This window comes from Oncorhynchus clarkii, chromosome 11 (assembly GCF_045791955.1).
Source record: "Oncorhynchus clarkii lewisi isolate Uvic-CL-2024 chromosome 11, UVic_Ocla_1.0, whole genome shotgun sequence".
Classification (NCBI taxonomy): Eukaryota; Metazoa; Chordata; class Actinopteri; order Salmoniformes; family Salmonidae; genus Oncorhynchus; species Oncorhynchus clarkii.
Window position 1 is genome coordinate 20574425 of NC_092157.1, and position 72089 is coordinate 20646513.

The 72089-nt window shown below is 41.8% G+C and overlaps 2 protein-coding genes across 2 annotated transcripts; one reads left to right on the top strand and one right to left on the bottom strand.

Moving 5' to 3' along the window:
- Nucleotides 1–22618: 22618 nt before the first annotated feature.
- Nucleotides 22619–47805, bottom strand: LOC139420675 (F-box protein 15). Its single transcript, XM_071170895.1, has 12 exons — nt 47662–47805; nt 47195–47371; nt 41871–41975; nt 41696–41768; nt 36723–36889; nt 26581–26781; nt 26271–26400; nt 25905–25987; nt 24639–24784; nt 24084–24208; nt 23751–23909; nt 22619–23624 (listed from the first exon to the last, which is right to left on the bottom strand). The coding sequence occupies exons 1-12, from the start codon at nt 47769–47771 to the stop codon at nt 23514–23516; spliced, it is 1587 nt and encodes a 528-aa protein (XP_071026996.1). The 5' UTR covers nt 47772–47805; the 3' UTR covers nt 22619–23513.
- Nucleotides 47806–56667: 8862 nt separating this feature from the next.
- Nucleotides 56668–59424, top strand: LOC139420677 (cerebellin 2b precursor). Its single transcript, XM_071170896.1, has 3 exons — nt 56668–57238; nt 58018–58137; nt 58343–59424. The coding sequence occupies exons 1-3, from the start codon at nt 56945–56947 to the stop codon at nt 58538–58540; spliced, it is 612 nt and encodes a 203-aa protein (XP_071026997.1). The 5' UTR covers nt 56668–56944; the 3' UTR covers nt 58541–59424.
- Nucleotides 59425–72089: the final 12665 nt, after the last annotated feature.

The window sequence follows — 72089 nt, forward strand, 5'->3', positions numbered from 1 at the left end:
CTTTGCACACTTTTGACATTCTCTCAACCAGCTTCATGAGATAGTCACCTGGAATATATTTCAATAAACAGGTGTGCCTTGTTAAAAGTTAATTTGTGGAATGTCTTTCCTTTTTAATGCAATTAAGCCAATCAGTTGTGTTGTGACAAGGTACTTTAAAACATGAAAGTCAGTCAATACGGAACATTTCATGAACTTTGAAAGTTTCTTCAAGGGCAGTTGCAAAAACTATCAAGCGCTATAATGAAACTGGCTCTCATGAGGACCTCCACAGGAAAAGAAGACCCAGAGTTACCTCTGCTGCAGAGGATAAGTTCATTAAAGTTACCAGCCTCAGAAATTGCAGCCCAAATAAATGCTTCACAGAATTCAAGTAACAGACACATCTCAACATCAACTGTTCAGAGGAGAATGTGTAAAATCAGGCATTCATGGTCGAATTGCTGCAAAGAAACCACTAATAAAGGACACAAATAAGAAGAGACTTGTTTGGGCCAAGAAACATGAGTAATGGACATTAGACCGGTGGAAATATGTCCTTTGGTCTGATGAGTCCAAATTTGAGATCTTTGGTTCCAACCGGCATGTCTTTGTGAGATGCAGAGTAGGGGAACGGATGGTCTCTGCATGTATTTTTCCCACTGTGAAGCATGGAGGAGGAGGTGTGATGATGTGGCGGTGCAAGGCACACTTAACCAACATGGCTACCACAGCATTCTGCAGCGATACGCCATCCCATCTGGTTTGCGCTTAGTGGGACTATAATTTGTTTTTCAACAGGACAATGACCCAACACACCTCTAGGATTAGTAAGAAATTAGTCTTACCAAGAAAGAGAGTGATGGAGTGCTGCATCAGATGACCTGGACTCCACAGTCACCCGACCATGACCCAATTGAGATCGTTTTGAATGAGTTCGACCGCAGAGTGAAGGAAAAGCAGCCAACAAGTGCTTAGCATATGTGGGAACTCCTCCGAGGCTGTTGGAAAAGCTTTCCAGGTGAAGCTGGTTGAGAGAATGCCAAGAGTGTGCAAAGCTGTCATCAAGGCAAAGGGTGGCTACTTTGAAGAATCTAAAATCTAAAATATATTTTGATTTGTTTAACACTTTTTTGGTTACTACATGATTCCATATGTGTTATTTCATTGTTTTGATGTCTTCACTATTATTCTACCATGTAGAAAATTGAAAAAAAAAGAATGAAAGAAAAACCTTTGAATGAGTACAGTAGGTGTGTCCAAACTTTTGACTGGTACCACTGTAGGTTGTATTTACAATGGTGTTTGTTCTTCACTGGTTGCCCTTTTCTTGTTGCAACAGTTAACAAATCTTGCTGCTGTGATTGCACACTGTGGTATTTCACCCAAAAGATATGGGAGTTAATCAAAATTGTTTTTGTTTTCAAGTTCTTTGTGGTTCTGTGTAATCTGCAGGAAATGTGTCTCTAATATGGTCATACATTTGGCAGGAGGTTAGGAAGTGCAGCTCAGTTTCCACCTAATTTTGTGGGCAGTGTGCACATAGCAGTGTACACATAGCCTGTCTTCTCTTGAGTGCCAGGTCTGTCTTTGGCGGCCTTTCTCAAAAGCACTGTCTGTACATAGTCAAAGATATTCTTAATTTTGCGTCAGTCACTATGGTCAGGTATTCTGCCACTGTGTACTCTCTGTTTAGGGCCAAATAGCATTCTAGTTTGCTCTGTGTTTTTGTAAATTCTTTCCAATGTGTCAAGTAATTATCTTTTTGTTTTCTCATTATTTGGTTGGGTCTAGTTCTGTTGCTGTCCTGGGGCTCTGTGGGGTCTGTTTGTCTTAGTGAACAGCCCCAGAACCAGCTTGCTTAGGGGGCTCTTCTCGAGGTTCATTTCTCTGTAGGTGATGGCTTTGTTATGGAAGGTTTGGGAATCGCTTCCTTTTAGGTGGTTGTAGAATTTAATGGCTCTTTTTTGGATTTTGATCATTAGCGGTATAGGCCTAATTCTGTTCTGCATGCATTATTTCGTTTTTTACATTGTACACAGAATATTTTAGCAGAATTCTGCAAGCAGCGTCTCAATTCGGTGTTTGTCCCATTTTGTGAATTCTTGGTTGGTGAGCGGACCCCAGACCTCACAACCATAAAGGGCAATGGGTTCTATGACTGATTAAAGTATTTTTAGCCAGATCCTAATTGGTATGTTAAATGTTATGTTACTTTTGATGGCATAGAAGTCCCTTCTTGCCTTGTCTCTCAGATAGTGCACATCTTTATGGAAGTTACCTGTGGCGCTGATGTTTAGGCCGAGGTATGTATAGTTTTTGTGTGCTCTAGGGCAACAGTGTCTAGATGGAATGTGTATGTGTGGTCCTGGCAAATCTCTGTCTCTAACTCTGCCTCTCTTCCTGTCTCTCTCTCTCTCTCTCTCTCTCTCTCTGCCTATCCCCTCGCTCTCTTTCTGTGTCTGTCTGTGTCTCTGCACTCTCTCTCTCTCTCTCTCTCTCTCTCTCTCTCTCTCTCTCTCTCTTTCCTCTCAGAATGTCTGAGGCTGTGACAATGGCAGAGATTCAATTGCAGGCCAGAGTAACGGCAGGGTAGCCTAGTGGTTAGAGCGTTGGACTAGTAACCGAAAGGTTGCAAGTTTGAATCCCTGAGCTGACAAGGTACAAATCTGTCGTTCTGCCCCCTGAACAGGCCCACTGTTCCTAGGCCGTCATTAAGAATTTGTTCTTAACTGACTTGCCTAGTAAAATAAAAACAATCTTGCTACTGCCACTCCAGACACGAAATGGAACTGCTGCTCATCCCTCAGAAAGCCGTCGGTGCTCTCATCAATAACATACAAACAGACGCGAATACGTGCCATTACAGATTACAACGGCTCAATAATAATAGGCCGTCATTAAGAATTTGTTCTTAACTGACTTGCCTAGTAAAATAAAAACAATCTTGCTACTGCCACTCCAGACACGAAATGGAACTGCTGCTCATCCCTCGGAAAGCCGTCGGTGCTCTCATCAATAACATACAAACAGACGCGAATACGTGCCATTACAGATTACAACGGCTCAATAATAATAATATCAGAATCCTGGGAGGTGTTCCAGGGGCACACCATATGCATTCTAAGAACATAACATAAGCATTCTAGAAACGCTACAGGTACATTCTAAGAACATAACATAAGCATTCTAGAAACACTACAGGTACATTCTAAGAACATAACATAAGCATTCTAGAAACACTACAGGTACATTCTAAGAACATAACATAAGCATTCTAGAAACACTACAGATACATTCTCATAACATAAGAATTCTAGAAACACTACAGGTACATTCTAAGAACATAACATAAGAATTCTAGAAACACTACAGGTACATTCTAAGAACATAACATAAGAATTCTAGAAACACTACAGGCACATTCTAAGAACATGACATAAGCATTCTAGAAACGCCACAGGTACATTCTAAGAAGACGACACAGGTATTCTAAGAACTCATAGAGAGCAGCAGGGGAGAGAAGGGAAGGAGGCAGAGTGATGGTGGGTAGCTGAACTCCTGCTAAAGATATTACAACCAGGTTGTTACGCCCACTGTTATGTTATAGCCTACCTCTACGTCTTTAGAGGCAATGGATGAAGTGAATGTCTTACATTAAAAACACCCTTGCAGCTCTCACATACATCCCTCCCCCTTCCTTCCCTTCCCCTCATCCTGTGAAAGCCACAGGATGAGTAGAAGCTTTGATATAATGGGATTGCTCACACTCGTATGGGCTGATGCTGTGTTTATAAGCTGGGATAAATCTGGAATCACTTTGAGCATAATAAGCCTATTACAATACAGAAGACCCAATCACCCCTGCACCTAGGGATCTGGATTGGAGAGACAGAGGGAGGAGAGAAGCGAGGTAGGGAGAAGAGGGAGAGAGACAGAGGAAGGAATAGAGAAGGGGGGCATGGACTCAGGGCAATGGGTTCAAATGCGGGGCAGAGAGGCTGCGAACTGTGATCTAGCAGCAGCACAAGCTAGATTACTTCTCTGTACGTCAGAGACACGCTATTTCACAGGATGCAGTATTTCACAAAACACCAGCCAGTGGCAGAATGGATGGATGTACTTCAGAAGCACACTAGTTCAGAAAACACAATATTACAGAACACTTTGTCATAATTGGAGAATGGGGAACTCCCCAGCTCTCTATGCTACTCCCTTATTATCATCTCCACAGTATTTAACGTACAGTATGATTGTGACCTCACCTTCCCTACCTTCTCCTTAAAAAGTCCAGCTTGAGAATAGAGTGTGTGTCAATGGAGTCATTAACACATTGTCTGTTGTCTGTACATTCATTAACACATGCCTAAAGTTTGGGATTATTTTTTAAATGCTGAATCAAGGTCTGGCCTAAATTAGACTAACGCTAATCAGACAATTCAAGATGAGACTTTTAAAGTCTTGAGAAGCATCTTTGACAGAGTCATAAAGCCACCTCAGACAACACACTGGAGAGCACAACATACAGAGTTACCGGGGTGAAATTAAGAACGTAATGCATTTTTTTTTCTCAGGTAGCATCCGGTCTCAAATGTGTCTCCCTCATACTGTTAGTGCCCTCTACCTGATAAGGAGTGAAACAGCTACCGTACTACTACTGCTATAAGCTTATTGATACAATAACAACACTGCCACACAAACCCATACAGATACCCAACAAGACCACCACCCCCCCAACCTACACCACCATATACAAAAAAAAAACATGTATATTCCTAATAGATTTCAAGTGTCTTGTATCCCGTCAATGAGGTGATGTGAATAGAAGAGATCGCAACTTCAGTCTCAGCTGGTCAGTCACCTGGGACAGAATTAGGGGCTAAAAATGGAAGCAATTTTCCTCTAAAATGAGTCAGTTGAGAGTCTCAGGGAGCTGGGTTTAATGACGCTCTAATGTGGATAAATTTACCCATTTCAATGGGAGGCCATGGAGGGGATCATTTTTTAAATTATAATCGGTGGTTAAGTTAATTTGAACCTGAACTAAGGCCACAATCAGACATACAGTATGTCACTGAAGAACTTATGTCTGTCTGGAGGGAGGGAGGGGCGGACTGGGCCCAGCAACATCCTAGGGTAACACTTTATTTAATGGTCCATAATAAACCATTTATATCACATTTTTAAATGTTAGCATGCTAGTTATTCACACATATATATATATATATTTCCTTATAAATATTGTGTTGTGTGCTAATTCTTTTACTAGGTACTACTGGAATGTCAAACAATGGCATGCCCATCTTTATGTGATAAATTACACTGGTCACTCAAAACATTTATAAAGTATAAATAGCACTCACTTTAGATTAGGGACAGCAAAAATACTTTACCAATGATTAGTAAATGGTTTATTAATGTGGGAGTAATGATTAATAAATGGTGAACACTATTTATAAATGTCTTAAATGGTTTTTTTTTTACAGACTCTTAACATTAAGTTACCCATCCTAGTTGTGACTGAATAAACACATATTAGACAAATAAGAAAATCATAGAAATGATAAATGACCATTGGCTTTTTTAATACCTTAACAGCCTAACTACACATTTTAAATTATTGCCGTTCATGTGTTCCCCACTGCCCACTTAGCTAAGTGTATAAATATGAGTCTAAATATAATTCAATGGAAGAAAACAGAGAGAGAGAGAGAGAGAGACTGACAGTTCCTTAATGTTTTGGCTGCATGATACAGCCAATGGCCACTTTAAAGCAAATGTCTGTCTCTCTCTCTCTCGCTCTCTCTCTCTCTCGCTCTCTCTCTCTCTCTGTCTCTCTCGCTCGCTCTCTCTCTCTCTCTCTCTCTCTCTCTCTCTCTCTCTCTCTCTGTCTCTCTCTCTCTCTCTCTCTCTCTCTCTCTCTCTCTCTCTCTCTCTACCAACTACTCTCTCTCTCTCTGTCTCTGTCTCTCTCTCTCTCTCTGTCTCTCTCTCTCTCTCTGTCTCTCTCTTTCTCTCTCTCTGTCTCTCTCTCTCTGTCTCTCTGTCTCTCTCTCTCTCTCTCTCTCGCTCCCTCCCGTGTTTTCGTTTTCGTTGAATTCAATATAAAACCTTCTGTGTTTGTCATAGATCGATACCAGCAATAGTTTATGTGGCTGCGGATAGATTTCCAGCATTGTGCTTCATTCGACATTGTTGCGAATGCAGATATTTCTGCCAAGATGTGATGGGCCTTTCAGTTATTGAAATAGGATGGAAAAGGGTGGGACTTTCCAGCCTACAACAGTGGAGGCTATGTAATGTAATCCGACACCAGAGTCACGTGTTACTACAGCTCATAAACTAAGACCCACTCGCTGGCTGAAGAGAGAGATTCAGAAGCGAATAAACATTAATAAAACAATTAAAATAAACAGACAGTCCCCGAATGGACCTTTAGCCGAGAATAATTTAGCAAGACTGCACTGTCTTTTGCAGCAGCAGCTGATGTGTCTGTGCTAAGCCTAGCATAAGCACAGACAGTCACAGTCGTTGCCCGCTGATCAGACAAATGCTCAAATATATTACTATGACAACAGAGAAATTGCACAAAACTCATTAAAACAAAGTCTTAAGAGGCCCATAGGCCAATTCCGACCAGTCCACCCAATTAAAAGATGGTCCGGCATTTGCCAGATGGCCAATCCGCCTTGTCTGTCGGCCCATGGTCTTTGTTGGATTTTGAAGAGGGCAGGAATTTATTTATGTCCTTTTATTGCATTGTAAAGGTGAGGTGGAAACAATGTGAATCACAAAAGGGCTAATTAATTAACGGTGTAGAGAACTAATTGTTCCTGGTCATTGATCCTTGTTCTGAATCTTGCTCTGGTTGGCATACCATTCCAAAATGCTGTCTTCATGCAATTCAATTGAAACAGAAGAAAAGTAATTCAAAACAGCAATCATCCATCATCAAATATTTTTTGTCTAGGACAAAACGACTTCAGCAAAGATGAGTTTCGCCTTCTTTCTATGATAATAGTCAAAATAAACAATGGTCTTCTCTCACAATGACCTACCAACGAGAGCCTTCTACTGGGTTTGAGCAAAAGTGCATTTTACTGTGCAAAGGTGTTCAAATTTGAATTAATGAATCACATTTTATTTTTGTGTCAAATCGGCAGTTGGCAACTCAACTCTTATGGGATTATTTGACACATAAACAATCTATAGATCTGTTTGACATGGACATTTTAACCAGGTAGTATGTGCTGTATTGTAAAGCTAGTTCGACAAACATAAGCTTTCACTGCTTGTATTGTGAATGCATGTTGGGACTGGACATCATGCAGTACAGATATATTCAAGTTCCCCTCCTTTTGCTGTAATGTGCTCATAGGTCTATATCACTTAAAACCATTGGAGCCAGTGACTCACATAAACCATCATATCACCCCTGGGAAGGCACTATGCAGTTCAGTGACATCCAATGAAAAGATCCATCTCCACTAGTTAGTGATTCCGTTGACTGGCCAAGATGACTGTGAGTGGCATATAATAGGCAGAGTGTTCTTGTGAGGCCATTACTACATCTCATTGTCCTTGAGATCCTGGATTTAGCTCATCAATTGCGGTGAAAGATTGCCAGTTTCAAAGGGTTTGAAGCGACACTAGATTGGTGGTGAAGGTCGTAGCGGTGGAATGGTGGTGTACCGTACCTTAAATTGACTGTACTATTACCATAGATTTAGCATGAATAGTATGCCATTTAATAACGGAAAGGATCTCTATGATTGATCAATTGGATGAAAGCTTGTATTGGTATAGTAGTAGCAGAACTGTATATGGAAAGACAAGGCCGTGAGTTTTTCCAGACCAAGTCAGAAACTCTGGGTCCTTCCCCCTTGGGTTGTGCCATGGCGGAGATCTTTGTGGGCTATACTCAGCCTTGTCTCAGGATGGTAAGTTGGTAGTTGAAGATATCCCTCTAGTGGTGTGGGGGCTGTGCTTTGGCAAAGTTGGTGGGGTTATATCCTTTCTGTTTGGCCCTGTCCGGGGGTGTCCTCGGATGGGGCCAGTGTCTCCTGACCCCTCCTTTCTCAGCCTCCAGTATTTATGCTGCAGTAGTTTATGTGTTGGGGGGCTAGGGTCAGTTTGTTATATCTGGAGTACTTCTCCTGTCCTATTCGGTGTCCTGTGTGAATTTAAGTATGCTCTCTCTAATTCTCTCTTTCTTTCTCTCTCTCGGAGGACCTGAGCCCTAGGACCATGCCTCAGGACTACCTGACATGATGACTCCTTGCTGTCCCCAGTCCACCTGGCCGTGCTGCTGCTCCAGTTTCAACTGTTCTGCCTTATTATTTGACCATGCTGGTCATTTATGAACATTTGAACATCTTGGCCATGTTCTGTTATAATCTCCACCCGGCACAGCCAGAAGAGGACTGGCCACCCCACATAGCCTGGTTCCTTTTTTCCTTTTGGCCTTTCTAGGGAGTTTTTCCAAGTCAGGTCACATGGTCATGGAAAAACTAAGGGTCCAAGAATAGAATCAGTTCTAATAGAGTTAAACCCAGGGTTTGTGTTTGAAAGTCTATCCGCAACACACCAGATGCCCACACACTGTGGGTGCCTCCAAAATGGCACCCTATTCGCCTGGTCAAAAGCAGTGCACTATATAGGGATTAGGTTGCAAAGGCGGTTACTGGTTCCAATGACTGACCTGAGGTCATAATTCTAACTCAACTAGTAGACTGAGTCTTCAGTCAGCATTAAACACTGTTTTCATCTGAAAGGAATTGCATAATGGTTAGCAATGCAATTGGGGTAATAGCTATTAGCATTCAGGTATGTGGGGATGATAAGGCTTAAACAATGACAGAATCAAAAAAACAAATCAGAAACTTGAATACTCAAATGTGTAACAAGCAAAAACCTTATAGGGATTCTGTCCTATGGGCTCTCAAAGATTAACAAAAAGATTGGAATCACAAAAACCATACACAAATAAAGACCGGTATTGATTAGTTGCATTCTGCTAGTTTAATGTGACTTTAGTTGAAACTTTCACAAAACTGCCCTTGTTTCCTTGCTCACATTCTGGGCTCTATTTTCAGCTGGCGTTATGGTAGCGCTTAGTGTCAAACGCATGTTAGTTTGCAAGTTCGTTATGTAAAAACGTTCCAGCCCTAACACCAAAGTTGGCAATGTACCTGTCCTATATCAGCTCGCAGGCGGTGTTGAGGTGTGTCCTTAAAAACGTGCGCCAATACGGCAATAATTCAGTGAGCACAAATAGGGACATTTAAAACCGACCAAAATCTTAGGGATAACGCAATTGGTTATGGCACTGATTTTGCCAGCGGAGACCCACACAGTAGCCTTATGTAGGCTACATCACCAATGTTTTATTAAAATATCACGAGCAGCAAAAACATTCAACAGACATTGTGCTTTTTATATAGGTCGTTCTCAATAGAACATCACAATACGGTGCAGTGTTCGATTTGGCTGCTGGAGGGCAATGAGACCCCCAGCTCCACTAAAACCATTGACAACTGTCAAGACCCGGTTACGAACTCGGGTCTCCGGTGGGAGAAACAGTCACTTAGCAAACTGAGCCATTAATAGTCGGCAGAACCCAGAACATGAGGCAGACACAGCAGTACTTGAGACGGTGTTTTAATAAAGGAAAAAGGAAAGTTCAGGCAAAAATATAAATCCACAACGTCAAAAGTAATTCCAAGAGAAAAAGGTAAATCCACAAGGTGGTAGGTACAGCAGAAAAAAAAACTCAAAAGACAATCAAAAAAAATTAAAGACACCAAAAACAGATTACCACAAGAGCTTCCAACTGGCGCACCAAATGTTCACAGCATCGCTGGGGCTGGGTGCTAACATTCAAACACAGAGCAAAGAACTGAGGAAAACTAAGGGTTTAAATACATTCAAGGGAAACGAGGCACAGGTGCAAATAATAACTGGAATCAAGGGAAAACAAAAGGGTCAAAATGCACAATGGGGGCATCTAGTGGCCAAAACAAGAACAATCCTGGCCAAATCCTGACAGACAACTACTATTTTCAAGCGAGTGTTTAATAAATGTTAACTATTTGGTTTAATATCATCACCTCTTGAAGAGCAGTCAGAACTACACATTTCCAATTATTCCATGTTTAGCTCTATCAACTGTGTTATACAGCAAGTAACTGCATGCTTTCATGATCAGTAAACATCAATTGATCATGTAATTTTTGATAGATGAGGGAAGCCTATCCATTTGGCATGTAGCTAGCTAGATAGTAAAGCAAACATGTCATTTAGCTTGCTTCATCAGAGATTAGGCTTTTGGAAAGAGCTTGACGTCGTCAAGTCCTCGTCATGGTTAAGTTGTCAATCGGACATCTGTCATCACCATTACAGATGACATGAAAATCAGAAAATATTTGGATATAGCCCTGTAGTTTATCCCCTGACAGTTACCTTAACTAGCCATATTGATGTGATATGTTATTAGAGAGCTAGCCAATTTACTGCGGTCAAACTATCCTGGAAATGAAAAAACTCTGTCAAGCCATCTGCCCTATAGAATTTGCACGCACGCAGAATATGCTTGACAGGGAGAGACACTCCAATATCTGAACCTCTCAAGAGATTTTGTGTCGCCACACGCTAGTGAATTGTGATATGATGATGTGATATGTTCATACCCAGTAACTTCATTCAAAAAGTGAGACAAATTGATTTGACTTGATTCACTTTAATTGGATGTTTGAGTGATATAAAATAAAAGTGAACCATACCTGACGAGTGGTTTAGGTTCATTTCCCAGGCTCTGCCTGTCAAGCGCATTTGCCAATGTACTGTTAGTTGATGTTTACTTTGCAAGCTACTGGTGGAAACTTTGTACAGTTGACTAAACATAGTGGTAATTAGACCCAATGCACCTTTTTCTCCAAACAACGTAGGCCAACCTAGCGGGGTTAGCTAACATTATCCTCTTTTCAACATTGTTTTTAAAGAGTGTTTAATTCCCATAGCTTTTGCTGACAGACATGATAGTCTACTTTGACTGATGGACAAAGTCAAATTGGCACTGCGGTCAACCTAAATGGAAACCTCGGTCAAGCCATCTGCACTGTAGAATTTGCATGAACATTATGGTATTATGGGAAATGCTTAACAAGGAGAGACGCTCCGATCTCTCAACCTCTTCTAAACAGATTTAGTGTCGCCAGTGAATTGTGTGATGTGATATGTTTATACCCAGTAAGTTCATTCAAAAAGTGAGACAAATTGTATTGACTTATTCAATTTGTTTTATTTTTTGGTTCGGTAGCAATGCACAGCATACGCGGAAGTATATGCCTTCAGACGGAAGTACAGTTGAAGTCACAAGTTTACAGACACCTTAGCCAAATACATTTAAACTCAGTTTTTCACAATTCCTGACATTTAATCCTGGTAAAAATTCCCTGTCTTTGGTCAATTAGGATCACCACTTTATTTTAAGAATGTGAAATGTCAGAATAATAGAAGGGAGAATGATTTATTTCAGCTTTTATTTCTTTCATCACATCCCCAGGGTGCTTTGCTGCAGTAGGGACTGGTGCACTTCCCCGAATGCACTGTATATACACTGAGTGTACAAAATATTAAGAACACCTTCCTAATATTGAGTTGCACCCCCCTTATACCCTCAGAACAGCCTCAATTCATCGGGGCATGAACTATACAAGATGTCAAGTGTTCCACAGGGATGCTGGGCCATGTTGACTCCAATGCTTCCCGCAATTATGTCAAGTTGGCTGGATGTCCTTTGGGTTGCAGACCATTCTTGATACACACGGAAAACTGTTGAGTGTGAAAAAATAAACAGCAGCTCTTGACTCTCTCAAACCGGTGCGCTGGGCACCTACCACCATACCCCATTCAAAGGCACTTAAATCTTTTGTCTTGCCCAACCTTCTGAATGGCACACATACACAATCCATGTCAGCAAACTCAATGGATTAATAGAGAACAACTACTCATCTGTCTATGTTATGGACTAGAAATATTTTTACTGTAGCATTTTTAAAAGAGAGGCCTCTAAATGACTTACATCACATACACGATAATGGCATTTGCAGTGCCTTAAGAAAGTATTCATAGCCATTGATGTATTGAACATTTTGTTGTGTTACCACCTGAATTAAATCAATACATTTTTTTTGGGACCCACCTACACACAAAACACCATGATGACAAAGTGAAAACATGTTTTAGACATTTTTTCAAATGTATGGAAAAAGAAACACATAAAATATAAATTTACATAAGTATCACCCTTGAGTCAATACGCTGTAGAAGCACATTTGGCAGTGATTACAGCTGAGTCTTTCTGGTTAAGTCTCTAAGAGCTTTCCACACCTGGATTGTGCAACATTTACCCATTATTATTTTCAACATTGTTCAAGCTCTGTCAAATTGGTTGTTGATCATTGCTAGACAAACATTTTCAGGTCTTGCCATAGATTTTCAAGTAGATTTAAGTAAAAACTGTAACTCGGCAACTCAGGAACATTCAATGTCCTCTTGGTAAGCAACTCCAGTGTAAATTTGTCCTTGTATTTTAGGTTAGCGTCCTGCTGAAAGGTGAATTCATCGCACAGTATCTGGTAGAAAGCTGCCTGAACAAGGTTTTCCTCTAGGATTTTGCCTGTGCTTAGATCAATTCCATTTATTTTTTGTCCTGAAAAACTCCCCAGTCCTTAACTACTGCAAGCATACCCATAACATGATGCAGCCACCACTATGCTTGAAAATATGGAGAGGGGTACTCAGTAATGTGTTGTATTGGATTTGCCCCAAACATAACACTTTTATTCAGGACAAAAAGAGAATTGCTTGGTCACATTTTTTTTGCAGTATTACTTTAGTGCCTTGTTGCAAACAGGATGCATGTTTTGGAATATTTGTATTCTGTACCAGCTTTCTTCTTTTCACTCTGTCAATTACGTTAGTATTGTGGAGCAACTACCATGTTGTTGATCCATCCTCTGTTTTCTCCTATCACAGCCATTAAACTGTAACTCTTTTAAAGTCACCATTGACCTCATGGTGAAATCCCTGAGGGATTTCCTTTCTCTCTTGCAAATGACTTGGGAAGGATGCCTCTATCATTGTAGTGACTGGGTGTATTGATACACCATCCAAAGTGTAATCAATAACTTCACCATGCTCAACAGAACATTCAATGTCAGTTTAAATGTTTTTACCCATCTACCAATAGGTGCCCTTCTTTGCGGGGCATTGGAAAACCTCCCTCTTCGTGGTTGAATCTGGATTTGAAATTCAGTGCTCGACTGAGGGACCTCAGATAATTGCATGTGTGGGGTACACTATTATTGCGCACATAGTGAGTCCATGCAACTTATTATGTCTTGTAAAGCACATTTTTACTCCTGAACTTATTTAGGCTTGCCATAACAAAGGGGTTGAATACTAATTGACTCAAGCCATCACTTTTTCATTTGTAATTCATTAGTATTTAAAAAAAAACAAAAAAACACAATTCCACTCTGACATTATGGGGCATTGTGTGTAGGCCAGTGACCCCAAAAAAATCTAAATTTAATATATTTTAAATTCAGGTTATAACACAACAAAATGTGGAAAAAGTCAAGGGCTGTGAATACTTTCTGAAGGCACTGTATATTTTGGAGCAGTAACAGCGAGTAGGCGTTCCCCTTGCTCTTTATATTGGACCGTTTCCAGATCACGTGAAAAGTCTACGTAGTTTTAGGCCTAAAATTATATGCCCACGGGAAGCAATTATGGTGTCTGTAACTTTATTTAGACATAGGCTATTTCAAACAAGTTGTTTTATTTTATTTTAATTAGAATTATTTGCTGTCTTTTTAGGTCTTATCATAAATTGCATGGATTGATGCGCCAACGATTAATATAATGACACATTTATAACATTAATGTGCACCAGTTTTATTAAATGATCCTTTCAACTACTACTACTAGTTTTATTGTAGTAGCCATCAATTGTCCCATTAACAATCACCCATATTAGCAAATGTATTTAATTCCAAACTTCACATTTCTCTAGTATAAACTACTTATCGTAATGAACGATATCAGTTAAATGCATGCAATAAGTGGTCGGTATGGTCGGTGTTGATAACTTTCGTTATAATTTTCGTTTAGTGTTATCTATTGTGAATTCAATCTTGCTTATTGACAACGTTAGGCATATCCATGGCTCAGACATAATGCACTTTACAGTGGGCCAATATCAGTGTGAATGCTATGTTATCAATATATTTCCATATGGAAGCCATGCAATTACTGTTCAAAAACGTGTTCAACATGTTTTGCAAATATGGGATAGGTGTACATTTAGTTTCTGTAGGCTATTTAACAAACTAAGCTACAACGGACTAACATTCAAATTAGAGTTGATGACAAGGCAATTACATAAAGGACCGTAAATACACAACTTGAAGCAACCACATATTTAGCCATGGAGCACGTCCCGATTGGCCCGTGAGGCGTCAAGCCTCGACACACCTTCAACTTGCACACTTACCTTGTTTATTCAAATTGCTGCGCCCCTAATTCTGGTTGTGAAAATAACAAAAGTATTTGACACACCTCTGAACCTATAGCGACCGCCAGAGTTTAAAACTTGACCAAACCGGCCCCACGCGTGCATCTGCCATCTTGCCATTTTTGCCACCAGACGCATTCATGCAGATTAAAATACCAAAACCAACTGAGAAGCAACTCTTATTAACTTTGGGACAGGTCGGAACACACAAAACATTAATGGACATTTAGCTAGTTTACTGTAGATAGCTAATTTGTCCTGGGAGATAAACAGTGGGTTGTTATTTTACCTGAAATGCATATGGTCCTTTTTTTTGCTGGATCTTTGTAAGCAGTTTGGATGAAATAATTAAATAACAGCTTGGACATGTAATGTGGCCGGTCTAGTCAGCATGTTAGATGTACCATTACATTGGGTTTGTTCAAATAGAGCCCTCCATGTCTGAACCATGGTAACTTAGTCTGACACTTGTATTGAAATATAATATAATTTAGCATGAAATATTCAGCAAGTATTCCAACAGGGCTATGATATTATCTGCTGTCACCATGACAAACACATTGTGCCTCCCACAAAGGACAAGAAACACACAAACACATAACAGATGAAGTATTTTTAAAGATCTTTTGGGGCATAGGTAGGGCTGTGGATGTCACGAAATTGTCGGCAGGGGATTTTCAAGCAAACAACTGGTCTGTCTCAGGTAATTGACCTGTTAATTAACACAAACACATTTAGCATCTCCTGGCTTCCACACATAGCCTACAAGCCATTTTAAAATGACTATGCCAAATGGCTGTGGGCTACACTAGTTCATTTATCAGACAAGATTTGCTTATAATTCTGTGGCATTATTTTATATTATGAAGAATACAATTAAACAAAGCTGAATAAAATAGAAAGGACATTTTCTCCAAAGGATTTGAGGGAGTGTCACATGCGTCTATTCTGTGTTGAGCGCTTAACAAAGAAACAGGTCCTCCTATCTGCTTAATTTAGAGTTATTAATGTAACTTTAGTTGTTCTACAAACGTTGGGCTATATGTTTTAATTTATAATACATTGTAATTCTTCATGAGACTAATGATGATTCGAAAAAAGTTGCTTGAAAGGCATGAGCTCTGCTGTTTTTTTGTGCAGGCTGTACACACTCCAATAGTCACTTCTTCACAATTTGACAAGCACTTGAAAATGCCTCGAAGTTCACAGCGGCATTCCCTTTGTGGCCGTAATGCACCCTAAAAAAATCCATGCCTTTTACATCCTGGAGTGTTGCATTGTGCCCTTCTCCCTGAGTGTGCTGTGCAATCCGATGAGTCTCTCACTCATACAGCTCTCCGTCACGTAATTGGGTCTTTCTCACAGGCTAAAACTTAAGGCAGACACATCAGGGACAGAACTGCGCGTGTCCTTATCCAATTACGAGGTGCATATTGAAGATATTGTATGACCTGTCCACATTTACTTTTCGTCAGCCAACAGGATAAGTAGGCCTAACGGATAGCAAAAGCACTAGCCTATGTGAATCTACCCTCCTGCTAGGTTCGAATTATCATAGTAAGAACTCAACGGACACTATGAAAGCTCAAACCAAGTTTATTAATCCCAGAGGATCGAACAGCTGTACCGACAAAGACGTGGTGGTATACATACCCCACTTTGGGTGGAGTCTTCTCCTTCTCGCTAAACATTGTATCTTTATTGCTAGGCAGGAAACTAAGTGATACGGGCAATAAACTGTTCCTTCCCCCTTAACGTGACCTGGACACCCTTCATCGCTAATTCATGGCTCTCTCCTCTTATCAATGCCGGCCACATGTGATCGTTTTCCCTACACTCTGTACATTCCAAGCTTAATTGCACCTTAATATACCTTCCTCCTAACTTCTGGTGTAGACCCTAGACTATGGCACCCCTCATGTCTCTAGCATAACTAATGATTAATAATATTTGAAGTTTAGAAATCCAAATTCATCACCTCCATAGTACAAAAATCAACCTATTCTATTCTGTGCAAGAAAAAAATATTCCAAACATAGTCTGGGACAGTTGTGGGATTTGATAGTGGTTGTATTAATTTGGGATCTAACATCCCAAAAATATTTTTATGCAATGTGGCTGACGCAACAGATCAGCACTTTTAGCTTAAAATGTTGATAAACTATTAGGCTCTCTCTTCACATTATATGTGCAGCAATGCGCACATGGTAGTAGGCTATAAGCACAAACGTTCCACTAGCGGAAAACACCATTATCAAAAGTGACCACAAATGCAGTTATGAATGTAATGTTTTTAACTTTAGTTGTGATACAAACCTTATTAAAACATACAGGCCTATAGGCTAGGCTACTCTGTCATGTACTTCTAGAAGTAGTGGGTGGAGGAGTCAGGCACAGAGAGCAAGGTAGTTGATATGTGGAATGTTTATTCACAAAACAACAGTGTCAGTCAACGCCACACACACGGGAGCAATAAGACTCAGTCCAAAACCACAGTGTCGGTCAACACCACACACACGGGAGCAATAACACTCAGTCCAAAACAACAGTGTCGGTCAACGCCACACACACGGGCGCAATAAGACTCAGTCCAAAACAACAGTGTCGGTCAACGCCACACACACGGGAGCAATAACACTCAGTCCAAAACAACAGTGTCGGTCAACGCCACACACACGGGAGCAATAACACTCAGTCCAAAACAACAGTGTCGGTCAACGCCACACACACGGGAGCATTAAGACCCAGTCCAAAACAACAGTGTCGGTCAACGCCACACACACGGGAGCAATAAGACCCAGTCCAAAACAACAGTGTCGGTCAACGCCACACACACGGGAGCAATAAGACCCAGTCCAAAACAACAGTGTCGGTCAACGCCACACACACGGGAGCAATAACACTCAGTCCAAAACAACAGTGTCAGTCAACGCCACACACACGGGAGCAATAACACTCAGTCCAAAACAACAGTGTCGGTCAACGCCACACACACGGGAGCAATAAGACCCAGTCCAAAACAACAGTGTCGGTCAACGCCACACACACGGGCGCAATAAGACCCAGTCCAAAACAACAGTGTCGGTCAACGCCACACACACGGGAGCAATAACACTCAGTCCAAAACAACAGTGTCGGTCAACGCCACACACACGGGAGCAATAACACTCAGTCCAAAACAACAGTGTCAGTCAACGCCACACACACGGGAGCAATAACACTCAGTCCAAAACAACAGTGTCAGTCAACGCCACACACACGGGAGCAATAACACTCAGTCCAAAACAACAGTGTCGGTCAACGCCACACACACGGGAGCAATAACACTCAGTCCAAAACAACAGTGTCGGTCAACGCCACACACATGGGAGCAATAACACTCAGTCCAAAACAACAGTGTCAGTCAACGCCACACACACGGGAGCAATAACACTCAGTCCAAAACAACAGTGTCGGTCAACGCCACACACACGGGAGCAATAAGACCCAGTCCAAAACAACAGTGTCGGTCAACGCCACACACACGGGAGCAATAAGACCCAGTCCAAAACAACAGTGTCAGTCAACGCCACACACACGGGAGCAATAACACTCAGTCCAAAACAACAGTGTCGGTCAACGCCACACACACGGGAGCAATAAGACCCAGTCCAAAACAACAGTGTCGGTCAACGCCACACACACGGGAGCAATAACACTCAGTCCAAAACAACAGTGTCGGTCAACGCCACACACACGGGAGCAATAAGACCCAGTCCAAAACAACAGTGTCGGTCAACGCCACACACACGGGAGCAATAACACTCAGTCCAAAACAACAGTGTCAGTCAACGCCACACACACGGGAGCAATAAGACCCAGTCCAAAACAACAGTGTCAGTCAACGCCACACACACGGGAGCAATAACACTCAGTCCAAAACAACAGTGTCGGTCAACGCCACACACACGGGAGCAATAAGACCCAGTCCAAAACAACAGTGTCGGTCAACGCCACACACACGGGAGCAATAAGACCCAGTCCAAAACAACAGTGTCGGTCAACGCCACACACACGGGAGCAATAAGACCCAGTCCAAAACAACAGTGTCGGTCAACGCCACACACACGGGAGCAATAACACTCAGTCCAAAACAACAGTGTCAGTCAACGCCACACACACGGGAGCAATAACACTCAGTCCAAAACAACAGTGTCGGTCAACGCCACACACACGGGCGCAATAAGACCCAGTCCAAAACAACAGTGTCGGTCAACGCCACACACACGGGAGCAATAACACTCAGTCCAAAACAACAGTGTCGGTCAACGCCACACACACGGTTGCAATAACACTCAGTCCAAAACAACAGTGTCAGTCAACGCCACACACACGGGAGCAATAACACTCAGTCCAAAACAACAGTGTCAGTCAACGCCACACACACGGGAGCAATAACACTCAGTCCAAAACAACAGTGTCGGTCAACGCCACACACACGGGAGCAATAACACTCAGTCCAAAACAACAGTGTCAGTCAACGCCACACACACGGGAGCAATAACACTCAGTCCAAAACAACAGTGTCGGTCAACGCCACACACACGGGAGCAATAAGACCCAGTCCAAAACAACAGTGTCGGTCAACGCCACACACACGGGAGCAATAAGACCCAGTCCAAAACAACAGTGTCAGTCAACGCCACACACACGAGAGCAATAAGACCCAGTCCAAAACAACAGTGTCGGTCAACGCCACACACACGGGAGCAATAAGACCCAGTCCAAAACAACAGTGTCGGTCAACGCCACACACACGGGAGCAATAAGACCCAGTCCAAAACAACAGTGTCGGTCAACGCCACACACACGGGAGCAATAAGACCCAGTCCAAAACAACAGTGTCGGTCAACGCCACACACACGGGCGCAATAAGACCCAGTCCAAAACAACAGTGTCGGTCAACGCCACACACACGGGAGCAATAAGACCCAGTCCAAAACAACAGTGTCGGTCAACGCCACACACACGGGAGCAATAAGACCCAGTCCAAAACAACAGTGTCGGTCAACGCCACACACACGGGAGCAATAACACTCAGTCCAAAACAACAGTGTCAGTCAACGCCACACACACGGGAGCAATAACACTCAGTCCAAAACAACAGTGTCGGTCAACGCCACACACACGGGAGCAATAAGATCCAGTCCAAAACAACAGTGTCGGTCAACGCCACACACACGGGCGCAATAAGACCCAGTCCAAAACAACAGTGTCGGTCAACGCCACACACACGGGAGCAATAACACTCAGTCCAAAACAACAGTGTCGGTCAACGCCACACACACGGTTGCAATAACACTCAGTCCAAAACAACAGTGTCAGTCAACGCCACACACACGGGAGCAATAACACTCAGTCCAAAACAACAGTGTCAGTCAACGCCACACACACGGGAGCAATAACACTCAGTCCAAAACAATAGTGTCGGTCAACGCCACACACACGGGAGCAATAACACTCAGTCCAAAACAACAGTGTCAGTCAACGCCACACACACGGGAGCAATAACACTCAGTCCAAAACAACAGTGTCGGTCAACGCCACACACACGGGAGCAATAAGACCCAGTCCAAAACAACAGTGTCGGTCAACGCCACACACACGGGAGCAATAACACTCAGTCCAAAACAACAGTGTCGGTCAACGCCACACACACGGGAGCAATAAGACCCAGTCCAAAACAACAGTGTCGGTCAACGCCACACACACGGGAGCAATAACACTCAGTCCAAAACAACAGTGTCAGTCAACGCCACACACACGGGAGCAATAACACTCAGTCCAAAACAACAGTGTCAGTCAACGCCACACACACGGGAGCAATAAGACCCAGTCCAAAACAACAGTGTCAGTCAACGCCACACACACGGGAGCAATAACACTCAGTCCAAAACAACAGTGTCGGTCAACGCCACACACACGGGAGCAATAAGACCCAGTCCAAAACAACAGTGTCGGTCAACGCCACACACACGGGAGCAATAAGACCCAGTCCAAAACAACAGTGTCGGTCAACGCCACACACACGGGAGCAATAAGACCCAGTCCAAAACAACAGTGTCGGTCAACGCCACACACACGGGAGCAATAACACTCAGTCCAAAACAACAGTGTCAGTCAACGCCACACACACGGGAGCAATAACACTCAGTCCAAAACAACAGTGTCAGTCAACGCCACACACACGGGAGCAATAACACTCAGTCCAAAACAACAGTGTCGGTCAACGCCACACACACGGGAGCAATAAGACCCAGTCCAAAACAACAGTGTCGGTCAACGCCACACACACGGGAGCAATAACACTCAGTCCAAAACAACAGTGTCAGTCAACGCCACACACACGGGAGCAATAACACTCAGTCCAAAACAACAGTGTCAGTCAACGCCACACACACGGGAGCAATAACACTCAGTCCAAAACAACAGTGTCGGTCAACGCCACACACACGGGAGCAATAAGACCCAGTCCAAAACAACAGTGTCGGTCAACGCCACACACACGGGAGCAATAAGACCCAGTCCAAAACAACAGTGTCGGTCAACGCCACACACACGGGAGCAATAAGACCCAGTCCAAAACAACAGTGTCGGTCAACGCCACACACACGGTTGCAATAACACTCAGTCCAAAACAACAGTGTCAGTCAACGCCACACACACGGGAGCAATAACACTCAGTCCAAAACAACAGTGTCAGTCAACGCCACACACACGGGAGCAATAACACTCAGTCCAAAACAATAGTGTCGGTCAACGCCACACACACGGGAGCAATAACACTCAGTCCAAAACAACAGTGTCAGTCAACGCCACACACACGGGAGCAATAACACTCAGTCCAAAACAACAGTGTCGGTCAACGCCACACACACGGGAGCAATAAGACCCAGTCCAAAACAACAGTGTCGGTCAACGCCACACACACGGGAGCAATAAGACCCAGTCCAAAACAACAGTGTCAGTCAACGCCACACACACGGGAGCAATAAGACCCAGTCCAAAACAACAGTGTCGGTCAACGCCACACACACGGGAGCAATAAGACCCAGTCCAAAACAACAGTGTCGGTCAACGCCACACACACGGGAGCAATAAGACCCAGTCCAAAACAACAGTGTCGGTCAACGCCACACACACGGGAGCAATAAGACCCAGTCCAAAACAACAGTGTCGGTCAACGCCACACACACGGGCGCAATAAGACCCAGTCCAAAACAACAGTGTTGGTCAACGCCACACACACGGGCGCAATAAGACCCAGTCCAAAACAACAGTGTCGGTCAACGTCACACACACGGGAGCAATAAGACCCAGTCCAAAACAACAGTGTCGGTCAACGCCACACACACGGGAGCAATAACACTCAGTCCAAAACAACAGTGTCGGTCAACGCCACACACACGGGAGCAATAACACTCAGTCCAAAACAACAGTGTCGGTCAACGCCACACACACGGGAGCAATAAGACCCAGTCCAAAACAACAGTGTCGGTCAACGCCACACACACGGGAGCAATAACACTCAGTCCAAAACAACAGTGTCAGTCAACGCCACACACACGGGAGCAATAAGACCCAGTCCAAAACAACAGTGTCAGTCAACGCCACACACACGGGAGCAATAAGACCTAGTCCAAAACAACAGTGTCGGTCAACGCCACACACACGGGCGCAATAAGACCCAGTCCAAAACAACAGTGTCGGTCAACGCCACACACACGGGCGCAATAAGACCCAGTCCAAAACAACAGTGTCGGTCAACGCCACACACACGGGCGCAATAAGACCCAGTCCAAAACAACAGTGTCGGTCAACGCCACACACACGGGCGCAATAAGACCCAGTCCAAAACAACAGTGTCGGTCAACGCCACACACACGGGCGCAATAAGACCCAGTCCAAAACAACAGGACAAAACGGTTCGAGAACAAAATACTTCCACAGAAATCACACACATTAAACCAGGTAGGCCCGCCGGCTTTTGTGCAGACTTGTTTTCTGTTATTTAAAAAGCCCAAAACCAAAACAAGAAACAGGTGCAACTAATCAGACAAAACTAAATGAAACAGAAAAGGGGATCGGTGGCAGCTAGTAGGCCGGCGACGACGACCACTGAGCACCACCCGAACAGGAAGAGGCACCATCTTCGGTGAGATTTGTGACATACACGAGGTGTGCAACTATGATTCGAAACATAGGGGGCATCATTCACAAGTAATAATTTAGAATTCACAAGTGATAGGCTAATATTGTCACTCACTATTCTTGATTTAATCTTGTCTTTACATATACTAAATAATATGTGTGTGACATTTATTTTGATTTAGAATGGACCATTATCATGCACCTGTATGGAAACGGGCAGTGGGAAAAAAATACATGTTATCTATGCACTTAAATAGCGAAAGGAGGACACTTTTCCCCGTGGTTTATTTTCAATTTAAGCAATGTTCTTAATATTAAGAAAGTTGAGAAATAAATTTAGTAGGCCTAGCTTATAGAAAGCTGATGGGATCCTCCTCTTTTAATTAGCTGTTTTCTCACACAATTGCATAGCCTATAGAAATGTTGCGTAACATGAGCTGATGGACTCTCATGGAGTGTTTGATTAGATTTTCGAATACATTTGCATTGATGTCAGAGTGATTAGAGAGACAATGAGTGCTGAGTACCAGGCAGTTAGCACGTTTGGTAGGCTACTAACGACCAGCAGCAGCATCAGAGCTTGGAGAAGTCTAATTACCGTGACTAAACGGTCACGTAGAATTTGACTGGCTTCATGACTCGTGTCCGCCGGTGTGGCGGTAATATGGTCACCACAACAGCTTTAGGCATAGGGAAATGTACCTTTAAAAAACTAGGCAGAGATCATATAGTACAAACTTACAGTACCCCCTAAACAGTCGCCTTAATAGGCTCTCCCAAAGTGCTGGTTGACTTTGACTGTGCTGATGTAGACAACCAGATTAATAAGGAAGAACTGTCTCTGTTCCTCCAGCAGCACCACGTGCATCTGTACCTACACACAATCATATGAAATAATATAATACATAAATTAGTATAATTATTATTCACTTTGGTAGAGAAACAAAAGTCACGGCAGCATCTGCCAATAACTGATAGTTGAATAAAGCTAAAAACACACCTTTCCCTCTGCATCCTTGTACTTGATCAGGAAGTGCTGGCCCTGGTAGTCATAGGAGAAAGGCTCCTCATTGGCCAGCACCATGGAGACAGGCGTGCTGACACACCAGAAGGGTATCTGGGACTCATCCAGCAGAGTCAGGCTCATCATGCAGCAGTTCTACACACAGAGAGGAGAGAAGAGAGAAAAACACAGACAAATGCTGCTTTAGCTAAAAATAAGTGTTGATGGTTTATGCCATCTGTTATTTCATTGCTATGTCAACGTTAGGTAGGCCTTATGACAGGTGGTTGCTGTAAACTAAACAAGTGAGTCTGTGTTCCTTTCCTGTACCTTCACAGTCCCCTCCAGAGCATCAGACCTCCAGGGCAGGCTGACCCTGGCAGAGAGAGGGGTCTGCCGAGACTGGTTACTCCTGATGATGGCATTCAGCTGGATGAAACCTTCATTGATCTGACCTGGATAACCACAAGGACCACATCAACAGCCTATGGTCAAGTAGCTGTGTAGAGCAACTACAAGGCAGAGGAATGAAGACTTGACTCAGTAACTTGATCGAGGGCACACAGTACTGTAGGAAGTTTCAGTAGACTTGATATTAAACAGTGTCACTAACCTAAAAACAACCCAACTCTATCATTCTCCTCAGGAGCCCAGGCTTCTCACCTTCTGTTTGAACGCCTGGGGAAGTTCTCCTCAGTAAGAAGCTACAAAGGGGTAGAGTACGGTGTCTAGATGGAAAATGAACGCCAGCGCTTCCATTCAAATGTAAAATACAACACTTAAGCTCGCCAGACTTTCAATAGACGAGTCAATGAGACGAGATTTGGAAGGACGGCCACGCGAGACTATGATAACCCTGAGCCCTGTGGACAGTGGTTTATTAACCTTTCCGGCAGAAGAGCTGAGGGAAGTGGCCAGACATGATCTCCGTCACAGTGTTGTGGAGGGTAATGTGTAGCGTGTAACCATGGAGACCGTAGTTTGGGTCCACGTCGTCAAAAAGAGGCCTGTTCTCTGGAATGTTGTAGGGGCTGGGAGAAAAAGTGATAGAGAGATGAGAGAGACACAGACCGAGAGAGAATTAATGTAAAACAGAGGCCTATAAGACCATTCCCACCTGTCACCAGGAGAGGGAGTTAGCACACCATCTGCAAGTCTACAGCTCTGTCACATCAACCCACAGAACCAACGTAGAGGCAGTGTGCAGTAGGCACAAATCATCTTAGACATTTCTTATTTTATTCGGATCCCCATTAGCTGTTGAAGCAGCAGCTATTCTTCCTGGGGTCCACACAAAACATGACAAAATATAGACCACTAATAAAAAAGAACAGCAACAGAAATATTAAACAAAATAACATTTAAACAAACCATGGGAGTGCGTGTGTCTCTTCACAGTCCGAATTGTTCCTTGTGTTGTTGTTTTATATGTTTTATTTCCAATTTATTTGATTTCTTGCCTCGAGTTACTTTGCTCTATACAGTACCATGCGTTTCCCTGCCTCTGTTCTGACTTGGGGACTGTGAAGAGACCCCTGACTGCGTGTCTTGTGGAGTATGTATGGGTTTTTGAGCTGTGTGTTAGCTGACTGGACAGACATTTCGGTACATTCCTCACGTCAATACTACTTACAAAGCAGTGATGCAGTCAATCTCTCCTCCACTCTGTGCCAGGAGAGACTATCATGCATGTTATTGACATTGGCCCTAAGTGTACATTTGAGGACCAGAAGAAGTGACTGATTGTGTGCCATTAGTTTATCATTGTCAATAGCTGAACTCAAATTGGTTTATAGATGTTAAATATTGAAATGAACTATTTTCTTGACTCTCAAGAGTTTGAGAGTAGAGTGCCTAGAGTACACTTGGCAATGGGAACTGCAACAACACAAGCATTATTTAGAAACTAACAGACTAATGTACTTTTAACAAATAAGCAGCAAAAATAATATATGAATAATGTATAACTCCAGGTTAAATAGTGGAACAAAGAATCTGACCCTTAGTCATGTTAGGGGACATCGGTCTTCAAAGACACTTTGAAGCAGCCAGCGGGCCATCTGTGGGTAATAAAGCTATGGAAAAAGGTGAATACAGAGTTGCGGATGGCCTGGACCCGGGTGGGGGCGGGGGAAGACAGGGGCTGCATACCAAACAGACGAGCCCAGGAGACTCCTTTCCAACAGCCTGTGGTAGTGGAAGGTGGCCATCACAAAGGCTATGGACGACTGGCCCTGTGGTGAGAAACGGGGAATAGACGTCATCATTATTCAATCATTAAGATCATATTATTCCCCTCCTAATCATCATCCTCTTCCTGATCATCATAATTATTATCATCAGGGAATAGAGAAACACCATCATTACTCAATATCTTCCTTCCCCTCCGAATTATCCTCATCATCATTGGGGAATAGACCAATACCATCATTATCACCCTCGTTATCGTTCTCCTCTTCCATCATTATCAGCAACAGATCAACTCATCATCAGCACATACTGTGAATGTTGGCCTACCCTCCAGATGCCGATGACGATGCCTGGCGACAGCAGCACCAACTTGACCAGTCTGTCTCCACCAATCACCTGGCTGCTCTTAGAGATGGTGTCAATATCCAACTGAGCCATCAGAGACCTCCAGCCTGGCCTGAAGGGTGGAGGTGACAGAGGGGGAAGGGGAGAGGGCAGTTGAAAGACGAGAGCTCTTTTCACTCAAAGGACCAAAACCTCCCAAATATGATTTGATATTGGATGGCTAGAAGCACGGGTGGTAGGAGATGGAGGGAACAAGAAAAAAATGGTGAGGAGGGAAAGAAAGCAAACTCACTTGATGGCGCTGGGACATTTGAGGGGAACTCTCTTGACACCGTGAAGCTGTATGGTAGAGAGTTGGTGGAAGGCGGGCCATGAACCGTTGGTCCAGCACAATGTCACTGACGAGTCACTGTAGTAGGTGTGGCTCTGTTCAAAAGTCCCCTCACAGACCGACCTGTCACACACTGTGATCTCCCAGGCCACACGCTGCTCTCTGAAGCAGAGGACAAGAGGAGAACAATTTAATGAAGTGATACTGACATGGTTTTCATACATTTTAGTAGTTTCCAATACGGTATGTAGCCAAAACAAAGTTTATTGGTCACGTGCACATGGTGCAGTGAAATGCTTACTTGCTAACCCTCCTCCTCAACGATGCAGTAAAATATCAATCATGAATCAAATACCAAATAGAGAAGTCCAAACATAATAAGTAATAAAAAGTAGAAGGAAAAAATAAATAAAAAGTTATGAGAAGTAGAGTATGTACATAATAGAATATACAAAGCATGATTCAGTGTCAAGTCACTATATCTCGAGTCCGAGTCCCTAGCATTCCAGTCCAAGTCCGAGTCCTTTATGCTCGAATCATCAGTCCTTTGTTAGTAGTCAAAGATACATTTTGTAACGTAGAAAGTTGGATAAATGACTGTTTTGAACAGCTAATACAGTAGCCATCTGACATTTGCTGTTGTAGCTATAATGTTGAATAATGCAAGGGAGAGAGACTTTCTGACAACAAAGTCACTACTGGTTGAGTCTGGGTCCAAGCCATCACTGGTCGAGTCCGAGTCGAATCACGAGTCATGAAAATTGTGACATGGATCCGAGTCAAGTCCGAATCTTGGACTCGAGTACTACAACAATGATATGATTTCTAAAATGTGTCAAATTATGATGACTGTTTCTGTATACATTGTTCTGACTATGTCAGTATTACTTAATGGAAAACATATCTATCTTTCTGTAAACTGTTTATGACTGAGCCCATACAATGTAAGCCAAATAAATTCCCATTCTACCCTCATTGTTCAATAAAGCATTTGAAGGAAGAAACCAACCAGTGTGTTTTTGGCTATTGAAATCACAGCATTGACAATGACCCACTAAAACCAAAATGACTTGCAGATAGCTGAAATTAAATCGCATGTATTAGGATACATTTCTGACCCAGTTCTTTCTACAAACACAGCCCAGGGATACCCCCACATGATGATGTATACTGTGTCTGCTGGCAGCGGCCCAATCATCCAACATAAATTAAATAACAGAATAAAACGAAGAACCCGAACAGCCAGGAAGCCCTGGGAGAATTCCATTGACTCTGTGTTGTTTTGTTCATCTGACTGTTGTCATTTGAAATGATCATTACCTGGGTAAATCGCAACCTCCTGCATTGCAAGAACCCACAGGTCTCCAGAGGTAATAGTCTGGGCAGGTGAGGATGTAGGGAGGGGTGGGGGTTCAAGTCATTCATTTAAACAGAAACACAATTATTTCTCCATATGCCGCAGCCACTGCCATGGAACTCAGAAGTTGAGTGCCAGCGTTGCTTCCAATCAGAGGTTAAAAAAAACAACTAAAAAAACAGAGCTTAAAACAGCAGAGGAAATGCTAAGTGAGCTTTCACCCGTGTGTGTTCTTGTCGGTATTCCCCATAGCACGGATCTAATTTCAGACACAAACTCCCTCCCTGCGCTTTAATAAGAGAGGTCATTAACAGAGAGGAGAAAAACAAATGGAAGCGGATTGATCTCAGATTGTTATGAAAACGTTTCTGTAGTTAGAAACAGATAAGATTAGCATTCCTACAACATTTTGTTGAAATATAATTTGATCTGAGAAATGAAGCTCATTGATTGGACCCAAATTGAAACAGCACCCTCTAGTGGTCAACATCTGGTAATATCAGGATGAAGGATGTGATAACTTCAATGACAAGTCTCTCTGAATAAGGAATAAATAAACTGAGAATACTTTACATAGGATGAAGAAACAATACTCAGAACCGCAACTCCATACTACACGTCAGACATAGAGAACTGATACTATATAGTCATTGTTGGGGTGGGATTGGTGTGGGGCGGGGCGTGGGTCCTTGGGTGGCTTTTGAGCATGTCTTTGGATTCTTCATGTCTTACTCATTGTTAGAAAAAATGTTGGTCCAAATCTGATGTTATTTAATTGATTATGTCCAATCTGGATGCAATCATTTATCGTAATATCTCAGATCAAATTATATTTCAACTAAATAATGTTGCAGGAACAATTTCAGAACAATCTGAGATGGAGATGGTGGAACGACCAAGGCGTTTTATATTTTGGAGGCTCGTATCATCTCCATTAGGGGTGTGCCGACATGGCCATAGTCGTATTCGTAATTGGATCTGTAAATTGACAGTTGATAGTCAGATTGGATATGCCTAAATATATGTTGTCAAAATACCTATCCCCCTGCATGTTTATAGACCAAACAACTGCAGATTAGGAGCAGCACGCGGAGGGATGTCTGTGTCCTAAACTTGCAGTGGTCAGACAAGCTTGCTGTCACTTAGTCAGCCTGTGCAGTTCACATTTTTTCCCTACCCGCTTGTTAGATATTATGCACATTGATAGCTTGGTAGGCTAGCAAAACTTCCTTCGCCATTTGATTTATCATAGCAGCAGGCTAACACGAGGCAGCAGCAATCTAAATGATCAGACCGAAACAAGTGAGAAGTGATCGGATTCAGGTGAAGTTATGAAGAGAAGTGAGTGAACTGAGAAATACACCTTCGCTCTACCCAATCAAAGCAGCAGGATCAATGTACAGCCCGCCCTTTTCTTTACAAACAACTCAACTGCTTAGTTTGCCTATTTAGTCCACGTAGCACCTTGCACTTGATTGAAAGACGCACGCTGGCACCCAAAATACCTTTACTTGTTGTCTGACTATTCGCCACAACCCTAATCTCCATGCTTTAACCTGAACCCCGAATAACAGGGAAGCGCTTCAAAATACACCGTTTTTAACTTGGCAGAGAGAATATGAGATTACCTTGACAGCGCTGAATGAAGCCTGGATATCCCACAGTGTTATAGCTATGTAAATACTTGGGATGCACGATATAAAAATCTGTGAACATATCGGAATCGGCCGGTATTAGCTAAAAATGTCAACATCAGTATCGGCCCGATGTCTATTTTAAAGCCGATGCGCAAAACCGATGTCAAAGCTGATGTACCTATATAAACATAGGTACATTATGTAATAACGGCATGTAAAATTTTGCGCTACACGTGCAACACAGCATTCCTAACCTAGCCCACAATGTCTGCTGTGTGGATCGAGCAGTCATCAAGTCGAGCAGTTATTTGAAAGAGTTAAACAATTTCAGCTAGACAACTCATTGCCCTTGACAATCAGCCGTTCTCTGTCATGGGAGATGTTGGCTTTCGCCGACTGGTCGAGCCCCGGTACACATGTTGCCCTACCGGAGTTACACAGTGATAGCGTCACTGCTATTAGCTTCACGACATACAATGGAACGCCGTTTGGGTCTTTGCGTATCAAAAAAGACACACGTCAAATAACACTATTTGAAGCGTTAAATAAGCTTTTAATTTGACACGTCAAATAACACATTTCTATTATAGAATGTTGTGTGTCATGAATTTGCACGTGCAAGGCAAGCTATTTGTTCGACGACAACATCTGGGGTAGCTAGCCTTAGCTTGGTACCTAGCTAGCACCAATACAACCAGCTTGAAAACAATGACCAGTAGAAACTGCAGTCATTTTCATTATTCTTAGCCATTATTTAGGAATCGTTGTAAGTATTAGCTTGGTAGCCAGATAGCCATTAGCTAGCTAGTTGTTCACCTATTGAAATTGAAATTCAGTTCATGAAAATAAATAGCTAGCCAGCTACTTAATCCTGTTGCCCAAAGCTAATGTTATAAGCAGCCAGCTAGCTTCATCTGGCTAGTGATGCTCGACAAGACCGGGTTATGTGTTGTGAAGCTAGCCACAATAACGATTAGGCACAATAGTGGAATTTGCAGTTTGCCTTCAAAATAAAAGTACCTCTGTGAAAGTGATGCAGAAGGTTCCATTTGGTGGAATCATGCTATATTTAGACTAGATAATATTAAACAAGGTTGGAATGTGAAGCAATGAAATGGGGTAACAGTCTACTCAATACCCACAATATTTTTTTCCAACGTCTTCCTCAGAGTTAACAGACTCAGAGTTAACATCCACGCAGTATTGCTTTTCCTCGGGAATAGTGTTCAATACACATAGGTTGACAATAAATGTGGCTAAATTCACAGTTGTTTCAGAGTCCCGCAATAAGAGCTACGATGCTAATGTTCTCTGTGTGTCACTGAGTAGACTGATACCCCATGTCATTGAGCCACAATCCATAGGTAAGGCTGTACAGTGAAATAAGTATGTCCCCAATGCTATTCTAAAGTATAATACATCCAGTGTGATTTCAACTGATTTTTGTCAAATTAAAAACATTTATTTTGTTGATTTTATATAACATTCCAACCTCGTTAGCATGATCTATTCAATTATGGCATAATTCTGCTATTTGTATTCATTTGCGTCACTGTCAATAACACACTTTTATTTTGAAGTCCAACCACAAAGTCCACTATTGTGGCTAATCCTTATTGTGGCTAGCTTCACATAGATGGGTCTGACCACCATTAATCAAATAAGAACTGTCTTATAAATTAGGGTTATTTTAGATGAAGACACCTAGCTATATAATTAGCTAGCTAACTATAGTTACTGAAACAGATTGACGTTTTGCTATGTTTTGGGGGAAGAACATTCTTTGCATCCATAGCTAGCTTTTTTTTTTATGACCAGCACTGTAGGTGCATGAGATAACTTTACCAGCATCACAGCATACGTTTTGATGAATCGTTGTGACATATGAAATATGGGTGATAGTGTAATCAACGTGTAATAACTACGTAAAACATTTATGAAAGCGTTAAAATATTATGTGACGTGCAGCCATATTCAGGTCCTGATTGGTCAACAAGCTTATTTAAATAGCAGACCCAAACGGCGTTCCATAGTATGAGAAACGACTGAACAAATTAACAACGAAACAGCACAGCAAGTAAGTGAAAGAAATAGGTTTTGATTATGTTTTACTGGTGATGGGGACATACGTAAATACCAACAAAATAACTTTTTGGTCAGTGTGGTGTGTGTAACCTTTATTTAACTCGGCAAGTCAGTTAAGAACAAATTCTTATTTACAATAACGGCCTACACAGGCCAAACCCGGACGACTCTGGACCAATTGTGCACCGCCCTATTCACGGCCGGATGTGATACAGTCTGGATTCGAACCAGGGACTGTAGTGACACCTCTTGCACTGAGATGCAGTGCCTTTGACCGCTGCGTCCATGTGTGTCTTTTAACTATTTAACTGAACTAGAATGCTTAAAAGGCAGCTAAAACGTTGTCTTTTTCGGCAAGGAAAATATTGGATATTGGTATTGGCCAAAAATGTCATATCGGTGCAGGCATAGAAAATAGTAGCCAAATAACTGGTTGATGTGTAATAAGTTCTTAAAGGCTCAGTGCAGTCAAAAATGTGATTTTTCTTTGTGTTTTATATATATTTCCACACTATGAGGTTGAATAATCCTGTGAAGTTGTGAAAATTATGATAATGCCCCTTTTTTTGTAAGAGCTGTTTAAAAAGACTGCCTGAAATTGCGGCCTGTTTTGGAGGGATGGAGTTTTGGTATGCCTGGTGATGCAGTAAATCAGTTAATACAGTGCCTTGCGAAAGTATTCGGCCCCCTTGAACTTTGCAACCTTTTGCCACATTTCAGGCTTCAAACATAAAGATATAAAACTGTATTTTTTTGTGAATAATCAACAACAAGTGGGACACAATCATGAAGTGGAACGACATTTATTGGATATTTAAAACTTTTTTAACAAATCAAAAACTGAAAAATTGGGCGTGCAAAATTATTCAGCCCCCTTAAGTTAATACTTTGTAGCGCCACCTTTTGCTGCGATTACAGCTGTAAGTCGCTTGGGGTATGTCTCTATCAGTTTTGCACATCGAGAGACTGAAATGTTTTCCCATTCCTCCTTGCAAAACAGCTCGAGCTCAGTGAGGTTGGATGGAGAGCATTTGTGAACAGCAGTTTTCAGTTCTTTCCACAGATTCTCGATTGGATTCAGGTCTGGACTTTGACTTGGCCATTCTAACACCTGGATATGTTTATTTTTGAACCATTCCATTGTAGATTTTGCTTTATGTTTTGGATCATTGTCTTGTTGGAAGACAAATCTCCGTCCCAGTCTCAGGTCTTTTGCAGACTCCATCAGGTTTTCTTCCAGAATGGTCCTGTATTTGGCTCCATCCATCTTCCCATCAATTTTAACCATCTTCCCTGTCCCTGCTGAAGAAAAGCAGGCCCAAACCATGATGCTGCCACCACCATGTTTGACAGTGGGGATGGTGTGTTCAGCTGTGTTGCTTTTACGCCAAACATAACGTTTTGCATTGTTGCCAAAAAGTTCAATTTTGGTTTCATCTGACCAGAGCACCTTCTTCCACATGTTTGGTGTGTCTCCCAGGTGGCTTGTGGCAAACTTTAAACAACACTTTTTATGGATATCTTTAAGAAATGGCTTTCTTCTTGCCACTCTTCCATAAAGGCCAGATTTGTGCAATATACGACTGATTGTTGTCCTATGGACAGAGTCTCCCACCTCAGCTGTAGATCTCTGCAGTTCATCCAGAGTGATCATGGGCCTCTTGGCTGCATCTCTGATCAGTCTTCTCCTTGTATAAGCTGAAAGTTTAGAGGGACGGCCAGGTCTTGGTAGATTTGCAGTGGTCTGATACTCCTTCCATTTCAATATTATCGCTTGCACAGTGCTCCTTGGGATGTTTAAAGCTTGGGAAATCTTTTTGTATCCAAATCCGGCTTTAAACTTCTTCACAACAGTATCTCGGACCTGCCTGGTGTGTTCCTTGTTCTTCATGATGCTCTCTGCGCTTTTAACGGACCTCTGAGACTATCACAGTGCAGGTGCATTTATACGGAGACTTGATTACACACAGGTGGATTGTATTTATCATAATTAGTCATTTAGGTCAACATTGGATCATTCAGAGATCCTCACTGAACTTCTGGAGAGAGTTTGCTGCACTGAAAGTAAAGGGGCTGAATAATTTTGCACACCCAATTTTTCAGTTTTTAATTTGTTAAAAAAGTTTGAAATATCCAATAAATGTCGTTCCACTTCATGATTGTGTCCCACTTGTTGTTGATTCTTCACAAAAAAATACAGTTTTATATCTTTATGTTTGAAGCCTGAAATGTGGCAAAAGGTCGCAAAGTTCAAGGGGGCCAAATACTTTCGCAAGGCACTGTACCAATAAGACAATTCCAAACCCCTCTGCCAATAACAGCTAGTTTTCAATTTTCCCCTCCTCACTCAAAACACTCCCAGACAGCCCTAGCAAAAATTTTGCTTGAGAAATTACTCCTTGCTAAGCCTAAGCATTTTATTTTAAAGCAAACACAGTAAGGTACCGTTAAACATTTGCATAGCTAAAGCTGCAATATGTAACTTTTTGGGTGACCAGACCAAATTCACATACATCTATAACACATTTCTAGCATTCTCATTGAAAGCAAGTCTAAGAAGTGGTAGATCTGTTCTACGTATTTTTATGCTTCTATGTTTAAGTTTAGTTTTACTTTCGATTTTGTACACCAGCTTCAAACAGCTGAAAATACACAATTTTTGGTTATGGAAAATATATTTCAGTGGGTTTAGATGGTAAAATGATTCTACACTATACTTCCTTGTTTTGTCACAAACAGAAATTAGGCAAACTATTCGATTTTTTTGCAACCAGGAAATAGCGGAGCGATTTCTGCGTAGTGCATCTTTAATTGTTTAATTCCAGCATTCACTTCCAGCATTTTAATACATTTCTTCATTTCCTGCACTAATGTGTTATCATTTACACACTGTAACCACATTTACAACCACAGTTACATATCGTAGAAAAACTAATCCAGAAAGATGTGATTGAAATGCAGACAGATCATTTGTTAATTTGACATGGTGGGATCGATTTGTGTCTGTACAATTAATAATGTCATCAAATTAAGGTGGAAAAACCTTTATGCGCAAATATTGATATAACAGCCATCATATTGAAGTCAACTTGGAGTCACGCGAGGATATGGTGTGTGGTCTTCCCATTACAACTCAGGATATGCAGTATATTAGGCTACAGACTAAATAAGTGATGAACTTCACAGGGTGGTGAAAGTGCAAGGTGATAAATATTGAGGGTCTTATTCTGGTGACATGATGATCGATGCTTGACTACCGTTTGACAAATACAAATATTCTCCTTCTTATCCAGAATAATAATAATCTCAACATGTAGACTGTATCTGCGAGCTGTTGGCTAGAGCGCACGTAAGACTAGAGTAGGCACATTTGCGACAAACCTATCGGTAGAGATGAAAATGCGATGGAAACACATTGGACTTTAAAATTTTATTCAGTCCATGAAAATGAAAAAGTACATTGTGTGCACTAGGACATCACACGCTGATTTTTTATCCACAACCTGAAACACACCACTGGTGGGAAAATGCACAGATTTTCTTTATGTGGATTTTAGGATATTCGCATGAAAATCTGTCACCAATTGGATGGAAACCTAGCTTGTGTCACATTTATTTTGTCTTAATATTCCTCTATTTCGGGAAAAACTTTTCCTTGACAGGATAATTATTTTCCTCTTTCGCTACACCCGCAATAACATCTGCTAAACAACTTTTTTTTTTTTTTTTTTTTTAAACTTTCGCCACTAGAGGTCAATCAGCTGATGTCTGGGGATTTGTACCACAATCTGTACTCCCGAAGTAGACTCTTTTTGTGCTAGGTGTTCTCAGCTGTTAGCAGCCAATGGCTGGAAACTACAAGTGTAATGGAACTTACAAATGTAGATCCTTCAAAACACCCCCAAAACAGGGAAACAGATCCCAATCAAAGGTGTTATCATGTGCTCCACTAAGGCATTTATTTATCTTATAAAATTGATGTGGGCGAGCGCAAATTAAAAGTACGAATCTCGGAGCACCATTAGGTGCAAAACTCGATTTACCCAGTTGCGGCCCACTTTTTGGAAGCGAACCACTCGATTTCGTCCCTACGCTATATCGGCATTGAACATGTCACCCTCCCTAGGAGCGGGGGTGACCTCAACAATTATTTGCTAAACGAGAGGCTGTCTGGATCTTTCATTTTAAGACCCTTGCTCCCTTCGGTCTCAACGTAGACTTTGATATGAAGCCATTCATTTAAAAATATATATATTTTACCTTTATTTAACTAGGCAAGTCAGTTCTCCCTCTTTTGTTCTACAAACTAATAGTTTGTAGGCCTATGTAGCCAAATTGTATCTATGATCGTATGCTATCCATTCATGTTTTTTGTATGTTATTCTTATATCTGAGAATTAACCAATGATATCAGGCCACACCTGGCCATGATTACAGACACGTGTCCTTTGACACTATATAAACTAGTGACCCGCAGTGTTTGTCAATAAACCCAGACGAAGATGTTGGATATTAGGTTAGTGTGCGGCTCTCCTTTTCTTTTTCAAGCAGCCAATGGTTAGCAGCTTCATACTCGCGATAAAAATGGATGACTGCCTTCATTTTTTTGAGTCATTACTGAATTATTTAATGTAACAAATAAAAACATTAAACCTTGTAAACAATTAATGGTAATTCAATGGTAACGTCGTAAACTATTAATTTAGACCCAGGCGTGTATTTGCTACAGCGTGCGGTTGGCCAGCTATTAAAAGGGACCGGTGACTATTTGAGACTGCGATTAAAACACGTTTTACAGTACTTCAATCGTTAGACAGAAATGATTTGATATTGAGATAAAAACGACTGCATTGGACCTTTAACAAAGGTATTGCATAGCCCAAACATGACATATTGTTTGGGCTATGTAAGGCATTCTGGCTCGTGAGTTTCAAATAGTATGTTCTGACAATACTGGTATTGGAGTCTGTTTGTTTCTGTACCTACAGTGTAGCCTCAGCTACAGAGCCAGTACAGTTACTAACCTGAGGACTCTCTCTGTGTGGCTGGGAAGGCCTGTGAAGGGATTGATGGTTCTCAGCTCCTTCAACCACTTAGTGTGGTTGTAGCCAGCTACGGTCCTAAAGTACAGCCTTCTCCAGTAGCCCCCTGGTCTCTCATGAACTTTCATCACACTCAGCTTCTCCACAACCTGAATGGAGGACCAGACACATGATAATACATTTGGTTCATAATGCTATATTAGTACATACAAGCATACAGTATTCACTTACATACTAAATCATGAACCATTCACATACTCAATACATTGAGGGGAAAAAAACTGCTGTATTATGTATATACACTGTGAGTACAAAACATTAGAAACACCTGCTCTTTCCATGACATAGACTGATCAGGTGAATCAAATCCAATTTTATTGGTCACATACTAGGGTTGCACATTTTGGGGAATATTCTGAGGTGGAAACTTTCTGTGGGAATTAACAGGAATATACGCAAATTAATATTAATATCATTTAAATGTAGATGTTTTTTGCATTGGATATATTTACCATATCATATGGAGACAGAAACATCAACATTTTACCTTATCTTAATAAGTAGACGTCATAGCAAATTATTAAATCATTCCAAATGGAAAATAAATGTAGTTACTAATTGAACTTGAACTAAATGAGTTGACTCTTCACATGGAAGGATTTCACTGAACAACAAAATAAAGGGAATATTGAATGATACCCAATGATCCATCGCATCTCCCAAAAACATTTTCAACATAAAATGATAATCTAGAAACTAAGCTTTGGTTGTCTTCCATGTCTTCTCCCTGAACTTCCTCAATGTCCACCTCTTGAACATCAGACTCTGAGGCCTCGTCTTCACTGTCACTTTCCAATCTTGTTGAGGATGGCTCTTTTGATGAATTTAAGCAAAATTCCCCAAACTCCCGGGCTTAACTTCCCATGGAACATTTCCAGAAAATTTCTGGAAGTTTCTGACTGCAATCCTATCACATACACATGGTTAGCAGATGTTATTGCGAGTGTAGCGAAATGCTTATGCTTCTAGATTCGACAATGCAGCAGTATCTAACAGGTAATATCAACAATTCCACAACAAAACCTAATACACAATCTAGTAAAGGAATGGGATAAGAATATATGTATAAAATATATGGATGAGCAGTGAGAGAGGCTAAGATTTTTTTTTTTTTTTTACCTTTGTTTAACCAGGTAGTCAAGTTGAGAACAAGTTCTCATTTACAACTGTGACCTGGCCAAGATAAAGCAAAGCAGTTTGACACATACAACAACACAGAGTTACACATGGAGTAAAACAAACATAGTCAATAATACAGTACAAAAACAAGTCTATATACAATGTGAGCAAATTAGGTGAGATAAGGGAGGTAAAGGCAATAAATCGGCCACGGTGGCGAAGTAAATACAATATAGCAATTAAAAACACTGGAATTGTAGATTTGCAGTTGGTGAATGTGCAAAGTAGAAATACTGGGGTGCAAGGGAGCAAAATAAACAAATAAATACAGTAGGGGATGAAGTAATTGTTTGGGCTATTTATAGATGGGCTATGTACAGGTGCAGTGATCTGTGAGCTGCTCTGACAGCTGGTGCTTAAAGGTGGTGAGGGAGATAAGTGTTTCCAGTTTCAGAGATTTTTGTAGTTCGTTCCAGTCATTGGCAGCAGAGAACTGGAAGGAGAGGCGGCCAAAGGAGGAATTGGCCCTGGGGGTAACCAGTGAAATACACCTGCTGGAGCGCGTGCTATGGGTGGGTGCTGCTATGGTGACCAGCGAGCTGAGATAAGGATGGGACTTTTCCTAGCAGGGTCTTGTAGATGACCTGGAACCAGTGGGTTTGGTGATGAGTATAAAGCGAGGGCCAGTCAACGAGAGCGTACAGGTCGCAGTGGTGGGTAGTATATGGGGCTTTGGTGACAAAACGGACTGTGAAAGACTGCATCCAATTGGTTGAGTAGGGTGTTGAAGGCTATTTTGTAAATGACATCGCCAAAGTCGAGGATCGGTAGGATGGTTAGTTTTACGAGGGTATGTTTGGCAGCATGAGTGAAGGATGCTTTGTTGCGAAATAGGAAGCCGATTCTAGATTACATTTTGGATTGGAGATGTTTGATGTGAGTCTGGAAGGAGAGTTTACAGTCTAACAAGACACCTAGGTATTTGTAGTTGTCCACATATTCTAAGTCAGAACAGTCCAGAGTAGTGATGCTGGGCGGGCGGGCAGGTGTAGGCAGCGATCGGATAAAGAGCATGCATTTAGTTTGACTTGTTTTTAAGAGCAGTTGGAGGCTACGGAAGGAGAGTTGTATGGCATTGAAGCTCGTCTGGAGGGTAGTTAACACAGTGTCCAAAGAAGGGCCAGAAGTATACAGAATGGTGTTGTCTGCGTAGAGGTGGATCAGAGACTCACAAGCAGCAAGAGCGACAGCAAGATGCAATAGTGTAGGATACAGTATATACACTGAACACTAAAATAACACATCCTAGATCTGAATGAATTAAATATTCTTATTAAATACTTTTTTCTTTACATAGTTGAATGTGCTGACAACAAAATCACACAAAAATTATCAATGGAAATCAAATTTATCAACCCATGGAGGTCTGGATTTGGAGTCACACTCAAAATTAAAGTGGAAAACCACACTACAGGCTGATCCAACTTTGATGTAATGTCCTTAAAACAAGTCAAAATGAGGCTCAGTAGTGTGTGTGGCCTCCACGTGCCTGTATGACCTCCCTACAACGCCTGGGCATGCTCCTGATGAGGTGGCAGATGGTCTCCTGAGGGATCTCCTCCCAGACCTGGACTAAAGCATCCGCCAACTCCTGGACAGTCTATGGATGGAGCGAGACACAATGTCCCAGATGTGCTCAATTGGATTCAGGTCTGGGGAACGGGCGGGCCAGTCCATAGCCACAATGCCTTCCTCTTGCAGGAACTGCTGACACACACCAGCATTGTCTTGCATTAGGAGGAACCCAGGGCCAACCGCACCAGCATATGGTCTCACAAGGGGTCTGAGGATCTCATCTCGGTACCTAATGGCAGTCAAGCTACCTCTGGCGAGCAAATGGAGGGCTGTTCGGCCCCCCAAAGAAATGCCACCCCACACCATGACTGACCCACCGCCAAACCGGTCATGCTGGAGGATGTTGAAGGCAGCAGAACGTTCTCCACGGCGTCTCCAGACTCTGTCACGTCTGTCACATGTGCTCAGTGTGAACCTGCTTTCATCTGTGAAGAGCACAGGGCACCAGTGGCGAATTTGCCAATCTTGGTGTTCTCTGGCAAATGCCAAACGTCCTGTAAGCACAACCCCCACCTGTGAACGTCGGGCCCTCATACCACCCTCATGGAGTCTGTTTCTGACCGTTTGAGCAGACACATGCACATTTGTGGCCTGCTGGAGGTCATTTTGCAGGGCTCTGACAGTGCTCCTCCTGCTCCTTCTTGCACAAAGGCGGAGGTAGCGGTCCTGCTGCTGGGTTGTTGCCCTCCTACGGCCTCCTCCACGTCTCCTGATGTACTGGCCTGTCTCCTGGTAGCGCCTCCATGCTTGCCACAGCTCGCATTGATGTGCCATCCTGGATGAGCTGCACTACCTGAGCCACTTGTGTGGGTTGTAGACTCCGTCTCATGCTACCACTAGAGTGAAAGCACCGCCAGCATTCAAAAGTGACCAAAACATCAGCCAGGAAGCATAGGAACTGAGAAGTGGTCTGTGGTCACCACCTGCAGAACCACTCCTTTATTGGGGGTGTCTTGCTAATTGCCTATAATTTCCACCTGTTGTCTATTCCATTTGCACAACAGCATGTGAAATTTGTCAATCAGTGTTGCTTCCTAAGTGGACAGTTTGATTTCACAGAAGTGTGATTGACTTGGAGTTACATTGTGTTGTTTTCCCTTTATTTTTTTGAGCAGTGTACATATGAGATGAGTAATGCGAGATATGTAAACATTCTTAAAGTGGCTAGTGTTCCATTTATTAAAGTGGCTAATGATATCAAGTGTGTAGGTAGGCAGCCGCCTCCCTGTGCTAGTGATGGCTGTTTAACAGTCTGATGGCCTTGAGATATAAGCTGTTTTTCAATCTCTCGGTCCCAGCTTTGATGCACCTGTACTGACCTCGCCTTCTGGATGGAAGTGGGGTCAATAGACAGTGGCTCGGGTGGTTATTGTTCTTGATGATCTTTTTTGGCTTCCTGTGATCGGGTGTTGTAGGTGTCCTGTGGAGGGCAGGTAGTTTCGCAGGTGAAAGCAGGTAGAATCCAGGTGAAAGCTATGATCCCTTATTGATATCACTTGTTAAATCCACTTCAAATCAGTGTAGATGAAGGGGAGGAGACAGGTTAAAGAAATATTTTTAAGCCTTGAGACAATTGAGACATGGATTGTGTATGTGTGCCATTCAGAGGGTGAATGGGCAAGACAAAATATTTGAACAAGGTATGGTGGTAGGTGATAGGCGCATCGGATTGAGTGTGTCAAGAACTGGTGCACCGGATTGAATGTGTCAAGAAGTGCCATGCTGCTGGGTTTTTCACACTCAACAGTTTCCTGTGTGTTTCAAGAATGGTCCACCACCAAAAGGACATCCAGCCAACTTGACACTACTGTGGGAAGCATTGGAGTCAACATGGGCCAGCACCCCTGTAGAATGCTTTCAACACCTTGTAGAGACCATGCACCTAAGAATTGGGCTGTTCTGAGGGCAAAAGGGTGTGCAACTCAATGTTAGGAAGGTGTTCCTAATGTATTGTACACTCAGTGTAGATTGGGTATGTAAATATTTAATGTTGTAAAGTAAATAAGTAGTGTGTAATATGTATGCTGTGCATGTTTGTATCTGCTTCTTGTATTTGAATTCACACTGCTTTGCAAGCTTGCCCTCTACTTTGTCCCTAGTGGGATAATTAAAAGTGTTATTCAATTGAAATTATACTGAACCTCGTCCATGTGCTTGGCCTTCAATTTCTTACTCTCCCCATATTTTGCAGAATAGATTTTACGCCACATTGCACTGCAAGAAAATTAGACAACATATTCAACTATTATGTGATTGAATAGGGTCAATAGATAGTGAAGAAGAGTCTTACTGCCTCCGGATATAAAGTATCCTTACTTGTTTTTGGCCAGCTTATATAATAGCTTGTTGACGTAGCCAATGCAGTAGAGAGAAGAGGCATCCAGGTTCCACAGGATCTTCATTAGAATCTCAGGTGGCAGACTAATAGAACACAAATTACAATAAGGCTGGGTCAAAAAAAGGCATGAACTGGGCACTTGCTAGCTGTCTCCTTGCCTAATAAATATAATTTTATATCAATACTTGATCAAGTTTAAAACAGCAATGCAAAATTGTCAAAGTTTTCCATACAACCCAGAATATTTAATAACATTACATTTGAACTTACTCTACCGGTTTGTCCTTCAGCCGCTTGAAATTTGAGACAAAATATCCACAGGAAAGTATTGCTCACCCAACATTTAGAGCGCCGGTACTGCCGTTTAAATGTATATCACCTGGCACATGCTCAAAACCATGTAAACACATGCAGACTTCGGTTACATGCATGCGCCGCCTGTACTTCCGTCTTGTGCATGCGCCTTTGGTCAGGAGCAAACAAATCTTGATTATCACACAGAGAGATGCGTTTTCATGTCGGGTTAATAACAGTTTCCTGTGGATATTTTGTAAAGTTAATCGACCAAAACCACAGACAATCGGCAAAGTAGGTTCAAATGAAGTTTATTCAACATTATTCAACATGACTTGTAAAGGGAATGTTTGGATTTTTTTTTACAGAAATGTGAGTCAAAAATAATTTGAATGCATCACCACGTTTCGTACCTAGCTGTTTCCAAGTCCACACAGCCAAACACGTTGTACTCAGGATACTTACAGCTAACACATTAATACAAACACAGACTGGATAGATTTGTCAACTGTTTATGAACACCAAGAATTAAATAAAATACTGTATAAAATACATTTATTCTAATTTCAATTCTAACCGTGGGACTTGGAGACAGTAGCAACTCTGCCCTTTCTCTCTGCAGATTACAGAACAGGACATGGATCATAGGAAACAGGTGGAGGTGCATTCTTGTCATACCTGCAACCAATCAGAGCATGCAAACAATTAATTCAAATGGACCAAAGCTCACACTTCCAAATCACATGATGATTACTGTAATGCACGAGGCACCTACACTCTGTTACACATTAATTAAGTGTCGAAGTAGTTTGCTAGCTACTGTAACAAATGATGGAGAAGATGGCGGGAAGAGGATGTGGAACTTGAATCGGATAGCGGTGGAAGTGAGGAAGAAAGGACTTTTGTACAAAATAATGGTAAAAGAAGCTAAATTGAAGGGGGAAAGGAAACTAGTGTTGATAATACCCCATCATATATCTGGTGCGACTACATTTTCTGGGAGTATTGGTGCCAAAACGTGGGGAATCCGTTGATATATGAAAGCTCTCGGTAAAGTAAAGTTGGTGAAGATCACAAAAATTGATTTTTTTTGTTGGGTCTCAGGCAAGTTTGTGATTATGATGTGTCATGTTTTGAGCTACAGAAAAGGGCACCTGTCAAGGGAGTAATTTCTGGAGTCTTGAAAGAAAATTGACATTGATGTACTGAAGAATATTCTTGGAAGTGGTCAATGAACGTAGGATGAATTGTTTGGTTAATGGCAGGAAAGAGAAGAGTTCATCTGCTCTTGTGTTTTTGATGTGGAGTCCCACCTGACCCCAGTGAACTATGTCCTATCCAGTCAGAGCTTTTATATCCAGGTCTTTGCAATGTCATCGTTTTAAAATGTTTGGACATGTAGAAAGTGTCCCCAGTAAGAAAAAGCCCGAGATGTGAGAAAGATCACTTTGAAGGGGTTTCTGAATGTGTAGCAGAAGATAACAGTCAAAGAGCAAGGCGTTGTAACTGTAGTGGAGAACATGTGGCGACATTCTTGGAATACCTGAATAGGGTGAAAGAGACTGAGGTTTCCAAACTCAGGGTAGCTGAGTCTCCTATGCAGAGGCGGTCAAAAGGGTAGAAAGAATGAGTATCTCTGAAGTTCTGGTGGCAGTGAATAACGAGCAAGAACCAAACATTATTCATGTGAAGAAAGTGGACTGTGTCTCTTTTATAGTGATGAATCAATTGCAGCTGAAATATTTCTGGATTAAAAGGTTTCACATCTGAGGAAAGGATGGTCATGGCTCACATCAACACCATTATCCAAGAAACCCTAGACCCACTCCAATTCGCTTAACGCCCAAACAGATCCACAGATAATGCCATCTTTATTGCACTCCACACTGCCCTTTCCCACCTGGACAAAAGGATCACCTACGTGACAATGCTATTCATTGACTACAGCTCAGCGTTCAAAAACATAGTACCCTCAAAGCTCATTACTAAGCTAAGGATCCTGGGACTAAACACCTCCCTCTGCAACTGGATCCTGGATTTCCTGACGGGGCGCCCCCAGGTGGTGAGGGTAGATAGCAACAAATCTGCCACGCTGATCCTCAACACTGGAGCCCCTCAGGGGTGCGTGTTCATGCCCCTTCTGTACTCCCTGTTTACCCACGACTGCGTGACCAGGTAAGACTCCAACACCATCATTAAGTTTGCAGACGACACAACAGTGGTAGGCCTGCACACCGACAACAACGAGACAGCCTATAAGAAGGAGGTCAGAGACCTGGCTGGGTGGTGCCAGAATAACAACCTATCCCTCAACGTAACCAAGACTAAGGAGATGATTGTGGACTACAGGAAAAGGAGGACCGAGCACACCCCCATTCTCATCGACGGGGCTGTAGTGGAGCAGGTTGAGAGCTTCAAGTTCCTTTGTGTCCACATCACCAACAAACTAGAGTGGTCCAAACACACCAAGACAGTCGTAAAGAGGGCACGACAAAGCCTATTCCCCCTCAGGAAACTAAAAAGATTTGTCATGGGTCCTGAGATCCTCAAAAGGTTCTACAGCTGCAACATCAAGAGCATTCTGGCTGGTTGCATCACTGCCTGGTACGGCAACTGCCCAGTCTCCGACCGCAAGGGACTACAGAGGGAAGTGCGTACGGCCCAGTACATCACCGGGGCTAAGCTGCCTGCCATCCAGGACCTCTATACCAGGTGGTGTCAGAGGAAGGACATAAAAATTGTCAAAGACCCCCACGCACCCCAGTCATAGACTGTTCTCTCTATTACCGGAGCACCAAGTCTAGGACCAAAAGGCTTCAACAGGTTTTAAGCCATAAGACTCCTGAACAGGTAATTAAATGGCTACCCGGACAATTTGCATTGTGTGCCCCCCCAACCCCTCTTTACACTGATGCTACTCTCTGTTTACCATATATGCACAGTCACTTTAAATTAAACATTCATGTACATACTACCTCAATTAGCCCGACTAACCGGTGCCCCCACACATTGGCTACCCAAACTATCTGCATTGTGTCCCGCCACCCACCAACCCCTCTTTTATGCTACTGCTTCTCTCTGCTTATCATATATGCATAGTCACTTTAACCATACCTACCGTTGAAGTCGGAAGTTTACATACACCTTAGCCAAATACATTTAAACTCAGTTTTTCACAATTCCTGACATTTAATCAGAGTAAAAATTCTGTGTCTTAGGTCAGTTAGGATCACCACTTTATTTGAAGAGTGTGAAATGTCAGAATAATAGTAGAGAATGATTTCTTTCAGCTTTTATTTCTTTAATCACATTCCCAGTGGGTCAGAAGTTTACATACACTCAATTAGTATTTGGTAGCATTGCCTTTAAATTGTTTAAATTTGGTCAAACGTTTCGGGTAGCCTTCCACAAGCTTCCCACAATAAGTTGGGTGAATTTTGGCCCATTCCTCCTGACAGAGCTGGTTAACGGAGTCAGGTTTGTAGGCCTCCTTGCACGCACATGCTTTTTCAGTTCTGCCCACAAATTTTCTATAGGACTGAGGTCAGGGCTTTGTGATGGCCACTCCAATACCTTGACTTTGTTGTCCTCAAGCCATTTTGCCACAACTTTGGAAGTATGCTTGGGGTCATTGTCCATTTGGAAGACCCATTTGTTACCAAGCTTTAACTTCCTGACTGATGTCTTGAGATGTTGCTTCAATATATCCACATAATTTTCCTTCCTCATGATGCGCCATCTATTTTGTGAAGTGCACCAGTCCCTCCTGCAGCAAAGCACCCCCACAACATGATGCTGCCAGCCCCATGCTTCACGGTGGGGAAGGTGTTCTTCTGCTTGCAAGCCTCCGCCTTTTTCCTCCAAACATAACGATGGTCATTATGGCCAAACAGTTCTATTTTTGTTTCATCAGACCAGAGGACATTTCCTTTCAGGTTATGTCGATATAGGACTCGTTTTACTGTGGATATAGACACTTTGTACCCGTTTCCTCCAGCATCTTCACAATGTCCTTTGCTGTTGTTCTGGGATTGATTTGCACTTCTTCATCTCTAGGACACAGAACGCGCCTCCTTCCAGAGCGGTATGATGGCTGCGTTGTCCCATGGGGTTCATACTTGCGTACTATTGTTTGTGCAGATGAACGTGGTACCTTCAGGCGTTTGGAAATTGCTCCCATGCATGAACCAGACTTCTGGAGGTCAATTTTCTTCTGAGGTCTTGGCTGAGTTCTTTTGATTTTCCCATGATGTCAAGCAAAGAGGCATTGAGTCTGAAGGTAGGCCTTGAAATACATCCACAGGTACACCTCCAATTGACTCAAATGATGCCAATTAGCCTATGACATCATTTTCTGAAATTTTCCAAGCTTTTTAAAGGGACAGTCAACTTAGTGTATGTAAACTTCTGACCCACTGGAATTGTGATACAGTGAATTATAAGTCCTAACCGACTTGCCAAAACTACAGTTTGTTAACAAGACATTTGTGGAGTGGTTGAAAAACGAGTTTTAATGAATCCAACCTAAGTGTATGTAAACTTCCGCTTTCAACTGTACATGTACATACTACCTCAATTAGCCCGACTAACCGGTGACTGTATACAGCCTCTCTATTGTTATAGCCTCGCTACTGTTATAGCCTCGCTACTGTTATAGCCTTGCTTCTGTTATTATTCACTGTCTTTTTACTGTTGTTTTTATTTCCTTACTTATCTATTGTTCACCTATTACCCATTTTTTACTTAAAAATTGCACTGTTGGTTAGGGCCTGTAAGTAAGCATTTCACTGTTAGGGAAAGACTACCAGTACCTGTGTACAGTGAAGGCTGTTGAGGGGATGTTGGCTCATAATGGCTGGAACAGAGGAAATGGAATGGCATCAAACACATGGAAACCATGTGTTTGGTGTATTTGATACCATTCCACCTATTCCGCTCCCGCCATTACCCCGAGCCCGTCCTCCCCAGTTAAGGTGCCACAAAACTCCTGTGTCAGCAACCCACTTACTGCTCTATGTGGTTCTGGGTGCAGCCAGCTGGCCTGGCACTGGCAGCATGTCTAGCAGACCTTGGTAGCAGAGAGGTGAGTCTCTTTGTTGGTACCCTGCTTGGTACTGGACAGCTGGGTACAGTGGCCTTTTTCTGTGTCAGTGGCACACGTTTTGCATTGTTGGTAGCCAAGCATCTAGAAAGACACAGATGTAAGACATTTAGCTAGTTAACCAGCTAACTAACTAGCAAACTAGACAACTAGTATCTAGCTAGCTTTACATTAGTTATATGCATAATGCACCACAAGTAAGTTAGCTCGAAAGCAAACTGACAAAAAAGTCAACAAAGGTGTTTCTCTGTAACTAGCTAACGTTAGCTAGCTACGTAAGCGAACTGTAATTAACTACAGTACTACATTAGTAAGTTAGCTAGCTAAGGTAGTCTGAGCAGCGTTTGTTGACACTCGGTCCACGCTATACCCACCTTTGAGGGCTCGTGCCCGGGGATTTTGTGGTCATGATTTTTCTTATTTTAGGACTTCTGCACTTCTTTTCGCCTGTAGGTCCTCTACCCTCGGTTGGCGGTGCCTTCATCCAAGCCCTCTCTGAAACTGCGGAAAAGTTGTCTAGCTTCGTCCAGTAGTCATGGTTACAGATAGGCTGCACGCATAGAAATAGGAATTAGAATACTAGAATGGTTTAGCCTTTTTATGGTTCTCCTATTGTCAGCCATGTTGGTCAGGTAGATGGTCAAACATGGTTTGCTGGCGCTGAGATATTGTGTAAAACAATAAATGTGAAGAATATATCTGCACTGTATGTGTGTTAGCTAGCTAGCCAGACAGTTATAGAGGAATGATTCCATTAATGTTTCAAATGAACTGCTAATATTCCAACATTCCATTCAAACAATGCAGTCAATCCACAACCATACACTGGCTGAAATCAGTTGATGATAGGACAAGTTGTTAATGCATCAAGTACTGAATATTGTATCATATAATAGCACTCACAGCTTTCCAAGAAAACAAAATCTGAGACATTGGTCTGTTTCCATATATTTTAGAGGCTATTTATACAGCACATTTGTATAAAACCCATATAAACTGTATTTATAATTATATGACAATATTTTAGGTCGACTATAATTCCATGACACCATTTCTGATACATCACATGCCTTACTTTTATTTTCCTGCATAAGTAAAAGCAGGAAATACATCACCTATGCCTCTACCATTCCTTCCAATTAGACTGTTTTTGGATTTCTCCCTGACCAAGATGGCTGCCATTTTCAACCCCATTATGGAGCTTACAGGGTTTATGACATATCCCTCTAGTAATTTAATAGGATCTCTATTGTGGCATGTCTAAAGTTTTGAACACACTGCCTCCTAGGGGTTTGGCATTTCTTGACCTGCAGACAAATATGTTTTGAGTACAGTATACTGCAATTCACTTGGTATAAGTCTATAGTGAATCCCATTCCCAAATCTTCAAAAAATTACCCAGAGTGCCACTGAACTATAGAGGCATACGTTTATTAAGTACGGTTTATAAATTATATTCATCCATCCTCAACAATAGGCTAATTACATTTTTGGAGGACCAAAACATTCTGGCAGAAGAACAAAATGGTTTTGGTAAATCCAGAGCCTGTATAGATCATATCTTCTTGGTCTGTACAATAATCAGAAATAGATTACCTGAAGAGAAGCATACTTTTGCATGTTTCATTGATTTCCAGAAAGCTTTTGATTGCGTAAATAGGGATCTTTTAACCTATAGTTTGTTAAAGACAGGGGTTGATGAGAAATTTTATCAAGCAATCCAGTCTCTTTACAAAGTACCAATTGCTTGTGTGCGTGTTAATGAATATCGTACAGATTGGTTTCCCACACCCTCGGGTGTAAAACAAGGAGACACCTTATCACCGACTTTGTTTGCTTTGATTATAAATTATTTGGCAAAATAAGTTAAACAGTTAAATATTGGAGTAAGATATGGTGATGAAATGCTAAGTATCCTTTTATATGCTGATGATATTATTTTGATGGCAGAAACAGAACAAGACCTGCAGAACGTGTTATTATGTACAGTCAATTGGTGTAAAAGATGGAGACTCATGATTAACCAGACAAAAACACGGATAATGCATTTAGAAAACCAGCTACTAAGAGAAGTGTTTTTCAGTTTTGTTTTGGTGGAGACACTTTGGAGTTTACTAGCATTTATAAATATTTGGGCATTTTTATTGATTAACATATTACCTTTCTATACACCAACATCTGTCCTGGCCGACTCAGCAAGTAGAGCTCTTGGGGGAGTTATAGGAAAAACTAAACCACTCAAAGATATAGGTTATGCCTCGTATTCCAAACTGTGTCAGACATGCGTGTGTCCTGTTCTGGACTATTCAGCACGAGTGTGGGGTGCTAAGACGTGTTTTAAAAATGAACATGTTCATAACAGAGCAGTACGTTACTTTTTAGGTGTCCACAAGTTTGCACCTATACTTGCAATAATAGGGGACATGGGCTGGGAACCCTGTGAGGTGAGATGGAAGGTGTGAATGGTGAGACTTTGGAACAGACTGTTGGATATGCCAACTGCCAGAATAGTTAGTAAAGTTTTTCAATGGGATCTATCCATAGGGGGAGCCTGGGAAACTGAAATGTCTGACCTTTTTCAACAGTCTGACTGTGAACATCTGTATGAAAACCAAATTAAGGGAGACATAAATATGATTTTTTTTAAACTGTTGATGCAATATGAAAAAAGAATGGGTGGAGGAGATGAATCATAAACCCAAATGTATAACTTTTTGTTTGATTAAGGGTGAATTCGTGTGTGAGAGATATATTACGTTTAACCTACCTAAAAACAAGAGATCGCTATGTGCACAGGTAAGATCAGGGATATTGCCTCTGCGTATTGAAATAGATAAGATCAGGGATATTGTTTCTGCGTATTGAAACAGGTAAGATCAGGGATATTGTTTCTGCGTATTGAAACAGGTAAGATCAGGGATATTGCCTCTGCATATTGAAACAGATAAGATCAGGGATATTGCCTCTGCGTATTGAAACAGATAAGATCAGGGATATTGTTTCTGCGTATTGAAACAGGTAAGATCAGGGATATTACCCCTGCATTTAAAACAGGTAAGATCAGGGATATTGTCTCTGCTTATTGAAACAGGTAAGATCAGGAATATTGTCTCTTCTTATTGAAACAGGTAAGATCAGGGATATTATCTCTGCTTATTGAAACAGGTAAGATCAGGGATATTATCTCTGCTTATTGAAACAGGTAAGATCAGGGATATTGTCTCTGCATATTAAAACAGGTCGGTATTGTGGTGAAATGGAAGAGGAAAGACTATGTAACTATTGTAAATTCGAATAAATAGAGAATGAAACTAATTTGATCCTTTATTGCCCTTTCTACCACGATATACACTTGATCTTATTTCAGATATACTCTAGCATTATGTGGCTGAGTGATGAGGAGAAATGTAAAAGTTTTATTGTCCATTGTGGATTTCTGTTAGCAGAATATTTACATAAAGCATAGAATAAAAGAAAAAGGGCTACCTATAATTAATAGTAAAAATATTTATCTTCTACGTGGTTAATGGAGTGTATATAGATTGTGTAGAGGCTTGTCTCCCATATGAATCTTCTCTTTGTGTCAGACTGGGTTCAAGTGACTTATGTTTCTTTTTTTTCTGTATTTATTTGTCTGTTTATGGTATGTTCAGTTGAAGTTGGAAGTTTACATACACCTTAGCCAAATACATTTAAACTCAGTTTTTCACAATTCCTCACATTTAATCCTAATAAAAAACTCCCTGTCTTAGGTCAGTTAGGATCACCACTTTATTTTAAGAATGTGAAATGTCAGAATAATAGTAGAGAGAATTGTTGATTTCAGCTTTGATTTCTTTCATCACCCAGTGGGTCAGAAGTTTACATACACTCAAAGTATTTGGTAGCATTGCCTATAAATTGTTTAACTTGGGTGTCAAACATTTCGGGTAGCCTTCGACAAGCTTCCCACAATAAGTTGGGTGAATTTTGACCCATTCCTTCTGACAGAGCTGGTTTGTAGCAATTGCAAGTATAAACACCATAGGACCACGCAGCCGTCATACCGCTCAGGAAGGAGCTGCATTCTGTCTCCTAGAGATGAACGTACTTCGGTGCGAAATGTTCAAATCAATCCCAGAACAACAGCAAAGGACCTTGTGAAGATGCTGGAGGAAACAGGTACAAAAGTATCTATATCCACAGTAAAACAAGTCCTATATCGACATAACCTGAAAGGCCACTTGGCAAGGAAGAAGCCACTGCTCCAACCGCCATGGGGACAAAGATCGTACTTTTTGGAGAAATGTCCTCTGGTCTGATGAAACAAAAATAGAACTGTTAGGTCATAATGACCATCGTAATGTTTGGAGGAAAAAGGGGGAGGCTTGCAAGCCGAAGAACACCATCCCAACCGTTAATCATTGGGGTGGCAGAATCATGTTGTGGGGTGTTTTGATGCAGGAGGGACTGGTGCGCTTCACAAAATAGATGGCATCATGAGGGAGGAAAACTATGTGGATATATTGAAGCAACATCTCAAGACATCAGTCAGGAAGTTAAAGCTTGGTCGCAAATGGGTCTTCCAAATGGACAATGACCCCAAGCATACTTCCAAAGTTGTGGCAAAATGGCTTGAGGACCACAAAGTCAAGGTATTGGAGTGGCCATCACAAAGCCCTGACCTCAGTCCTATAGAACATTTGTGGGCAGAACTGAAAAAGCATGTGCGAGCAAGAAGGCCTACAAACCTGACTCAGTTACACAAGCTCTGTCAGGAGGAATGGGCCAAAATTCACCCAACTTATTGTGGGAAGCTTGTGGAAGATTCCCCGAAATGTTTGACCTTAGTTAAACAATTTAAAGGCAATGCTACCAAATACTAATTGAATGTATAAACCTCTGACCTACTGGGGATGTGATGAAAGAAATAAAAGCTGAAATGATACATTCTCACTACTATTATTCTGACATTTCACATTCTTAAAATAAAGTGGTGATCTTAAATGACCTAAGACAGGCATTTTTTACTAGGATGAAATGTCAGGAATTGTGAAAAACTGAGTTTAAATGTATTTGGCTAAGGCGTATGTAAACTTCCGACATCAACTGCATAATTTTGAAACAATTACAGGGAATAGCTACTTGGTTGCATACTCTCAAGTGGTAAAGTGGGAGGCACACACACACACACGCACACACACACACACACACTTCTGGGTTAACATGAGATTGAGAATTTGTGTGTTTTAAACAACCTGCAGCTGTCTCCAACTCAGCCAATTCACTGTGAGAGTACACACACAAAGGAAAGATCTGAAAGAGTGGTCAGGGAGGAGGGAGTGGGGGAGAGAGACGAAGAGAGGGAGATAAAACAGCTGGTGAACAAATGTGTGCAAGTGCCGAGATTCATATCCATCCGTACCCCATGCCTTATAGTTTAGTTTTGATGAGGGATTCCTACAGATATTAGGGAGAGATAGATAACAATAGAGAGTGTGAAAGAGAGGGGATGGGGGGGTTGTGGCTAGGCCCTATTGGAAACAGTTCACTTTTTAAATGAAAGCAAAGCAAGCAACCTCCAGTGCAGGCCAGGGATGTGTATCTCTCAAGGTTAACAATATAGCACTCAGCGGGTAAGCTAGGTGTCAAAGGTCAAACTACTGCAGAGGAACCTGGGAAATGAATCTTATTTTGCTACGGCGTCTCATTGATGTGGGGTTCAGAAGGGCGAAGCAACACAATGGAAACGTTATCTCTTTTTCTTCTGTTTTTCCTTTGAGGATGCTTTTGGACTCACAGGTTTAAATGGAACCTCTTTGGCCTCGTTGGACAGGCGCACACACACACACACATACGCCTTGTTCTCTCTAATGCACTGCACATGGTATTTGGCATCTCTGGAGGATAGAGTAGTGAGGTACTCTGTAGAGTGGTAGGTATATTTCCTTATATTCTCTGATCTACAGACAAATATATATCCAAATAGAGCCAAGGTAACTAGAGGAATGAACAAATGAACATCCATTCATCTTTGCCACAGCAGCACTCATCATAACTATCACAACCCTGATTGCTTAATCAATGCCTATCTCATCAAATCCCTCCACCAGGGGAAATCCCACCACCACCATGGTTTCTAATCTGTCTGGATTTACTAAGCCGAATGCGTTCTAAATTACGCCTATAGATAAACAATGGCAGCCAGCCGCCAGCAGCAGAACTGACTGACTGATGCTAAGTCTCTTTTCATTAGAGCAGATGTCTGTGCTCTCAGACAGGCATGCCAGCACACGGAGAAGGGTCGGGATCCCCCTAGCACTGGGAGCTGGTCTGCTCTGCTAGCTGTCACTGCAGATAGCTGTAACGTTCCCCCTACTGCCAGTCCCTTCGCCTCATTACAGAGCCTTGGTCCATGGCGGGCCCCTCTCAGGGCAGAGGCAGCCTCTGGTAATGGGAGTACCAGCCCCCCCCCCCCCCCCCATTTACCCATGCCTCTGCTTGACATTTGATGGCTGTTGCTCTAGCTTGGTGTCCTTCTGCAGGCCTGCGGGTCGGTCTTAGCCCTGGAGTGTCTGATGGCTTGCTCCTGCATTGGTTGTCACTCACTGACACTGTGATGTTTGTCAAATGAAGTGGGAAGGAGGGAAGTGGGGAGTAAGAAAGGGAAGGATGGAGCGTGCATGTTGGGTAGCTGTAATTAAGATGTCTATATAGCTACAAGTGCATAATAATGTCTGGTGTTTTACTACTGCAAGGCAAGTGGGTCACTAGATGATGTGACATGGATAACTGGATAACTGTTTAATGTCATTCTGTGTTATCTAAGGTTTCATTCCAACACAGATTAACAAAATACAGTGTGATAGGCTATTTGTTGAATTGTACCGTGGATGTTTGGCCTATCACTGCTATATATACTGTATGTAGACAATTGCTTCCACACATATTACCAGTCAGGAGATTTGTACTACACCCAGGCTACACCTATCACTGCTATATATACTGTATGTAGACAATTGCTTCCACACATATTATCAGTCAGGAGATTTGTACTACACCCAGGCTACACTGTGATGAGTGCTGCTGTTTATTCCCTTCATGACAGTTTGAATAGTTAGATAGTTTGGATGAGCGGTTGTAAAAGCACAGAAGTTTCAATGTTTTTTATTTAACTAGGCAAGTCAGTTAAGAACAAATTCTTCTTTCAATGACGGCCTAGGAACAGTGGGTTAACAGTGGGTTAACTGCCTGTACCTTGTCAGCTCAGGGGTTTGAACTTGCAACCTTCCGGTTACTAGTCCAACACACTAGGCTACCCTGCCGCCCCATGTAAAGGAACATGCATGTGGAATATAAAATAAGGCTTCCAATGTGTTGATGTGTTGATGTCAAGATGTCAGATTTCGTCTGGTGTTTCAAAATGTTCTATGATGTCATTACGGATGGGTGGATCAGGGTGGATGGATGCACAGATTAATTTAAATGAATGAATAAATAAATGGATGAACAGATTAATAGATGGACAGATGCCAATGCCGAATGGATAGATAGATGAAATTCCAACACAACCTCCGGTCAGAAAATCTCGTTTTAATTGCATTTAAAATATGGATGACAAACCTAACAGAACCTTAATGATACACCTACCACCCCCCCCCCCCCCCCCCCCACGCCCCCCATCCCCCTCTCACTCCTCTGGGATAATCAGTGGAGTCAAATGTATCATGGTATATAAATCTGAACTCCTTGCATAATCTGGCCAATTAGCAAAGTTTAGAGCGAGTGGAGTGACAGCTCATTACAAAGTTTAAGTGAAAGTTCAGCAGTTCTGTGGAAGAACTCTCAGATCCATCAGAGACAAGGAGCCATGATAGGGACCCTTCCACAGAGTTCTTCAGAGGTATTATTACATGTTTGGGCAGAGCTGGACAGAGATGGTAGGAGTGGGCTAAGGTGAGGTGAACAGGATGTATACTAATACATTGTATATAGGGTCCAGAGTGTTCCTGGTCCGGGGTGGGAAAACCCTTGGCCATTGGATTGGGGGATTCTATGTATTAACTGTTTTAAGCCAAATTAATTAATAAAATGAATCACACATGTTGCTGTACTGCACATGGTTTATGGGAGACGCATAAATGGAACTGAATCCCGACCTCTCAGCCCTCCAGCTAATATAATCAATCGTATCAGATATGCACAATATCAATATTAATGGATAGCATAACTATTAAATAAATGTAATGTTGCAAAGGAATAGCTTACTGAAATTTCACCACTGCTATACTCCCACTGCTTTAATTGATGACACAACAATGAAAGACTGCAATGTGCTGCTCACTTCCACCTAATGATTTTGCCTTAGAAACACAAGCATTTTTAATAAAAACAACAGGATATTATGGTAGTTTGAAAATTGTCCTCATTAGTCAAACACAAATTCACCATGCACCTGTGGTGAGAAAAAAAAAGAGCTGACAGTACCACCTTTATACCGCTGGGTGTCGCACAAGTATCTATGTGGCTCCTGTAAAACTGCCAGTTTTGAGCTCAAATTAGTGACATACATATCCAATTATAGGAACAGCGCAAAAAGCAATGATATCCGCTGTTCTGCCACTTTCATCTCTGATTAAGCGCGCGAGAAGAGAAGGGGGGATGGCGGGGTATAAATTGCGGGTGCAGATTGGGAGGCAGCCATGAACTCCGCTGTCCCGGGAGGGCCACTGATGTGTAGTCTCACAACATTCAACTGGTTATGTAAACAAGCGAATCAATCAATACGTGTGCTTATTCTACTGTTCTAGCCTACTAGTGAGTGAGGTGCCCTTATACGCAGTGCCTACGACATTACTACTGGACTTGTACTTCAATAAAAAGGATGGGCGTAAGTCGCCTTTGAAAGGGAAACGAGGGGCGATCCCCTTTCAGCACAGGATGCGAGCCCACCGCTCAGTTCACTCTGCGCGCTGCTTCCTATGCGGAATTACAGGTAACGTCCAGACGTCTTTTCGGGAAAACATATATTTGGGTTTTTGATAGTGTAAAGGAGTAAGCTAGTATAAGAGTGACCAAATTAAACTTGAGGGGAAGAACATTTTAATAAATAATTGCTCACAATTATTGTTTTTAGGATTTCCAAATTGCATGAGTATTTAACGTTCATTTAATAATGACTAATATTTACTAATTTGAAAACTATAGCCTAAATTAAATAGCCTATATTTGACGCACTTACTAGATAGGCTACCTTAGAATTCCGTGCGTATTACGCACGAGTTTTTGTATAGTTCTATGGATCCCAATTAATCATTTTTAGCACTCATTTTAGTATATCTTAAACACCTAATATTCTGTCATACATCAATTGATATTTGTTTCTTAAATCACCAGGAAACACCACCACACCGTCTGTTTGAAGACCAGCCTAATATCAACTGAGACGCACAGGAGGAAGGGGGTGTGAGAAAGAGAGAGCGTGTCTGTGCGTGTGCTAAAATTGTGTGCGTGTGTCAAAGTGTGTGTGTTAGAGAGAGAGCGAGAGAGAGAGAGAGAAGGGGAAAGAGAGAGAGGAAAGGAGTAAGGTTGGTCCAGGTGATCGCGTCCTATCAAACCTCCAAGGAGCTGCCGTGTAGGATCAGTGTGCACAGAAAGGATCAGAGTTCCGACCAGACCATGGTGGTGCCAGCCCGCTGCCCGGGCCCCTGTGCCATGCTGGCGCTCAGCCTCTTTATGGGATACGGCGTGGTGCTCTGCGTCGCCGGCCAGAATGACACGGAACCCATCGTACTAGAGGGGAAATGCCTGGTGGTCTGCGACTCCAACCCTTCCTCGGACAGCGGGGTGACCTCTTCGCTCGGGATATCCGTCCGGTCCGCGGGCGCCAAGGTGGCTTTCTCTGCTGTGCGCGGAACGAATCACGAGCCCTCCGACATGAGCAACACGTCTATGACCATCTACTTTGACCAGGTCAGCCGTCCCGGGAATTTGCATATGCAAATATTGTCCCTATCTGAACAGATACTTATTTTGGAGATTGATAATATGTTTAATATTTTTTTTTTTCTGATGCGGCGTACAGAATAATGTTTTAATGCAAATGGGTTATGATAACTTGACCTGGGTTGCGTTTATGCGTTGGGAGATTTCTTTCTCTCAAAAACTTGAGAGCAGTTTTGGGGAGCCTCTGCAATAAAATGTTGCAGTATGATAACGGGAACATTGTGATCGTTGTGCGTAATTACCTCAAATATGCATAAAAGCTGCAGCTTGATGCAAATGTTGTGATTTGAACATACGTAGGCTATTGTACTTATAGTCTGTCTTGTGTAGGTTTAAGGGACGCGCAAGCACTGCGGCGCAACAATAGATGTGACTGCTGCTGTAAATGCTCCAACCATCAAGTGGAGTATTTTTACGCCCAGCTGGTGCGCTGGAGCATTATGGACAGTATTATGTTAATTGATGCCCCCCCCCCTCTCCGACAAACTAACGTGTATAGATTGAAATCAATGATTCGACCACTACGTTTATCGACTTCAACAAAAAACATTTATTGTCCAATTGGAAAACTGAAAGTGACAGGCGAGCAACATTGGGTAATGTGCGTCGCGCCTTTACAGGACCGCTCTATTACGCAGTGTGAAAGTGCTTGGTAATTTGGCTAGTTTAACCCTTGCGGTGTCTCAGTCTGTTATATGGTGACTCTGGGTTCTGCACGTGCGTTATCTTGCCGCTTTGTGTTGCAGGCTTTAGTGAACATCGGCAACCATTTCGATCTCAAAGCGAGTGTCTTCCAGGCGCCAAGGAGGGGGATATACAGCTTCGGCTTTCATGTGGTTAAGGTTTACAACAGACAAACCATACAGGTAAGACCAATGGTCAACATTTGCTTTACTAGGATCGCTATTCAAGGTTTTCTGATGGTTGGCCTAGTTGGGCTATAGTGTATTGTTGTAGGCTATGCCACGGAGAAGCCATCCCAAATGGGTACATTATTTGTCATAATTAGAGTAGGCCAACCGTACGATGTAACAGGTCTGAATTCTGCGCGTGCTGTTTCCGTTACCCCAGGTCAACCTGATGCAGAACGACTACCCGGTCATATCAGCTTTCGCCGGTGACCAGGACGTTACGCGGGAGGCCGCGAGCAACGGCGTTCTTCTGCAACTGGAGCGCGAGGACCGGGTGTATCTGAAGCTGGAACGGGGCACACTCATGGGCGGATGGAAATATTCCACTTTCTCAGGCTTCCTAGTGTTTCCACTATAATTTAATATGCGATCACGGAAATCGCAAACGTTACTCCTCTACGGTTGAGGAACGATAAAGACAAAAATGTGCTCTTTTATTTGAACTAAACTGTCAGAGGAGGAAGAAGACAGACACATATGTGTACATACACACACTATACAGTATCTATTTAATTCAAACATGAACGTTTCCTTGGAGTTCATACATCCAAATCCATCGACCAAACCCAATCTGGAAGGATAACCGAATCGATCGCTCCGTGATGTATAGGCTACCACTTGTCGATTATTTGGATTTTATCACTTGGGAATCAATTAACTTTTGTCAACAGACAGACGAGTCAGTGTACCTCTGTGTACCCGGACTACTGAACAGATGAGAAGAAGGTTATATGAATCGAAGAACTAAAAGTCCCGAGCTAGTCTACATGTATTTTCCAATGCTCTATTTTGTGTTTGTATAGCCTTTGGCATAGAACTAGGGTTTCCGTCAAGTGAGGTGTGTGGAATTATAACGGACGTCCAAGAGAAGAAGAGTGCTTTCACGCCCAAAGCATTTTTTGCACGAACGGAAGAATGTTTTTGTTTTGTGCTGTCTATGGTGTTCCATTTTGGATGCTGAACATATTGAAAACAAGCCAACTGTAGGCTGCCTAACTATCCAGAGATGACATAAAAAGAGAAAAAAGGCAACATATTTCAGCCAATGGAGACATCTATAGAAACTCTTTTACAAAAAACATTTATCGAATTTATAAAGTACATATTCACATTATGGTGTGTTCTACTCTACATTTCGAATCTGCGTAGCTTTGACTGATTTAGTGTCCAGTGACGTTGCTCACAAATGTACATTGTGAAAATAACAACAGAAAACATCCCTATATATGATGTCCCGCCTAATAAAAAATATTGTATTGTATACGCGTATCTATTCACTTTTATTCTATACCATTTTGAGCTTGCAAATAAAACAAGTTCGAAAAGACATCAGGTCTGAAGTAAGTTAATACATTTACGTTCAAAGTCAAAGTAATCGTGACAGAATAAAGTACTGGACAGCGAACGTCCTTCTCAGACCTGTAGCTCACTATAGATTGGCGCTGTCCATGGTTCTCATCTAGCAGCCGCTTGAACTGAATGCAATGCTATGCTCGTCACGACACACTGAAGCCCACACCAAACCCCATTCAACTCTCGTTGTTGAAAATAGTAAATAGATCGCTATCAACTTTTCATGTTTCTTTATTCTAAGATCAAAGCAGAGAAATAACATGACAATACAATAGCATATTGACATGGTCAAAAACGCTCTATTTTGATGTGAGTAGTGATAGTTATTCACAGACTGTAATTATCTTAGCAAAATAATTATGCAATGCAGAGACAATGAGATATTGTTTTGGGCCTGCTGTAGAAAAACAACCCTCCAGCACGCACACACACACACGAACACACACACGAACACACACACACACACACACACACACACACACACACACACACACACACACACACACACACACACACACACACACACACACACACACACACACACAGAGAGAGAGATATCAAGGTTGTTTTTCAGCCACAATGTACAGGGATACATTCCTATTACATCTTCACAGTTGAACAATCAATAGTAGATCAATGAAGCCTACTCTATTTCTAGAGCTTTGATTTAATCAAGATACTGCATGGATATGGGAGCATCACAAATGTTCAGATATGTCATGTGCTAAACAATGCTATCAAAGATGTACCCCAAACAAGTCCATATAATTAAACATGCATTGTGGTACATAGAAACCAAGGAAACAGGAACTGAAGGATATGTAAATGTCTGGTCTATTTCCAGTGTGTGTGTGTGTGTGTGTGTTTGTGTGTGTGTGTGTGTGTGTGTGTGTGTGTGTGTGTGTGTGTGTGTGTGTGTGTGTGTGTGTGTGTGTGTGTGTGTGTGTGTGTGTGTGTGTGTGTGTGTGTGTGTGTGTGTGTGTGTGTGTGTGTGTGTGTGTGTGTGATAGCAAGTATATTAATAGATGCTATAACTAATGGTGCCTAGATGCTGTATATAGGCCTATACCATGCAGGTCTGATTGGCATTCATTATTTGATCTAGGTTAAAAGGGGAACAAAATAAATCAAACGTTGATATAGATTGAAGATATTGGCCATGAATGAGACAGATAGTAGAACAAAGGGAATTGGTGTGGTGTAGTTAAAGTGTAGCCTAATAAGAAAATAAGGGAGATGGTAAGTACACCTATACCTGTCACTGTTGGTTTCCTCTGGGCTGCATGGCCAGGTGCAGTGTAGTTTTCAGCAAGGCTGGGATGTGGATCAATGGGATACTTAAGTTTGATCTTTGCATTGGAGACTAGGTCTCTGTCTGATTACGAGACCAAACCCACTTATTTAACTGTTGCTACAAGATATTAAACAAGTCATGGGTTGTTTTGAATTGTTATAAAATGTGTAAATTGTTTTAAACATCTAAAAGTTGTGTTGATGCTATCAGGCATCTATTGTATTATAAACTGTAGATTGTGATGCTTTATCTGATCTCATAAATGTACATTGAGAACAGTTAAACACCATTTTGATAATGATGTAGATGGGCACTGCACTGTAAGCCAAGCAGTCATGACAACAGCAAGATGGCTGACTTTAGGAGGTGGAAGATGTGATTGGTTGAGATCTACTCTGCTCAAGAGAATGCTGAAATGTTCTTATGCAGACATAATTTCTAGACTTGTCAATACAATATTGATTGAAGTTCATTAGCTCACCAAGATCTCCTAACTATGGATACTTTATATTCAGCTATCAAAAATGGCACAAAATACTGAGATTGTATAGCCTATTATTCAGAAAATCTTCTAAAATTGAATGTCCAAAAAATCCAAGATGGCAGCAGGATTGGCCGTGGCAGTGGAACCTAGCTGGCAACTGCCTAGCGGATTAGTGTCTTAACTAGTTCAATCCAGTTTTTATATTCAACATGCCACAAACTAGGCAAGTTTCAATTGACCCAGATTTATTAGACAAAAGCAAAGTCACAAACAAATAAATAATTGTGACCTGTGTAATGGAAGCAGCAGCTGTAGGAGAAATGTTCTAAAGATCATCAACATTTGTATCTGTTACAAAGCGGTGCATTTCTATTTTGTCAAACTTTCTTTATAGCAACACATGATGATGGAAACAAGTGTTTTTCGAATAATGATGATTGCCGCTCATTTTGAAGGTACGCAGTGCATGTGATGACATTAATAAGTAACTATACTACTCCACATTTCATTCTGAATGCTTACTGATTTCTAAATCTATTTTTCAACTATAAAACGTAATGTTTCTTTGCGGGACAAGGATTATCTGGTCTTTCAAGAATGCCTGGATTGCTTTGCCTGGTTTTTCTGGTTGGCTGGATGCGAGATTCCCCATCCAATTATTTCAGATCTAACGGAATGCACGTTTCACCATGGCGCTGACTGTGGCAGTTATTATCATTATTAGAGTATGGAAAATAGAAGTAAATTCTTGCATTCTGTCCATGCTGGCTTTTGTGGGCTACCTGAGACATGAAACAGGTGAGAGGGCATACAGCCTGTCACCAATTTATTGACGCGCAGTTTTCCCAATTTTTATTCCACACTAGGTTTTTAGCAAAACATTTTTTTTAAATGTGTGATGTCATTACGTCCAGCTGTTATTATCGAGACAAGACAGTTCAACGGAAAAGCACTGGGCAAGTTAATGGAAACGTAGCTAGTGTGTGAAGGCAACAGGCACTTTGAGTAAGCTAACACTACCTACACATCAGCATGGATATCGACATCCATTGGTTTCTACTAGTTACCATAGCCACAACGTCAAAATTGGCTATATTGTAAAATAATCATAAAAACAAAAATAAGCATTTTGGCCTTAATTTAAGGTTAAGCATAAGGTTATCAGGGTGGTTAAGGCTAGGGTTAAGTTAAGGTTTAAAATCTCATTTTAAGAAGATACATTTATGACTTTGTGGCTGTGGTAAGTAGTTACGACCGCATACGTTTTGCGGAAACGAGACCAAAATCTTCTAATTAGACTCCAAAAGCTGAGAGCAGAGGAGAGAGGCCTGCTGTTACTTCTGCAGATGCCAGGCCAGGGATAATGTAGCATAGAGTAAAATGGCTCTGGCAACCAACATACCACTCACCACTTCACTCTCTCTCAACAGCTTATTTGGACAGCATTTTAAAAAGCCCTATAAACTTTTGATTAAGCCCATACTGACTCAAACGGTCTATTTTTGGACCATTTATTTTCCTAATTATGTCTGTATCTCATTCTTTTATCTTGTCATGGCTTGATTACTCAGAAATGATTCTACATTGTTGGTGGTCAAATGATCTCAATCCATAGAGGCAGACACAAATATATAAAACTAGAAGTAGGGTTTGTGTACCCTTACGAAAAAAGATTGCAGTCAGAGTGCAGTATAAATGCAGTACACTGCATTATAACTGCAGTCAGAGTGCAGTATAACTGCAGTATGTGACAAATACTGCATCCAAAATAAGTTCACATAAATTCCACAATCTGATGCTAGCACATGATGAATCCTAAACACCGTTTGGCACGACAGGTGCCAGATGAGTGTATTTGATGTTACCAATATATAGCTTTGATGAACGTTAGCCATCTAGCTGACATGTACATCTTTATGCCCTTATGGGTGTAAACCATGGTTAAAGTAGCCTATTGCGTGTTTTCCACAGATATCATCAACATTTATCAAAGATGTGAAATGATAACACCACCATGTGTCCACCCCAATAGTACCATAAATCCCTGTGTATGGGGGACACTTTTATGGATGTACAGATGGCAGTATATTGTTCTTTGTGGGCCTGATATAAATAAGGATAAAACTGGTACCACCCATTAAAAAACACTGAGCTAATATGGCCTTTTAGTGTTTAAAGACGTCTTTGTTTCAGAGCTAGTCTCTTGGAGGCAGGCATGCTTCTTGTTAAATATCCTTTGTGGCCTCGTCTTTGGGCTCGTGTTTCATTTAAACAGCTCACCCAGCAGTATCGTAGACTTCAATGTGGGCCCTCACGGCACGCAGCACTGCAATACTTTATGCATTACAGTCTAAATTACATATTAGAGTCATCAGAGGCATATTATCTGTGGGTTCAGCCTGTCGTAATGGATGTCAGTTGCAGTTATTCATTAAACTGTAGGTTTGGTGAGGAGTCTTAAACACACACATATATAGACACACACACACTCGCTCCCCTCAGAGAGACGCAGCTGTAATTTCTACCCAGTCAGGCTTGAACAAAATGCCACATATCTAAACATTTGAAAACTGCCAGAGAAAAAACAAATTAAATCGATTACAGCAATCAGATATTGAAGTCCTCTGGTGTTGACTTGAAGGCTGTCACCCAGAGAGCATCGTAACTGTAACTCATATTAGACAGCATTAGAGTTTACACATCTAATTTAATTGCTTCAGCTTGCAGTTAATGGTAAATGTAGCAAAACCAAGTAAATATTCTGGGAGAAAATAGTGGAGTATCTTTGCTTTGTCCTGCCCAAAGTTTTGATCTTTACAGCTGAAATAAAACCATTCATTGATTATCATTCTCCTCACTTACCAACAGTGCTCCAACAGTGGAGTATACAGGTGATTAACTACTGACAACTTAATGAAAACCATAACAAGTAAATACCATGGAACGAAGTTTGATTTCGTTGGCAATCACCATTAGTCTTCGGATTTCCTTAAAATGAAAAAAAACTTAGTTACTTCAGCTTTTGAGTCCTGCCTAAGGGTAAGGCACAATAAACACAGTTGGAACATACTGTATACTGCTCTGTGCATTTGTTGCTTTGCTGAAAAACCTTGTGGACCTCATGAATCAACATACACAATTAGATTGAGAGGGGCTCTTTGCTGCCACTTTACAGAATGTAATCTGGTTCTCTGCAGAGTCCTCTGAATATTGAAGGACCAAACTGCTTCTAGAACAATGACAAGCCATCAGAAATCCTATTTTAGTAGTTTTCTATAGTTTGAAGCTATTAGACACACACAAAAGCCACAGATTGGCAAATTATCCCTCTGCCTCTCTGAATTTGGCAGAAGGACTTTGCATCCCCCCCTGGGCACAGACGTCATTTCAACGTCCATTCCACGTTCGTTCAACATAATTTCATTGAAATGACATGGAAACAATGTTGATTCAACCAGTTTGTGGCCCAGTGGGCAGGCTTTGTTTGTTCTAATGTCCCTCAAGGGGAACAGTAAAGAAAAACTCAAACATCACAATCACAAGAGACCAACTAAAAATGTACAGTATTTTTTTATTTAACAATGAACAGCCAAGTAAATACATGTGGTCACAGCAACTAAAATCCCTCACACAAAATGTCTCCTCTTCCACTCATTTTCTCAAGTGTTCCTCAGCTATCCATTTGTGGCTAAATTTGCCCTTAGTGTGATTCTGGGTGAGAATAATCCTTTCACAGCAGTATTTTTATATTTAGTGTGCTTTCAGGCAAACCTAGCGGCACTTCCGTCTGGGTTGAAACAATGCTTAGTCCCACACTCAATCTAATATCTAATGTGGAGGCAAGTTAAAAAGGAAATGCATACTGAATGTCAAGCTTTATCGCCCGCCCTCTTTATATCATATTAAAACCTCCTTCCATAGGTTTCTCTCCAGACAAGCTCTGTTAATTTCATAGTCCTGCAGTAATGGCATAGCAATAGGAACATAACCACCTGTGCCCTTCCCTTCCCCTCGTTAGGAATAAAACTAACCAATGCTTTGACAAGGGAGGGAGGGAAAGTGGCAGGGAGGAAAAGAGGGCCTCATCAAGGTGAATCATGCCTTTCTATTCAAACATTTCTATTCTTTAATCACATATTAGTGCTAAGACCCCTCATACATCTTATCAAGATTATAGTTTAAGCAACAAAAAGGTCAGAGCTGATGAAACACCAAGTGGAAATGTTGTCTTACTCTAATGAAACACACTTGGGATTTTTTCAAGTCCTCCCTACTGTGCTGTGGGACATTGATTCATTTATTGATATCACCTGTTCATAACTATTAGATGTGCTGCATCTGTAGCTTCTATCCCTTCTCTTGAAGGGGGTTCAAGACCCCTGCGATAACTGCCATGGCCGCCTGATGACCTGGCCAATTTACACTTGAATGAGAAGACACGGTAGCAAACCGGGAGAATACACAGAGAGGATAGATAGAATGCACGCACGCACGCACAGCAAGCACTGCACAGTGGCTGGTTAATAATTCATCTGTTTGCCTAATAAGTAAAGAGACTCATATTACAGACCCAAACATCAGACAGACACCCGCCTCTGTGGATGGACCCCTGTGTCAATCAGCTCCCTGAAGAGCTGGAGAGAAGGAGACCGAAGAGAGAAAGATGGAGAGGAAATAGAGAGAGATGGGAAGTCTGTTTATTCCTTCTGTCTTTCCTCCCAACTCTGCAATATCCATACTGCTGAAATGTGCAATTCCCCAAAGATGCACCCCCCTCTCCCCTACCACGCGTCCCTCCTACTGATAGAGACAGTACAGTAGACTATGCAAAGCTAGGCAATGCAAGCCAATCTCATATGAGGAACTTCCATGATGATGAGAGTCTCCGATATATCATCTGTCTACACATTAGATTCAGTCAGTGTCCCAGCCCCACAGCCTAACCAATTTAACCAGATTCATTAGAATGGGAAACACTGTGCATCAGCACTACTCTAGCACTACTGTAGCAATAGGTGGATGACATAAATACACTGCGATGTGAGCTGGGAGATGCTCTGACACAGAGGTGGGTGTCATACTTACAGCATGTACTATCCTTTGATTGTTCCGTGGTTGCCATGGCGCTGAGGTGCGGTGAGGCTGCCTAGGAAGAGAACTCCTCTACATTTGTAAGTATTTTATCCATTTTTAAAAAGCTTTTTTTTTCAATCATTTTTGTTTGTTTTTGATAACTTGTTGAGGGTTGACCTAAAATATCTGGTGATAACCCAGGTAGTTGCAGGACTAGTGATGGCAAGTCCATTTATGTGGCTTGGCTAGCTAGCTAACTATTTGAACGATACAGCAACACAGAGCCATCTTTCCACCTGCCCCACCTGTTTCTGGAAGAAGGTTGAAAGCGTTGTGCGGGATGAGAAACTACAAGCTTGCCTCGAAGGGGACTGTTCCGTGTACTACCAAGGTGTGGTGGTCTTTTCTGGCACTTTTGCAGCCGCTGAAGCCTCATCCAGGTTGGCGCTACATTTTTGGGAGTTGACAATCCAGCCTATGCACAATGTTGAGCTGAATATCGTAGACATCAAAGTGTCTGGTGAAGAGCTCCTGTGGCCTGACTAACATTTCTCCCTGGCTGCACCATCATTTAAATAGGAAGATAGTACACGAAGGCCACAGAGGGACCAAACCAACAGTTGATTTAAAGCTAGCTCATGGATGTCCATAAATATTCAATATTACAGAGGTTTGTGCCAGTTTAAGTTCAATAATAATTCTTTATGCTGGGTACGTTTATTTATGAAGAAGTAATTATTTCATTTTAAATGTAGCTAGTAGGCTACACGAGCAGAATTTGAAAAGTGGTGTGCATTGCTAAGACATAGACTGAAGAGTTTGGGACTGTGAGAAACTGCCACTATCCAAGCATTATCTCATTTAACAAGCAGTAAAACTAAACTAGCAGAAACACAATGAATATTTATTTGAGATTTGCAGGTTTGACAGAGTCATTGTAACATGCATGACTATATACTCACACTGAATGTACAATCATCATAGTTAAAGCAACACCACTAAATGAATAACAACTACTCACATACACATAACTGGTCATTTAAAGCAGAAGTCTACCTTACAATACATATGTTACTTCAACCACATACAGTGCCTTCAGAAAGCAGAAAGCACACCTTGAATTTGTGTTACAAAATGGGATTCATATGGATTTAATAGTCAAATTTGGTCAACGATCTACATAAAATAGTCTGTAATGTCAAAGTGGAAAAAGAATTCTAACATTTATTAAGAATCAATATAAAATAAAAGACAAATTAATCTTGATTAGATAAGTATTAACCCCCTGAGACAATACAAGTTAGAAACACATTTGGCAGCATATTTCTGGGTAAGTTTTGCACACCTGGATTGTACAATATTTGGCCATTATTATTTTAAAAATTCTTCAAGTTCTGTCGAGTTGGTTGTTGATCATTGCTAGAAAGCCATTTTCATGTCTTGCCATAGATCCTCAAGCCGATTTAAGTCAAAACAGTAACTAGGCCATTCAGAAACATTCAATGTTTTCTTGGTAAGCTTGAACATATGAAGAGTGGTACTCAAGTCATGTGTTGTTTTGGATTTGCCCCAAACATAATGCTTTGTATTCAGGTCAAAAAGTACAGTTCTTTGCCACATTTTTGCAGTTTTGCTTAAGTGCTTTGTTGAAAACAGGATGCATATTTTGGAATATTTTTATTCTGTAGATGCTTCCTTCTTTTCACTCTCTCATGTAGGTTAGTATTGTAGAGTAACTATAATGTTGTTGATCCATCCTAATTTTCCTCATATCACAACCATTCAACTCTGTAACTGTTTTAAAATCACCATTGGCTTAATGGTGAAATCTTTGAACGGTTTCCCCCCTCTCCGGCAACTAAGTTAAGAAGGACACCTGTATCTTTGCACTGACTCTGTATTGTTGCACCATCCAACGCCTAATTAATAACTTCACCATGCTCAAAGAGATATTCAGCGTCTGCTTTAAAAAATTTTTTTTTTTACACATCTACCAATCGGTTCCCAATCAAAACCCCCCTGGTCTTTGTGGTTGAATCTGTGCTTGAAATTCCCTACTCGATTGGGGCACCTTACAATTATCTGTATGTGTGGGGTGCAGAGATGGGGTAGTCATTCAAAAATTATTTTAACCACTATTATTGAATATAGAATGAGTCCATTTAACCTATGTGTTTAATTAAGCACATTTTTACTCCTGATTTTTTTTGGTTTGCCATAACAAAGGGGTTAATTTTTAAAATTAATTTCTCAAATTTTCTACAAACAAAATACATTTTTGGCATCATGGTGTAATGTATCGGTGACTGAAATTCTTAGGCTGTAACACAACAAACTATGTGAAAAAAGTAAAAACTACTTTCTGAAGGCACTGTAAATCATGCATTCATGTCAGTGCCAAAATTGGGCCAAACATTTAACTACTTATGTCAATGAGAGATATTGGGGTTACACGGTTGTATCATTTATTCTATTTAGCCAGGATAGTCCACACAGTAACACATGTTTTTCAGGGAGTCAATTTACAATCCAGCCCTGAGTTGTCCGAAAACAAACATCAAGCTATTGAAGATGTCTAGACGATCCATCATTGATCAGAGCAGTCTCTCTGCCAACCAGTAAAAATACAAGTTTGAACATGTCAAGTCCAACCTCAGTTCATCATATCACCAACATATGAGGTGAGTAGCATAAAGCTTGCCGGAAGGATTGCCTTACATTCACTGGAGCTAGAATAGCCTGGGGCTCCACAGCCGACTTGGAGGAGCGCTACAGGCATGGTAAAGGGCAAAATAAAGAACAGATACTTCTATGGAGGCTTCCGTTTCATCTACGATCAATCCACTGCAGAGAGAGAATGGGAAATACATTTCTCAGATTCAAATATCAACTGCCCGTTTCGCCAGTTTCTTTCACATCTGATGCTATACTTAAGCAATAAGGCACGGGGGGGGGGGGGGTGTATGGCCAATATACCACAACTGAGGGTTGTTATTAAGCACGACGCGATGCGGAGTGGCTGGATACAGTCCTTAGCCGTGGTATATTGGCCATATGCCACAAACCCCTGAGGTGCCTTATTGCTATTATAAACTGGTCACCAACATAATTACAGCACTAAAAATAAATGTTTCGTCATACCCGTGGTATACGGTCTGATATACCACAGCTGTCAGCCAATCAACATTCAGGTCTCGAACTACCCAGTTTATAATGTGAATTATGGCATCATATTTCAGATAACTAATAAAGCATGTATTAGTGTTAGCTCCCTATCGTTACAGCAAGCACACACATTTTTTTGGTCTGTCCCAGACAGTGTGTTATGGCTAAGCATGCCGGTTTTAAAGGATGCATTGGATTTGTTGTGTTGCAGGGTGGATCAATGCCAGGCATGCTGATGAGCAGTGGAAAGGTGTAGCCAGAGGCAATGTGATAATGGCCAACACATGCAGAATCACACCACCAGCCATGAGAGTCTATGGGGAACCTTATGCACGTCTGCACATCCAGTATAGATAGACTGCAGGCATGCATGAAGAGAGAACTCACAGAAGCACACAGACACGCACACACACATGCCTATAGGAAAGCCAAAACCCACACACACACACACATTATACACACACTGCACATTACATTGAGTTGCACGGAGGATCACACACACACACACACACACACACACACACACACACACACACACACACACACACACACACACACACACACACACACACACACACACACACACACACACACACACACACACACTCTGTCCCAGGTGTTTCCATCACTCGCGTGATTTAATAATGTACCAAGAACAAGATAGAAAGACAGACAGGCCTCGTCGGTGCCTCCCTCCCCTCACCCCTAGACTGCTGATATTTATAGCCCTTAACATTATTTTTAATATGAGATCTGATCTCCCAACTTCTCACCACAATTGTCTCTCTTCAGCTAACTACAATCCCCCTGTAAATCCCATCTGGAGAATATAAAAACATGCAAACAGGCCAAATTGGCTTCCAGGAGAGCTAAAATCATCCTTCTGAGGGAGGAATGAATCTGTTGCAGTTAAAGGGGTCAAAGGGGAGCCCTCAGTCTGATAAATGACTGATATGCTGTGTTCCCTGGATATATGACCTGACTTCATGATGGAGGATTCAATGCCTGGAAACAAAGCTATCCTGCCATAGCTATGTTCATACAAACCCCTGCCTGCAAACACACACACACACACACACACACACACACACACACACACACACACACACACACACACACACACACACACACACACACACACACACACTACTTCTGAACACTGGAAGCATGTTGACTATATGAAATACTGAATCATACTGAATGTAAGTTCCATTGAATTGAGCCCTAGCTATCTGGGATACATAGAATTTGTCCCTATAATTCAAAGTATTCCACTAATCATTTAGTATACTGTATCATATTTAAAATCCTAAACGACCTTTTACGACGACAAGTTAGCAGAGTAGCAGGGTGCTTAGGAAAGCCATATTTTATAACTAGGGGAGTCTGATGTGTGTTGAAGATAGCACATTTAGCCAATCAAAGTCTCTTTCCCCTTCTCTTCCATCCGTCTTGCCCCAGTTTTGGTGAGCTCCCCCATCTGGTTTGACAATCTGTTTTGATGAAAATCATCAGTTGTTTTTACAGCGCTCTCGTCTCCTCTCTCTGCTTGCGTCTCCCCGCTTGAAGTTTCCCTGAGTTCTCTTCTCTGAAGCGGGATGAAGCTCAGCAACGATCACAGTCTTCTCCAACGTCAACATCAACATTGTGTGTGTTTTAGTGTGTGTGTGTCTTACTGTGGTGTGTACGCATGCTTGTGATCCCTGGGGGGAAGTGTCCTATAAGATCCAATAGTCCAAGGCAGTTTTCATAGATGATTAAGAGGAAGATTAGTCTCTTCTGTCTGTGAACATGATTTTTATGTCTGCTAATTTTCAAAAGCTAGTTTTGAAAATGGTTCCCCTCCTTGGTCTTCTGCCAGTCAAGCTAACATCATTGTCGATATGATGTCTAGAGTATCCTGCCATGATTAACACAGATTTTTCTACTCACACGCCCCTCTCCCTTAATCATGTTACATTATATGTCCGTATCGCTGTTGGGAGTGTCAGTCAAGTTGGGTTATGCTCTCATTAAATTTAAATCAGTAAAGTATAACCTCATGTCAGATTCACCAGCTTGATATTTAAACTGATAAGATAACTTGCTAGGAATGTGTGTGTACACATCATACTGTATAATTGCTGGAGTTGTTTATCCTGAATGTCTACTGGATATATAAAAATACAGCAGATACATTTTCAGTGCACTGACAAACCATGAGGGAGCAGAAAGTTGAACAGCACGGGTTAGCTGAGTATTATGTACCTGTTCTCTCTCCGTCATTGAAGAGAACGATTTGAATATGAGATGGAGGTAAAGTTTTACGAGCGAATAGCTCTCGTTGTTTGATGTCAGAGGTGTGAGAGTAAACATTGTTTAGAGAGATGGAGGAGAGGGAGTTGGGGAAGTTCACTTCCCTCTCTTTATTTCTCTCTTTGTCTCTCTCCCTCTATCTCTATGGAATAGCAGTGACTACCTCTGCAAAGTCTGTCAACAATTGCCACTATATCTTCTGACATCTAAGATATGATGAGCGTCTTGACACTCACCCTCAAG

Coding starts and splice junctions, on each gene's coding strand:
- LOC139420677 (XM_071170896.1), top strand. CDS start 56,945: ATGGTGGTGCCAGCCCGCTGCCCGGGCCCCTGTGCCATGCTGGCGCTC. Junction 57,239..58,017: donor TGACCATCTACTTTGACCAG/GTCAGCCGTCCC, acceptor TTTGTGTTGCAG/GCTTTAGTGAACATCGGCAA. Junction 58,138..58,342: donor ACAACAGACAAACCATACAG/GTAAGACCAATG, acceptor CCGTTACCCCAG/GTCAACCTGATGCAGAACGA.
- LOC139420675 (XM_071170895.1), bottom strand. CDS start 47,771: ATGAAGGCACCGCCAACCGAGGGTAGAGGACCTACAGGCGAAAAGAAG. Junction 41,976..47,194: donor ACCCAGAACCACATAGAGCA/GTAAGTGGGTTG, acceptor GTGTTCTATTAG/TCTGCCACCTGAGATTCTAA. Junction 23,910..24,083: donor CTCTGGAGGGGACTGTGAAG/GTACAGGAAAGG, acceptor CTCTGTGTGTAG/AACTGCTGCATGATGAGCCT.